Below are 72,089 nucleotides of genomic sequence, written 5' to 3' on the forward strand. Positions count from 1 at the left end.
ACGAACTGTGTTCAAAAATACACATTATGTACAATTGTTACAAAAATCAAAAGACTTCAGGAGCATTTTTATTAAAAACAAAAGAATAAAAAATTCTATGTTAAAATTTTTTAACGTTTTAAAGGTTAATTTTAAAATAATTAAATCTTAAAACCAATCGTTATTGAAAACTATGAATGGTATTGATATGACAAAGGGAATTTATATACTAATGGCAAAAATTACTTTGAATGGCGTGTTTACTACTTGTAGTTGCTTTGCTGATGGCCAACCTGTGATTACCTCGTGTTTGCATATATCTCCACTGTTCCAGATGCTAGCCAAGTGTAATCAATCAGCAATCAGACAGCTTGCAAACTATGACAATTCATGCCGGTCACATCGTATTAATAAAGAGAACAATAAAATAGTATAAAGGAACTAATAAACTATATAAATATTTTTGAAACTAAACTGTGAAAATATCGTCAATATTTTTATACAACAGAGAAAAACAACATAAATTGAGACTATAAAACCTCTACAGAACAAGTTTGAAATATTCCACTCCAACTTTTATCTAAATGTATGTAGTGTTTATATTTAATATGCTATCGATTTGTATTATTTGGAGTGGCAGATATTGAACTATTAACTATAATAAATTATGATTTTTGGGCCTCCCTTGTAAGAACTTGTAAAATGATATGGTGCTTAGCGGCTTTGATGGCCTATTTACAGCTATTTTACTATCCATTGTTCATATTGTAATTCAAAAGGTTTGATACACTTTTATCAATAAATAAGTGATTTCATCTGTCCGAACTGGAAATCCTCGTAACTCATAAAATGTATGTACCTTGCACGTATCAGATTCAATTCAGGATATGCTTACAAAATCCCAACGTTTTCATTTAGCACATTGATACTTAAAAAATAATAGGTTACGTAAATAGGAAACTGCTTCGTCAACAACTATAATGGTTTAAACTCTAAGGATTTTATCAATCTCGATCTATTTTTCGTCGTTTGTTTGAGTTGAATTAGCGTTACCTATATATTTAACTTGTTGTACATGAATATACATTAACCACTGTCACAATAGCGTTATCAATTAATAAAGACTAATATATACTGGACAGGATACATTAAATTTTTTGTGTGATACATATAATGAAACTCTTTTGAATACAAAAACAACTTCTTTTCCTAAGACCAAGGACTAACTAAGGGATTACAACTCTTGCGTATTAAGGACCTTCTAGAACCTCCTAGAAAACTACATAAACCGAAACCAAGGACAAAAATAACAGCTTTATTTGAATCTTAAAATATCAGTCATAAAAAACCAACACAAATTAAAACATACTAAAAATTAACAAAAAACCAGATAATCCCCTCAACAGTAAATCACCCTATATTTCATATAGTCCTGCATAACGTGAACATTTTTCTGAGTGACTGTACATAGTGTATACGCATGTAGTATGTTTAGGAGTTTTTTCAGTTGTTTTGCCAATCATTCGAAAATTACGCATCTTGTTAAAAGTGTTTTCTTATAAGAAGTTAAATAAAATTAGATTTTCTAAAGAATTCACAGATAAAACATATAATTCGGCCTCGGAAATAAGAAGATACAGCCTTATAGTCAGGAAAAATTTATCAAAATGTAATATTATATCACCTACAATGCTTGTTATTGCCCGCTAATTTTAACTGTTTTCTACAATACCCGTGTATGTTATCTATATCCAATACCTTATATTATTCACTTCTAGCCCCTCAATCTCCTATTCACCATTAGGCAGAGAGATACAATAATTATGTGGATTCCAAACGACCGATAATTGCCTGTTCAAGTTTCTTCATCCAGCTATTTATTTATGGTATTTACCTGAATATGAATATAGGTAGTGGTATTGTAATGGAATTTAAATATTCCAAAAATATATTAAAATAAATATATAATTTGGAAAGTCGGCATGTTTTCCTTAGAGCCTCAGTGGCGTTTAATTTGTGAGGTATGTTCGACAGATGGAAGTCAAATTTCAGAGTTAAAATAGAGGAATCGCAACCCTTATTGTGTCTAGTACCAAATGCAATAGAATAAAAAACTATCGCTTCTTGAGATCGTGATGAAAAAACTGTTTCTGGTGCCCCTGAAGTAACTAATTCAGGTGAGGTAAGTTTTCATACAAATATTTATTTATTTAAAAATATTGCCTGTTTTCTATATGTTCAAAAGGTTACTAAAGCTTATAGAAAAACTGTTTAAGTTAAATCATGGAAGGATTATTGCATGGCAAAAGTGATACTACTAAGACTAGCAGAAACAACTTTGTTCAAAGCAAGAAAGCGAAGGGACGATGGGGCAGAATATAGGATAAAGTGTTTCATTATTGAAGAGTTGTTACGCAGATTAACTGCAGTAAACACTAAATGCCTGAGAAAAGTATTATAATGTATATAATTTGCCTCCTACACGTGTGTAAAAGAGCCCTGAGTGCGATTACTCCACACATTATCAAATCATGGAGAATATTTTCAAATTTCTTAAAGAATGATGACTATCAATTTATGCAGACCAACTGCTTACTTAGATACCTGAAGATTCAACCACACGTGATAATTGTAAAGAAACGTGGACAGGAAAAATATCAAACTAACATTATTATTAGCGATTCAGACAGTGATTATATTGAGTGTGTTTTGCTCCAAAAACACAATTCAAAAAAGTATATTTGACCATTGTTATTTAAGAAGTAACGATCCATCAGAGTAAAGCAAAATAATTGTAAAAACAAATGAAAAATTCATTTTGGAAGCCCGAACGTACGCACATCAACAAAGAACTCGTGTATTGATCAGTTCTTGCTGGTTCATATCACCTCATTGCAGAAACGCTCCCTCTCCTCTTGCTTACAAATATTTTGGGACAGAAACGTGGTCTGCTGGATTCCAGACAGAGTAATTATTTCTCTATTATTTTTTCTGTGCGTCTGAAATCATTTCTGTCACCCATTGCATGGTGCAACGTATGTACTTCAGACACAGAAAGGCCATTTTTAAGAGTCAGCTAGTATATTCAGCCAGTATATTCAAATATATGAATATTTAGAAAACAATTTCGTTCTATAACTACCTAGAGCTATCTATGTTATATAGATCTATATTATATAAAGGTGAAATTAATTATGTGCTGTGGTTGACGTTTACAAAAAAGATACATAACAAATATTAAAGTTTAATAGTATTTTTATTGAAAGTATGCATTTCATTTTGTATATCTCCCTAAGTATTGGTGAGTGGTGAGGAAGAGTCAATGGCGAGAGAGAAGAGGAGGGTATAAGGTAAGGATTATATAGAATATACATAATGTATGTTACAAAATTTAAAGTTAAAGGGTATATGCATTTATAGCGCCTATATAGTGCTACTTTATTCCGATACATAGTACGCTGAAATATTTTGAAGGCCTCTTACGCTTTGAATACAATAATTTTTTTCCATAGAATTCTTAGTTGTAGTGTTATAAGCAACACGCTGATTAAGGTAAATATCACAGTTTTCTACTCGCCATGAATTTTTAACATGGAAATTTAGGGAGAAAACGTGTTAACTACATCGTTATACATCTCTAAATAACACTAACAAATGTCGTTATATTCGGAATTTCGTCCAGTCAAAATTATCCAGACTACTAGACTAAAAATTATGTAACCTCCAAAAGCTAAACCTCAGGTTATTGAAAAGCCACAGGAAAGTGAGAGGTTATATTAAAAAACTAAACATAAAAAATCGATTGCAGCTTGAAGTTTTACACAACAAAACGAAACAATTACACAGTTTAAAAACTTTTAAATTTATTTAGAGTACTGACCTATTGATTTTAGATTGAGTCAAATTGACGGGTCACTGGAGGTTAACTTCGGTAAGACGAGCACGTCTTGACAGTACCAACTACCTTAACCATTGGAGTACGACACGATTACACAACTCCTAAACTGTAATCAGATATATATGCCATGGCTCTCGTAATTTATGATAATGTGAAAGAAAAGTGTCACTCATAGTTTGACTCTGTAATCTGGGCACGCTTCAACTCTGGCAACTACCTGGCACATGGGACTAGGACATGATTACACAATACATAAACTGTTAAATCAGATACAATATTAAACTGGTTCCTCTTGAATTACAATAGTGTCAAAGTGAAGGGTCACTAGAGGTCTGCTTTGGTAATCTGAGCACGCTTCAACTTTGCTAACTACTTGGCACATGGGATTATGACACAATTACACAATACCTAAACTGTTAAATCAGATACAATATTAAACAGGTTACTCTTAAATTTAAAATAATGTCAAAGTGAAGGGTCACTGGAGGTCTGCTTTGGTAATCTGAGCACGCTTTGCTAACTACTTGGCACATGGGACTAGGACACGATTACACAATACCTAAACTGTTAAATCAGATACAATATTAAACTGGTTCCTCTTGATTTACAATAATGTCAAAGTGTAGGCTCACTGGAGGTCTGCTTTGGTAATCTGAGCACGCTTCAACTTTGCTAACTACTTGGCACATGGGATTATGACACAATTACACAATACCTAAACTGTTAAATCAGATACAATATTAAACAGGTTACTCTTAAATTTACAATAATGTCAAAGTGTAGGCTCACTGGAGGTCTGCTTTGGTAATCTGAGCACGCTTTGCTAACTACTTGGCACATGGGACTAGGACACGATTACACAATACCTAAACTGTTAAATCAGATACAATATTAAACTGGTTCCTCTTGATTTACAATAATGTCAAAGTGTAGGCTCACTGGAGGTCTGCTTTGGTAATCTGAGCACGCCTCAACTTTGCTAACTACTTGGCACATGGGACTAGGACATGATTACACAATACATAAACTGTTAAATCAGATACAATATTAAACTGGTTCCTCTTGAATTACAATAGTGTCAAAGTGTAGGCTCACTGGAGGTCTGCTTTGGTAATCTGAGCACGCTTCAACTTTGCTAACTACTTGGCACATGGGACTAGGACATGATTACACAATACCTAAACTGTTAAATCAGATACAATATTAAACAGGTTACTCTTAAATTAAAATAATGTCAAAGTGAAGGGTCACTGGAGGTCTGCTTTGGTAATCTGAGCACGCTTTGCTAACTACTTGGCACATGGGACTAGGACACGATTACACAATACCTAAACTGTTAAATCAGATACAATATTAAACTGGTTCCTCTTGATTTACAATAATGTCAAAGTGTAGGCTCACTGGAGGTCTGCTTTGGTAATCTGAGCACGCTTCAACTTTGCTAACTACTTGGCACATGGGATTATGACACAATTACACAATACCTAAACTGTTAAATCAGATACAATATTAAACAGGTTACTCTTAAATTTAAAATAATGTCAAAGTGAAGGGTCACTGGAGGTCTGCTTTGGTAATCTGAGCACGCTTTGCTAACTACTTGGCACATGGGACTAGGACACGATTACACAATACCTAAACTGTTAAATCAGATACAATATTAAACTGGTTCCTCTTGATTTACAATAATGTCAAAGTGTAGGCTCACTGGAGGTCTGCTTTGGTAATCTGAGCACGCCTCAACTTTGCTAACTACTTGGCACATGGGACTAGGACATGATTACACAATACATAAACTGTTAAATCAGATACAATATTAAACTGGTTCCTCTTGAATTACAATAGTGTCAAAGTGTAGGCTCACTGGAGGTCTGCTTTGGTAATCTGAGCACGCTTCAACTTTGCTAACTACTTGGCACATGGGACTAGGACATGATTACACAATATAAACTGTTAAATCAGATACAATATTAAACAGGTTACTCTTAAATTTAAAATAATGTCAAAGTGAAGGGTCACTGGAGGTCTGCTTTGGTAATCTGAGCACGCTTTGCTAACTACTTGGCACATGGGACTAGGACACGATTACACAATACCTAAACTGTTAAATCAGATACAATATTAAACTAGTTCCTCTTGATTTACAATAATGTCAAAGTGTAGGCTCACTGGAGGTCTGCTTTGGTAATCTGAGCACGCTTTGCTAACTACTTGGCACATGGGACTAGGACACGATTACACAATACCTAAACTGTTAAATCAGATACAATATTAAACTAGTTCCTCTTGATTTACAATAATGTCAAAGTGTAGGCTCACTGGAGGTCTGCTTTGGTAATCTGAGCACGCCTCAACTTTGCTAACTACTTGGCACATGGGACTAGGACACGATTACACAATACCTAAACTGTTAAATCAGATACAATATTAAACTGGTTCCTCTTGATTTACAATAATGTCAAAGTGTAGGCTCACTGGAGGTCTGCTTTGGTAATCTGAGCACGCTTCAACTTTGCTAACTACTTGGCACATGGGACTAGGACATGATTACACAATACCTAAACTGTTAAATCAGATACAATATTAAACTGGTTCCTCTTGATTTACAATAATGTCAAAGTGAAGGGTCACTGGAGGTCTGCTTTGGTAATCTGAGCACGCTTCAACTTTGCTAACTACCTTGGCACATGGGACTAAGGACACGATTACACAATACCTAAACTGTTAAATCAGATACAATATTAAACTGGTTCCCTCTTAAATTTACAATAATGTCAAAGTGAAGGGTCACTGGAGGTTTGCTTTGGTAATCTTAGCACGCCACAACTTTGCCTAACTACTTGGCACATGGGACTAGGACAATTACACAATACCTTGAATTGTTAAATCAGATACAATATCGACCTGGTCCCTCTTAATTTACAATAATGTCAAAGTGAAGGGTCATTGGAGGTTTGCTTTTGGTAATCTGAGCACGCTTCAACTTTGCTAACTACTTGGCACATGGGATTATGACACAATTACACAATACCTAAACTGTTAAATCAGATACAATATTAAACAGGTTACTCTTAAATTTACAATAATGTCAAAGTGTAGGCTCACTGGAGGTCTGCTTTGGTAATCTGAGCACGCCTCAACTTTGCTAACTACTTGGCACATGGGACTAGGACACGATTACACAATACCTAAACTGTTAAATCAGATACAATATTAAACTGGTTCCTCTTGAATTACAATAGTGTCAAAGTGTAGGCTCACTGGAGGTCTGCTTTGGTAATCTGAGCACGCTTCAACTTTGCTAACTACTTGGCACATGGGACTAGGACATGATTACACAATATATAAACTGTTAAATCAGATACAATATTAAACAGGTTACTCTTAAATTTAAAATAATGTCAAAGTGAAGGGTCACTGGAGGTCTGCTTTGGTAATCTGAGCACGCTTTGCTAACTACTTGGCACATGGGACTAGGACACGATTACACAATACCTAAACTGTTAAATCAGATACAATATTAAACTAGTTCCTCTTGATTTACAATAATGTCAAAGTGTAGGCTCACTGGAGGTCTGCTTTGGTAATCTGAGCACGCTTTGCTAACTACTTGGCACATGGGACTAGGACACGATTACACAATACCTAAACTGTTAAATCAGATACAATATTAAACAAGTTCCTCTTGATTTACAATAATGTCAAAAGTGTGTAGGCTCGACTGGAGGTCTGCTTTGGTAATTCTGAGCACGCCTCAACCTTTGCTAACTACTTGGCACATGGGGACTAGTACACAACGATTACACCATACCTAAAACTGATTAAATCAGATACAATATTAAACTGGTTCCTACTTGATTATACAATAATGTCAAAGTGTAGGCTCACTGGAGGTCCTGCTTTGGTAAATCTGAGCACGCTCAACTTTGCAAACTACTTGGCACATGGGACTAGGACATATTCCACAATTCCTAAACTGTTAAATAAGATACAATCTTAAACTGGTTCCTTCTTGATTTACAGATAATGTCAAAGTTGAAGGGTCTAATGGAGGATTGGTTTTATGGTAATCTGAGCACGCCTCAAACTTTGTTAACTACCTGTCACAAGGTAACTAGTGACACGATTACACAAAACCTAAACTGTTACATCAGATATCAAATAATCAGACATGGTTCCTCTATTAATTTACTATACAGTCAAAGTGGAAGGGCTCATTGGAGGTTTGTTTTGGTAGATCTAGCACGACCACACAACTTTGGCTAACTAACACTGGGCACACTGGGACTATGACAAGGTTACACAGCACTTGAAACTGTTACAATCAGATACAATATCGACCTGGTTCCCCTCTTGAATATACAATACAGTTGTCAAAGGAAGGCTCATTGGAGGTTTGTTTTGGTAATCTGCAGCACCATGCTTCAACCTTTGCTAACTACTTGGCAAAAACCCCATGGATTATTACACAATTACACACTATACCTAAACTGTTAAAAATCAGTTACAATATTAAAACAGGTTAATCCCTTTGAATTACAATAATGTCAAAGTGTAGGCCCTCACCATGACACTAGGAGGTCATGCTTGGGTAATCTGAGCACTGCCTCAACTTTGCTAACTACTTTGGCACATGGGGACATAGGTCACGATTACACAATAACCTTAAACTGTTTTAAATCAGATTACAATATTAAACTGGTTCCTCTTGAATTTACAATAAATGTCAAAGTGTCGGCTCTACTGGGAGGTCTGCTTTGGTAATCTGAGCACAGCTTCAACCTTTGCTAACCTACTTGGCACATGGGATTATGACACAATACACAAATACATAAAACTGTTTTAAATCAGGATACAATATTAAACTGGTTACTCTTAAATTTTAAAATAATGTCAAAGTGAAGGCTCACTGGAGGTCTGCTTTGGTCTTCTGAGCACGCCTTTTGCTAAACTACTTGGCACATGGGACTAGGACACGATTACACAATACCTAAACTGATTAAAATCAGATAACAATATTATAACTACTGGTTCCTCTTGATTTTAAACATAATGTCTAAGTTGTGAAGCCTCACTGGAGGTTCTGCTTTTTGTAATCTGAGCATCGCCTCAACGTTTGCTAACTACTTGCCACATGGACTAGGACATGATTACACAATACATTAAACTTTAAATCAGATACAATAGTATACAACTGTTCCTCTTGAATTACAATAGTGACAAAGTGTAGGCTCACTGGAGGTCTGCTTGGGTATTCTGAGCACTGCTTTCAACTTTTGCTAACAACTTGGCCACATGGGGACTGAAGTACATGATTACACAATATATAAACTGTTTAAATCAGATACAATATTAAACAGTTTTACTCCCTTAAATTTAAAATAATTCAAAGTGAAGGTCGACTGGAGGTCTTGCTTTGGTAATCTGAGCACTGCGTCAACTTGCTAACACTTTGGCACAACATGGGTATTATGACACAGATTACACAATACCTACAACTGTTTAAATCAGATACAATATTAAACAGGTTTACTCTTAAATTAAATAATGTCAAAGTGAAGGGTCCTGAGGTCTGCTTTGGTAATCTGAGACACGCTTTGCTAACTACTTGGCACACTGGGACCTATGACACGATTACACAATACCTAAACTGTTAAATCAGATACAATATTAAACTGTTTCCTCTTGATTTACAAAATGTCAAAGTGTAGGCTCACTGAGTCTGCTTTGGTAATCTGAGCAACGCTTCAACTTTGCTAACTACTTTGGCCACATTGATTATGACACAATACACAAACCTAAAACTGTTTAAATCAGATACTAAAATTAAACTATTTCCTCTTGAATTACAATAATTTCAAAGTGTAGGCTCCACTGGAGGTCTGCTTTGTAATCTGAGCACGCCTCAACTTTGCGTAACTACTTGGCACATGGGACTGAGGACACGATACACAATACTAAACAGTTAAATCAAGATACAAAATTAAACTGGTTCCTCTTGATTTACAATAATGTCCAAAGTGTAGGCTACTGGAGTCTGCTTTGGTAATCTGAGCACGCTTCAAACTTTGCTAACTACTTGGCACATGGGATTAAGATCCAATAACACAATTACTAAACTGTTAAATCAGATACAATATTAAAACAGGTTACTCTTAAATTTAAAATAAGTCAAAGTGAAGGTCACTGGAGGTCTGCTATGGTAATCTGAGCACGCTTTGCTACTACTTGGCACATGGGACTAGGACACGATTACACAATACCTAAACTGTTTAAATCAGATACAATATTAAACTGGTTCCTCTTGATTTACAATAATGTCAAAGTGTAGGCTCACTGGAGGTCTGCTTTGGTAATCTGAGCACGCCTCAACTTTGCTAACTACTTGGCACATGGGACTAGGACATGATTACACAATACATAAACTGTTAAATCAGATACAATATTAAACTGGTTCCTCTTGAATTACAATAGTGTCAAAGTGTAGGCTCACTGGAGGTCTGCTTTGGTAATCTGAGCACGCTTCAACTTTGCTAACTACTTGGCACATGGGACTAGGACATGATTACACAATATATAAACTGTTAAATCAGATACAATATTAAACAGGTTACTCTTAAATTTAAAATAATGTCAAAGTGAAGGGTCACTGGAGGTCTGCTTTGGTAATCTGTGCACGCTTTGCTAACTACTTGGCACATGGGACTAGGACACGATTACACAATACCTAAACTGTTAAATCAGATACAATATTAAACTAGTTCCTCTTGATTTACAATAATGTCAAAGTGTAGGCTCACTGGAGGTCTGCTTTGGTAATCTGAGCACGCTTTGCTAACTACTTGGCACATGGGACTAGGACACGATTACACAATACCTAAACTGTTAAATCAGATACAATATTAAACTAGTTCCTCTTGATTTACAATAATGTCAAAGTGTAGGCTCACTGGAGGTCTGCTTTGGTAATCTGAGCACGCCTCAACTTTGCTAACTACTTGGCACATGGGACTAGGACACGATTACACAATACCTAAACTGTTAAATCAGATACAATATTAAACTGGTTCCTCTTGATTTACAATAATGTCAAAGTGTAGGCTCACTGGAGGTCTGCTTTGGTAATCTGAGCACGCTTTAACTTTGCTAACTACTTGGCACATGGGACTAGGACATGATTACACAATACCTAAACTGTTAAATAAGATACAATATTAAACTGGTTCCTCTTGATTTACAATAATGTCAAAGTGAAGGGTCATTGGAGGATTGTTTTGGTAATCTGAGCACGCCTCAACTTTGTTAACTACCTGGCACATGGGACTAGGACACGATTACACAAAACCTAAACTGTTACAATCAGATACAATATCGACATGGTCCCTCTTAATTTACAATACTGTCAAAGTGAAGGGTCATTGGAGGTTTGTTTTGGTAATCTTAGCACGCCACAACTTTGCCAACTACCTGGCACATGGGACTAGGACAAGGTTACACAGCACTTGAATTGTTACAATCAGATACAATATCGACCTGGTCCCTCTTAATTTACAATACTGTCAAAGTGAAGGGTCATTGGAGGTTTGTTTTGGTAATCTGAGCACGCCGAAACTTTGTTAACTACCTGGCACATTGGACTAGGACAAGGTTACACAGCACTTAAATTGTTACAATCAGATACAATATCGGCCTGGTCCCTCTTAATTTACAATACTGTCAAAGTGAAGGGTCATTGGAGGATTGTTTTGGTAATCTGAGCACGCCTCAACTTTGTTAACTACCTGGCACATGGGACTATGAAAAGGTTACACAGCACTTAAATTGTTACAATCAGATACAATATCGACCTGGTTCCTCTTAATTTACAATACTGTCAAAGTAAAGGGTCATTGGAGGTCTGATTTTGTAATCTGAGCACGTCTTAACTCTGCCAACTATCTAGCCCATGAGACTAGGACACGGTTACGCATCTACTGTTACAATCAGATACAATATTGACCTGGTTCCTCTTAATTTGCAATACTGTCAAATTGAACGGTCATTGAAGGTCTGATTTGGTAATCTGAGCACGTCCTAACTCTGCCAACTACCTAGCCCATTAGACTAGGACACGATTACACAATCCTAAACTGTGAGAATACCCCCATTTATTGATTACAAAATATTAACTATTGAAACTTGTACTTAATAACAACTATAAATTTTGCGTGTAGTAGGGTAAAATTACTTATTGCTCATTTTTTAAGCAGCAGAAATAGCTAATATCTCGTTGCTATATACAAACAAATGAAACATCAATAAAATTATGAAAATTAACTTTTTTACCCCTAAAAAACACTACCTAGGTTATAGATAAAACTTATTATTTATAAATAAAAAATTATATTAAAATTATTTTTTTTGCATTCGTTTATTTTAATAATATATCTGAGCTAGCGGAAGGGACCTGCATAATGAAATATTTTTATTGCTTTAATAATTGTTAGATGTTGATTATTACTAAACAAACGTTATGTAAAGGACATAATATTTGACACGTTACGGATCACATGTTTATTAATTTTCAATTTATATAACCAACTTGTAACAAATACAGTAATACTTATCAGTTTCGACGAGTTTAAAGTTGCCAGAAATGAGAACAAAGGCAAAGACCTGATATCGAAGCATTACACAACAAAGTTGACGATTATTATATACGAGTATGTTATAATCGTATCAACAGAGATAGTTTTATTAATATTAATTTTATAAGGGTGCTACAAACTTTTGATAAAAATTTCACTTACACCCATCCAAATCCTCAATGTTGACTACATAGAAATAAGGCCTCATGTAAAACTTCGAGTCAAAATGTCAATTAGTTTATTGTACTGATAGACGGACCATACAGATAATGACTTATTCAAGTAACTTAAGTGAGAGGCTTCACTTACTCTGAGCTAATAATATTAATGATAGCATGGTGTTATGTAATCTCATACTGATCACTTCAATTGACCCAATTATCAGCCTTTTCCTCACCCACTGACAGCAGTTCACGAGTCTGTCCTGGTTAATTGTATTCCTAATTTTCCCTTACCAACCGAATATAATCTGCACACAGAGATTTTCACATTCTTGGATAGCCAAAGTTTGCAACGAATAATCATCTATGACGTAATAGTGTGTGACAGTGGTATAACAATTGTACTTTAGAGAAAGAACTAACCTCAGTGGTCTCCTATCTAAATAATTGACAATTCTAAAACTGCAGATTACTTACAACAGTAAATACTTTAGGGCACTAAAATAAATGTCTTGTTATTGTAATAAATTAACAACGGAAACCTTTTTAAAAGTTACCTGAGAGCTTACAAGCATAATAGTTCACATACCTGAACAAATAAAACCAGTAAAAAACTTGAATACATGAAACCATAAATTAGTCTAAAAACAATAATCCGTTTAGTTTTTATCTTTAAAAATTATATTTTGTGGATTTAAATGCATTATAATTCTAATTTATGTAACTGAAAGAGTCAGAAATAGTACATAGAAATATGTAAGTTTCCTTCGTTGGTTCACAGTTTAGGAAATCCACGAGATATATTAATTGTGTAGAACCCATTATTGTTTCATCTTATTAAACGCCAATAATACCCTTTCTTCATCCCTGAACAATGGTCTTAAGCTGCTCAGATAGCCCTCCTTAGCAGATCTAATTTCCTTGTTTATCTCTCTGTAACGTGTTTAACTACAGTGATGCGTGTCTGCTAAGGGAAGATGGGCAACTCAACTAAATTTAACCATTATTTTAATTTTTTGAGATTAAAAACCGCATTATATAACAAGGAAAGAAGATCCAAAATGCTCACTGAGAGTCAATGTAAAATTTTAAGTTTATAATCCATTTTATTATTGACCGATTGAACATCAGACAATCATACAACAAACAAATCATTCTCAGCAACAAAAAGAGAAATTTTGTTAGCCTACTGAAAGATACACTTCAACGACACTTAGCCATTTCAATGGTTGGACATATAACATCAGAGAACTCATTATTGTCTATGTAGAAAGTTGGATTCATGCCAAATTTTCAAGTCTACAGATGAAATCTTTCTCGAGATATTTTGCAACATGGTATATTCTAATTTTTGTTCATAATTTTTTTCATATCAGTGCTTAAATAATATAAGATTGTCTACACACATAACTCATTATGAATTAATATCACGTGTTAAAATATATAATAAGCGCATTAAATATGTTAACTCATTTTTATTTTCCTTTTTTATCGATTCTATCATGGTTACTAGTAAAAGTAAAGTAAAAATATTCACTTACGCTCAGCCATATTCTACGGAGTGCAATACACCGTCAAAGTCAGTTTCCTTTTATATAAATGATGCTTCATGTATAATTTAAAGTCTATGCGTCATTTTGTGTTTGAGATATAGTGCGGATAGACCAACAGATACATAGATAGAAAAACATAGCCTACAGTCGTACGACATACAGAACACAGAAATTACATTTTTCAGCCTCATAAATGAGAGTATTGTTGACTTCCAGCTAACAAATACATTTGATTTATTGTTAGGTTAATAATTTGAAACAGTATCACATAAAACAAATATTTGCAAACAAACTAATTGAAAATCTAGCAACATTGTACTTTATATACTAACATGCTGATAATTTGTAGATTGTTTTCATTAGAACCTCTATAATTGTTTTAGGAATACATAAGCTATTTTAAAATTTACTATTTGTTGTTAAATTGTTAAGTTATTTAAATATACCTACTTATAAATTACCTTTAATATTTTTATTTTACTACAGTAAAAAAGATTTATTAATTTGAAAATGTACTATTAAAGAATGTAATCACTTTTTAAACACTTCTATGTTTAGGGCCATTATTTACAGTGTATAATAATGTGACTATTAGTATAGTTAAAAAAGGTTAATAGTAATCTCTAGTTCAGTAATTAAGTATTAAAGTGCTGTAGATGGAGCTTATATTGGTCACTGTTAAATTACATGAAAAACATAAAACCAATATTTAATACATTTGTATTGTTTTGTGAGGCCTTTCGATATCACGGATATCTTCTTCAGACACATCGGACAAAAATGTGATGTGTCTGAAGAAGATATACTTGCTATCGAAAGGCCTCACAAAACAATAAAAAAGTATTAAATATTGGTTTTATGTTTTTCATGTAATTTAAGAATTAAAGTGTTCCATAATGAAGGTAATATTTACGTTAAATATCCAATTGTCCACTTATGAGCTGAAATAATGTGCGTCTGATTGCATGAACCTTTCAATCCTGTTGAAAGAAAGTATTACGATTACAGAATTTATCCTGTTAATTATGATCCGTTCCTAACAAATAAGGTGTTAAATTATTAATTTTGCTAAGCTATATTTTATGTTTTTGCAAAAAGTTTTCTTGTCATCGAATTTAATTGTAATCTTTTTACATTTCCACCATTTGAAACTATTACCCATATATCTTTTTCTTTCAGCAGCAAGTAAAATAATTACCAGCTGTGAAAAACATTATAAAAAATATTTGTTTGACCACGTGCAAGCAATTTTTAATTAGTAAAACTCATGTAATGTATTAAAATTTAAGAAGAAAGAAGACATTAGAAGTGAAGATTTGGCAGGGATTCAAAGTGTAGGTAAATAATCGCAAACATTTATGAATAGTTAATTTATCGTAATTATTCCATTTCGAATAAAAATAAAGTCATTACTAAATCTTGAATTTTTGGTACTGTCATAATTATTGCGTTTATGTATTTCTTAAAAAGCGTTGAGAATAAAATATCTTTTCTAAATACTTGTGAGATACAATACCTCAATGAAAAATACTCATTAATATTAGTACAGGTCTATGAACTTGCACTATAAGATAATAACAGTTAATCACTTACTGTAACAACATATTATAGTATTCTTAGTTAACGAAACACAGTAAATTACTTAATAATTCATACATATAATATTTCATATATATATATATATATATATATATATATATATATATATATGAAGGAGTATGAATTATTAAGTAATTTATTGTTGCAGATTTATGGTTAGAATAGCCTAAATAGCATGTAAAATATACAAGGTAAAAATATCCTATACTATCGATAGTTTTGATTTTCATAAATTGTATATGTAGAATTGTTAATCGTAATTTTCCAAACTTTTAGCAATGCATCACATCCATTATAATGGTTATAACTTAAATAACGTAATATGACAGATCACAACATGCAGTATACCATTGTAAAAGTGACAAAAAGCTAATAATATTTCACTTTATAGTTTGGCTATATAAAACAAAAACTGAACTGATTGATATAACCCAAGTACAATGCAATGGTCAAGGCAAAAACAAGTTAAAGTCTTGTAAAACCAAGAAAATGAGTAATGCATAAAACTTACTGTTAATGTTTACGGACACATATTTGCATGGTAGAGAGTAGAAGAGACACGCCAATTTGATTTTCTTTTGATTAAATTTTATAATTTTGTGCCAATGTAAATCCAAAACTGATAAGATTTAAATAAGAAAAGTACCATTTTATGTCCAAGGTAAAACCAAGTCAAACTCTTGTAAAACCAAGTAAATGAGTAAAACCAAGTCAAACTCTTGAAAACCAAGTAAATGAGTAAGACATAAAACATACTTTCAACGTTTATAAATACATATTTGCAGCATAGCGAGTATCCGAGACAATTTGTAATGTCATTCAAGCTTAAAAATACAGTTATATCTTATCTCAAATCATAATTTTTTACTCAAGGATTATGAAATATTTTTTAAATAACATTTTTCAGGAGGAGATGGAGGAAAATAATACATTGAAATAATTTATAATATTCCTTTAATTCCCCGTAATCCATGGATAGATGTCCAACAGATATAAATTCCTTTGTTGAAAGTTTACTTATACCAGATTTAAATGGAACTCTGTATAGAATGCAAATAATGAGGACTTTAGATTGAAGGTGTTGAAGTATTTTTAATTAATTAGTGCTATACAATTGTTTCCATCGCGCTCTATTTGTACTTATAATATGCTTTTTTATATACACAACGTACTACGTCAAATTAAAGCTATGACATATTACTCATTCTGAGGGATGAGTAATATGTGTATAGGAGAGTCAGAGGCCACACGATATAAAAAGGATCTGAGTTACTGATTAGCTTTTATTAACTAGTACAATATTATTTTACTATTAACTAAATATTCTCAGCAGTTAGATTTTCCTGTGTTATATTTAAATATATTTTATTTACGAATTGTGATTATAATATATACAAGATAGGGGTTATATTTGGGCGTGAATTGAAAATGTATATCCTTGTTTAAATATGTTAGAAGTTAAAATTTATAACGATAAATTTTTATAAAAATTATTATACAATTATTAAAAAATCTGTACATTGATATTAATTATAGAAAAATAAACTAATTTTGTATTTTATACAACTAAATTTTGCTCACCAATTTTGCTCCACAATAAATTCTCAACTAATATTATGCAATGTACCAGTAGAACAAGTAGCAAAAATCCAGTGAAAATATAGATGTTCATTTATCCCCCATTTGTCTTATCTTAGTAGTAGTCATGTATGCAACTAGATAATACATGTTTTAAATATATATTTCATTTTATTTAAAAATCTATTAAAAACACAAAGTTACATAAAACTATTTTATGAAACTCTTGGTAATAGTATATTTTCAGTAAAGAAATGCATACAGTACAGGTATACATTTGTTTTATGTAAGTGATGGTAATAACAGTCTATCCCTAAATTTTCAAATCTATGAACGAATGAATTAGTAATTGTATGAACCATGAATGACTTGTAAATTTGAGGTACGTCATACATGAGCTGTATTTGGTTCTGTCTCACAGCTCAGCCTCGTATTCTCAATATTATTATGTGAACTCCTTAGTTTGTCCCATTTTTGTATTTTTACACTTAAGATGCCTTTAAGAAATTTTGATTTTTCATAACACGGTTTAAAAATAGAAAAACAAACCATTTATGGGCGCTATAGAGGGGAAAACAGGTTTAACGTTTGGAACTGTAAGTTTTTGTTAACTACAGTGTTAAAATTACACGTTTCAATGATTTAATGCTGAGGGAGGATTGCAAGATATCCTATTAAAAAGTAAATAATATATTACTAAAAATAAACTGTAAAACCTAATACATATATACCTCTGAACTTCTGAATTGCAAAGCATTTTCTTGATTCTTTGCCTATACATTTTCCAAACTACTATAAAACACTTTAAGTGTTTAATCAGTAAAAGGAATATCTAAAATCATTTAATAGTACAAGTATTTTACGTTCCAAAAATAATTTTAGTAGAATTCTTCAAGAATTGAATTCATTTTATTGAAGACATTTATGCAATAAAATTAGCACCTAATCCTTATAGAGAAGGCGAAGTAAAGCACATCATTCAGAAATCTATCCATGAAGTTGACGCCCAGGTAGGATATTGGCGGTCAATTTTGGGCTAACGTATTTATAAAGACCAGCAGTTGTTCCATTTTCAAATCTCATAACCCTAAATCGCTTTCCTCTCTAAAACATAAACTCCACTGGTGTTGGATTCAATTAAGGCGGGCTATTCATGTGATAGAAATGATTCTAAATTACGTACGCACTCTATATGTTAATTTAATCCTTCAAATGAAGTAACTGAACTGATAATAATTATGATGTTTTCTCGCATCTTGACAATCAACAATGTCGATTATAAATATGAAATCTTAGATATAACAAGTAATAATGTATATATTTTACAAATTGTAATATATAGCAGATTTTTTTATAGAACTTAATTTTTTGTTTATTCCGAAATTCTATTTATAAATTTTATTGAATTTAGAGGACTATTGATTTGATATAATAAAGTAATTTCTTTTCTTTAAGTTTTCCAAATTAAGTGGTATTACACTTCTCTGGTATTGTTTTAACCTATATTGTGTAAGACATATACAAAGTTAGATGCTTATCAAAACATTTTATACTTGACTTACCTATAAAAATAAAATAATGAACTTTAAAATTTTTAGTGTGAACCTCTGATATATCTGAGGTTATGAAATAACCAATTTAATTTTATTACAACATATTTTAATGAAATTTTTACAAAACCTGTAAGTCCACCATTAAAATAAATTAATATCGTTGCCATTTAAATAGTATCTGACTTCCCTTGTATTATATATAATTTACTTTTATAATATTTTAATCTTTTATTTTAAACATTAAAACATGTTTTGTTTTTATCAGTTTCAGGAATAAAATATAAATAAGTAATAATAAACAAAATATAATTTGTGATAGTTTTCTATGTTGCCCTCAAAGGGTTGATGACAGCAACAATCAAGCCCCTGTCATATTTGTAAACGTTCATAATTATTACGATAATTACTAACCAATCGCTATACCGTGTTTCTGTAAAACGTGGTGATGAAAATTCAACATTATATAACCAAAGTATAAAAATATCGTGCTTTGTAAATAATATTTAACTTGAGGTAAATATTTTTATTTGTTTATATTTGTTCATTGCCGAGCATCTGATGCTTCTATGTGCAATTCAAATAGTTGACATCAAACGCTCAGCCGCGGTTAAAAAACAAAATTACTTATTTCATGTCTCAAAATTTGTGTAGTTGTATAAGCAATAAATATATCCTCTACAAAAATGTATATAAATTTGTGCCACAATATTTTATTATGAATAGCTTGGTTGATATAAAACAAACATTTGAATATATATATATATATATATATATATATATATATATATATATATATATTGTTTTTGTTTTTGTTTTTTGGACCTTGTTTTTGTTTTGTTTCACTATAATATTGTTTTATTTCATATTTTTAAGAACTGTTAATGCCAAAGATGTATTCCTGTAGTTGTATTGATGTTTTTCTATGTTCATTAGTTTAGATCACTGTTGTTATTTATTATTGTCATGTTTACTAAGTATTATTTATATATAATTTTACTCATTACAAATAATATCTATAAAAGACAAGACCTATCTACAAGTGTTTGATTATATATCTGTCAGAGAAATGTTTTGCTTTCTTTTATTGTTATGTGCACAGTTTAATAAGATATCTTTATTTGTTTACTAATTAATTCAAGTATATCTCTCTAGACTTCTGTTATCCTCAGGGATGGATTTCCATTATTTTTTTTTTTTTCTGTTTAAAACTTAAATAATATATTTTTGCTTATTTCACACTTTAATGAACATATTGAATAATCGACTAGGTATAAGGTAATCTGAACTTTACGTAAAACTGATGATTGCAATTTGCTACTGGTGTTCCATTGATACTGCACAGTATAGCACTTTGATAATACATCAAGTAAATCAACCGGTAAAGTACTCAACCGGTGCTTACCAATTTAATAAGGAATGCATACTTTAATGGTTCTAGAGGTAATCTCCATTGTGCTGTATGTAGTGTTTCTGGTACACTATGTCTACTAAAGGATATAACAATTACTAGTTGTGTTTAATTATTTGAGCTTATATTAGAAATGAATTTATGTACTCGGTTACTATCTGTTGTTATAAACGACTAAAATAGAAAGTTTGCTAAGACCTGTCAGATTGAGAGTTGCTTGAATTTTTATTTATTCTATGCACTGAATGTAAATATAACTAAGAGTGTAGCTTTAATATATAACAAAATAATTTATATTATATCTAGTATTAAATGTAAGTTATTAGGGGCAATATCATAGTTATCAAGATAATGTTATTTACCTGGAAAATAGAATATCCAAATTTCCACTTACACAGTTGAATAATTTCAATCACACTTTACACAACATTTAACAAAGACATAACCGACACACAGTACGCCAGCATATGTTCAAATACTTGTATGCGAAGAAAAGTTATTAAGTAAGAATGAATAAATTTGATATACATAATTTCTATAAAATAAATAAATTAGAATAGCTGTAACAGTTGTAAGAACCACATTTATATCATATTAATTCACCTCGATCCGTCTGTATGTAGGCTACACGACATGACTGTTGGTTCTTGCCCAATGCACGGAAATTAATAGTTTTTGAAAACATGTTTGAATTGTACGTAATATTTGTCTACCTCTTCCGATAACCCAATATCTTTAATGGTTATTACACAAATGGATAGGAATGGGTAATAACTGATAAGACTAATGAGTTACTTTGTTGACCGAGTCTTTTGACTATTCGCCACGGTCAATACCATCGACCTATTCACCCAATTTATTTACTTTTCTTCAACTTTTCAGTTTATCTAAAAGCTTATTCAACAGAATGTTCTAAATATTTAATAGTGTTATGGGTATGATGTATCGTATTAACTTATAGTAATAATCAGACAATATTTTTTTAATCACTCCAAATTAATAATTTCACTGTTGTATGTATATTATATACCAATGTTCTCCACAATTAAATTAAAAATACTACGTTAAGGACCTGAAAGATAATTAAATGTAATTATGTATCTCAACTGTAGTTAAATATAGTTATATAGGTTCCCGCTGACAAGTATTGTACTTAGCGGGGCCTCAGAAATGTATAATTTCTTGAATAAACGCAATTCAATTCAATTCAATTCAATATATATATATATATATAATATATATATATATATCCTGGAAGCCTATATTGAAATGTGTAAACTCTAGTTAAAAGGTGGAGATTGTGTCTTTTATTTCTTAAGATACCTTTAGTAATGTTTCTGGGCCTCTGTTATTTTCATGAACACATCGTAATATTGTTGAAATTCTTTTGCGTTATCGAACGATTTCCAAAATGGTAAATTTTCGCTAATGTTATAGCCGTTTTTGTAGAGCATTAAATTATAATAATAATGCTTTCAGATGGCTGTCAAACATAAAATGTTTAATATTATTGGCATTTAACATATTACGACCGAGTAAGAGGGATGCTCCTGTACCCCCACTTGACTGAGAAATACGGAAACTGTTTAGTGGTAACCCCCCCCTCCATTAGGTCATCCTAGATACGCATATGGATTTGGTAGTAGCTTGAATATTATCAATTAAATAATCTCATTCTATTTTAGTTTGGTTTTATTGAGAGTTATATTAAACCAAACATTTACAGTAGAAACATACCGTTTCCCCTATTTTACTGTAGCTAATACTGATTATTCTTCACCCTTGTTTACTGAAAGTCTTTTCTCTCCTTCTTTACCCTTTCTGTTCATCGATTCCCAATTCTCTTTTGAGACTCAGTCTTCTAAACATTCCATTGTATAAGAAGTAACTATTTATCAGTTCTTTTTCATTCCAAAACAATTACTAATTGTTGAAGTTTATAAATATTAATTAGGAATATATACAATCATAAATACAGTGTATACCTTAACGCATTCCAAAAACAAACAAGGCATATTATTCTATTAAATTCTTCATTATAGGTTTAGGCTAATGTCTCAACAGGTAATGAAATAAACAGGAACACATGGAAAAAAAGAAAAAACACAGATGTATAAAAAATCATTATTTTTTATTACATTACTATACGATTACTTTTCTTAATAGTACAGTCTCAAAAGACACATGTAAAGTTAATCCAAAGAAATAGTAAAACATCAAACGAGTAGGGTGGTAAACAAGATTTACAACTTCTCAGCTTTGTTTCGCTAATTTGCAAGTTCCTTTGTACGAAAACGGCTGTGTATATTTCACAACATCTAAAGCGTTAACTTATTTCATTAAAACTTGCTACGGTACTAAACTCTTGAATGCTGAATTAAAACTTATAAGCGTTTTAATGGTCATATTATCTTGAACAAAGTTAAATATTTTAACTTTTCAAAATATTATTTTGTTCTGAATTGTTCAGTTCTTAATATAAAATGTATATATATATATATTTATATGTATAAAATATTATATACACATATAATAAAACATATAGGTACAAGATTTTGATTATATTGTTATCTTTCTTAATTTGTTATGATCTTTTGCTAGTAATTTCTTAAGAAGCAATCAATGCAGAGAAATCTTGCATTTACGTCATATATTAAACAAATCAGAAGGTACTTTGCTTATAATACTAAGTTGCTTACAGAGCTTATAATAAATGAGCAGTATATAAAATTCCTAACTTTGTTTTACCGAAACACACATAAACACACATAAATGGAAATACGTATTATTTATCAGAAGCGACAACTCCGTTTACGTACAAGCAGGCTATATATTATTATAATACATATAATTTATATAAAATATATCTGTATATAATATGTACATATATTACTTTTACTATAATTACATTATGAGTTAAAAACATTGAGAAAACAATCTTGGATACTTCAATTCATGTTAATATCGAGCTCATATTCCTTGGGTTCTGGGTTATCTAAAGTTCCCCTGATAATCTTATTATTACGGCTCATCTGGTTTAGCAAATTTCAACACATTTAATAATTTATTGGAACTACCTTTGGTTTTACCCGTTTAAGTACAAATTTAATGAATAAAGCACTTTTTGTAGATATTGCCCCCAATGCATGTATCGTAAGAAAACTGTTGTAAATCGAAATAAAATCCCAAAATATTATTTGTTTGGAAATAATCAGATATAAAATAATGCAAAATATTTCACCAAGTATAAAAGAAGTACAAAAAGTCAACTTGTTAAGGGAATTGTATAGAAACAACATAAAAGTTTTGAAATAGTTCTACTTTTGCCTTGATATTTGGATCTATTTAAGTTATTATTACTTAAATTGACCAAGTGGTTATTTTTGAATAAATGGCCATATTTTCAGCAGTAATAATGTTGTAAATTGGTCCTCAGATGAAATTTTCATTAATCAGTCATATTTAATAAGATTACGTCAATAAATACGTTTGTGATAAAGTTGAATCTTATATTTTTTTTAAAACAGGAGATGCAATCATACATCTAATGTATTGTAGTAACTGAGATACTGTGGCATAAACTCAAAACTGTCTCACTCCCTACTCTGTATATATGAAGTGATAGCTTATAACGTCACATTCCACAACAGAGTAGGAAGTGAGACATATATCACCGTGCATCGTTACTCCATTGTTAGCGAATAATGTTACTAGGTACATTGTAACAAATAGGCTAACCTCCAACACAACAAACCAGTGAAAATGTATATATATATATATATATATATATATATATATATATATATATATATGTATATATGAAGTGATAGCTTATAACGTCACATTCCACAACAGAGTAGGAAGTGAGACATATATCACCGTGCATCGTTACTTCATTATTAGCGAATAATGTTACTAGGTACATTGTAACAAATAGGTTAACCTCCAACACAACAAACCAGTGAAAATGTATATATATATATATATATATATATATATATATATGAAGTGATAGCTTATAACGTCACATTCCACAACAGAGTAGGAAGTGAGACATATATCACCGTGCATCGTTACTCCATTATTAGCGAATAATGTTACTAGGAGATTGTAACAAATAGGCTAACCTCCAACACAACAAACCAGTGAAAATGTATATATATATATATATATATATATATATATATGAAGTGATAGCTTATAACGTCACATTCCACAACAGAGTAGGAAGTGAGACATATATCACCGTGCATCGTTACTCCATTATTAGCGAATAATGTTACTAGGTACATTGTAACAAATAGGCTAACCTCCAACACAACAAACCAGTGAAAATGTATATATATATATATATATATATATATATATATATATATATATATATATATATGAAGTGATAGCTTATAACGTCACATTCCACAACAGAGTAGGAAGTGAGACATATATCACCGTGCATCGTTACTCCATTATTAGCGAATAATGTTACTAGGTACATTGTAACAAATAGGCTAACCTCCAACACAACAAACCAGTGAAAATGTATCGGGGAACGATAATTTACTGGATGTCCAAGCATTGTTGTGATCCTTAGCAGGACATAATTCGTCTGTTAACTGTAAATTACTGCCTGTTGCCACAGCATTGTTTCAATTTTAATAAAATATATTTGAAGAGTTAAACGAAAGAAATGAATGAAAGATTTGCTGGAAAATATAAAATATTTAACGATCACTCATGGTCTTCTAAGATTCTAATAAGGGTTTTGCAATAATGGCTATTTTATCTTAATTGTTTTTAAATATATAACTGAGATTCTATATACATAACATTTGAACACCTTTATTCCAAAAATTTTATTTGTTAGTTATTGGGTAACGCCGTATTCTAAAATAATATTCTGGAACACTTTTCAACGTACAATTATGATACTTATCCAGGCTCGTACTCAGACGCGTTTTTTCGGACAATCTTAGCGTTAACAATTTTAACGTTAAAATATTTATAAAATAGTCGTTATAAATGTAAGTCAATACTGGTGTAATAGATAACCATTTCGTTAGTTATTGAGTAGAGCTTATTCATAATAATCCACCCTGTCAATCGGGCCCTGATCAAATGGAAGTGGATTCTAACTGTCGGGCGCCCATTGCAATAGTTAACAATAATCGCAATGCTAGTTGTATCTTGCACCTCCCGTAAAAACGTGACACTTCCGTTGACTATTGCTCGAGTGCTCATTCAGCTCTATTAGTGTGTTAGATGTAATACACATAGTTTTCGCTATAAGCATACTTAATTTCCATTACTTTATAGAACCTGGTTAAAATGGTTGGCTTAGTAAGCTATTACTTGACGATTAGGCACTTACACTGAAAATTCTCCCTATTATTATAGATACATTAGGGTATGGTTGTTTTTAGTTCTCTTATTAAACAAAAAATATCGAGGAAGGAAAGCCTTTTACACTGGACCTCGCTCTACTATGGCCCAAGATAATACTACGGCCCTGCTCGTGCCTGCCAGAAATCAGTTATTCGCCAAACCGAGGTATTAGGCCGACGGGTTTTAAATACTTTAATCGTCTTAGGAGTTAAAAGGGAGAGGACCACAACCACATTAATTTTTGTGCTGTAAAGAATAACATCATAATGAAAACATAGTTGTTTTACAGGAAACAAAAAAGTTTGGTCAGTAATCAGAACCAAAATAGTTTTCATATATGATTATTTTTGTTTTCTAATATAATTCTTCGTTCATACTTGAACATTACGTAGATAAATCCATATCTAATTTAATCTCTATGTCTAAGAAGTTAGATAGTAATTAAGTAATAATCATATGGTACACAAGGCTAGACAAAGCCAGTACATTATTAAACTGCCATCAGGTGAGCACAGTTGCCCCGAGCGCTACGTCATTGTCTAAGAATATTAATTCCCTCAGCGACGATACCGAGGTTTAATAACCATCTAGTTAGGCTGGCCGTTTCTTTGTCACCGCAGGGATATGAAGAGTCGTACTAATTTTATCTATGCAAATAATATCTAAATATATAAAGTATTCTGTAAGTATAAAACGATTCACTGGGGTATATCTTCGTATCTAATCGGTAAGAAAGGTTTAGGATCGGTAATTTATATAATTACATTTGGGGAAAAACTATATTAGACAGTAGTTTTTATACTTCCTCCATACTTATTAAAAGGAAATTTTTCTTTAATAATATTTTATCAGACTCATTTTTAAGTCCAATAGGATTATTTCTGTGATCAAGAGTAACCAACCAAGTTTTAGGTAGAGTTTTAGATCACTGTAACAAATAGTTACAGACCGGCAGGCCGCATTTTGACATTTTGGAGCGTTCTATTGGCCATTTGCCATTGATTTGGTGAAATGTATGGATGAGAAGTATCCAGTCAAAATAGCTCTGTAACTATCCTAAGTAAAGCTACCCATAGGACAAAGTCAAGGTTACAGCAAACTAGCTTGTACAATGACTATTTTATAAGCGGAAAACTTATGAAAATTCAGTGCATTTAAACTAGTTTTTATGGAATTATAATCTAAACTCAATAATTTCATATTATAGATGACTTCTTCACAAAGATAGATTATTATTGAGTTTGTGTGTCAATGCTGTATGACATTATTAACTGGATTATGCAATAACCATTGTGTTCAATTACTGACAAGATATGTATCGCGACATCTGCACACAGTCTCAACACTCACTGTCAGTTCGTTATCTGATGTTTTAGTTGTAATGGATCCATTCTGAATCATATCGATTAGTGAATTCAGTGTTTTACTTCGTGTTCAGCCATTGAAATGTAATGTTTCGCCATTATCAGCTTTTTTAAAAGAATACATATTATAAAAACTTTGAAACGATGCTTAAACTATCTATAACTGAAATAAAAATTAACCTTGAACTGGATGTCCGATAGTAGCATATCTATGCCGTGCCTTAAATGATCACCAGTTATTTATCAAAATGAATTGTATTTTAGATTGTCCTTTTGGTATAGATTCTTATTGTACTGTTAGACTGATACCAAATACGCCTGGTGTAGTGTGCTTATTACACATTTTGTGCCTTAAAGCATTCAAACATAGAATACTAAACATTTTGTTATTCGTTATGTAAGCACCTATGCACTTAGATGTTATGTTTTTTTTATTACAACTTAAATAGGTTAAGCACCGTAAAATCTATACTTAAAATCAATTTTCTGGTCTCGTATACCGACAATACCAACTTTGCTACGTGAAAAGCATGATCCCAATAATCACACGTTAGATTTCTCCGGTACGTAATATATATGCGGTGCTAAATTTTTAATGCACTGAAATCTTAAAATTTTGACTGTACATTTTGAGAGGCCAGAATATCTGAGACATCAGGATCTCTTAGACCTTTGGTATTACCAATTCCTGGAATCTCCGGAGGCCAAAACCCTATAGAGGCGAGACTTAAATGAGGTAACCTACCTACAAATAATGAAACGCTACAGATTTTGATCTTCCCTACACCGGTATTTTATTGAGTCGGGAGGCTATAAGATTACAGAGACAAACACTATTATATTACTTGATTGTTCGGCAGACGTCGGGCTCTTAAAAAACACTGAGCTTACTTAACGGAATTTATTCTAAGACTAATAGTTACCACTTTCTTCCAAGAGGCTGTGGGGTATTAAAGAGACGGATTACATCACCCTTACGCTACTGAGGGCAGGAGCTTCAAGAACGTGAAATACTAAAGGATGAAGTGTTTTATGAATGGTAATTTCCTTAAGCCTGCGATTTTCGAGATGGTGGAACCGTATAGCCTAAAATATCTTTCCGAAATCTTCCTCAGTCCACATTAGGGAAGCTCTTAAGCATGATTCCTGGCGTCTCCTGGTCATTCAAAATTCGCATTGAATTAAAACTTCCCACCATATAGCTAAGTTACGTGTAGAAAACTCGCTTGTTCTGCCGTGCTTTGTGATCGAGTCTAAATCCTCGTAATTTTCACAAATGTGCACCTGATAAGACAATGAGAATACCTATTCGTCTAGAAAGCTCATAATTTTCTACTCTAAGTGTCTTTGATGTCGAAAATATATAAAGGTTATTTTGAGCTTCTTCGTTGTCGACTGTTTTGAATATTTTCAGACATAGATGAATTCATATTCCAGAAATCTGAGAGAGCGTCAGATCTGATATATGTGTATATAACCTTAAGTATTACATAGCAAAGACATATCAGAAATGTTAATAAATTTTCAAATACCCGAGAAGGGTAGTGCTGCCTATGTCCTACAATAACTAAAAGAATGATTTTCCAATAAATAGCAGCTATTAGATTTACATTTACATAGGGTCCTTACATCAGTATCCTAGATTCTATTTAACAACTATCTTAATGATAATTCTTCGGAAAAGGATTAGTAAATTTATAATTAATTAACATACATTTAATTAAAGCTTACATATATATATATATATATATATATAATATATATATATATATATATATATATATATATATATATATATATATATATATGGGTAGTTTAATATTTGCAGCCATGTGAGTTATATGATACCTAATTTCAATAAACGGTTACAAGGTCAATTTCTATAGTTGGATATAACCAAGTAATACACAACCCTGTCACCTCCTTAACCTACCAACCTTGGTGAGGAGTCGTATTTTAGTTACATGTGGTTTAAAAACTAAACTTTTTCTTAAAGTTAACTAATGCTATGTTGAAACTTAAACATTTTCCTTTTGATTATCTGATTAACTAAGAAGTTGAAGTAGTACTTTTAGTTCCCGTATACCATTGAAGTTGGGTACAGAAAAATGAATGGTTTATGAATAGACAAATCTGAAACACTTCCTACTATGTTTTTTCATTTTTTTGAAACCCCCAACTAATAAGAAACACGGGAAATATAGTGATACCAAACACTGAATGAGTTTCATAAATGAAACCTGTGCCAAAATTTATTCCATTTCCTAAAACTTCAGAAGTACATAACAATTTATGTCTTTGCGGAAAAGAAATAACTTTCCGTTTAAAAAGAGCATTTGAAATATTTATAAATTTAGTATTTCTTATAAAATGAAGTAAAGTAAATCCCTTAAAGACAAATATTTGAAATATCCCTAAGGAAAATATATGTTTGATAGGAACAGGAAAACACGTACTTCTAAAATATGTTACGCATGAAGACCATCATAAATCTCTATAAGCTCTCCCGACACAGCGGTGGAAGTAACGTAAACATGTCACAACTGAGCAGTGAAAACCTTCACCTTACAGAGTAGGCGTTTGGACCAATTGTGTTGGGTATTGTAATATTAATATACAATTATTTTGGAGAGAACTGTATCTTCCTAAGAATAAGTACATGCAATTTTTGTTTTTTATTTATAATCTACAGAAAATATACACCTTTATTAGAAGCCTAACACAACATTGTATTCATTCGCTACAGATCAAACTTTAAATTTTCATTTTACATATTATAAATAATGAATAGAATTTTTTGTAACACAATCTTTAAAAATAATAATGTGGATAAAATAAATTTTGTACAAAAAGTAGAGCTTTGTAATAATTTGCAAGGTAAAGAGGATATTCTTCAATGTTACAAAACAGAAGTACATAAAAATTACGTGAACGACTAGTGTATTTCCTCCTAGAATATTTAAATGTTTAAATGTATTCATTTCGTAACACAACATTCCTAACCCCAAAGCTGCGTTGTAACATATTTAAACAATATTAAAAAAAACTTTTATACGAGTAGGACAAAAGACTATTCTTTAAAAAATTAAACTGAGAACTTCAAAGTTACCCACACTCATTCGTTCTCTTTGAACCCTCCATCGTACCGGAATTTAATGCCGTTGATTTTAAACCTCTAACGCCCTCACTAATGAGCACATGTCACAGGGATCCTCATCATGACTTTTACCAGTTTACATTTGTCGTGAGTTGAAGTGTGTTTTAAAAAGAATGTTGTACGGGTTATGTTAGATTATATGAGATAATCGTAGTAAATTACTTGCACTCTTTCCATATATGAAATCCAGTTAGGGAAGATATTACAAAACTGGTATTCACAGAGAGTGAATTAGTCTCTTCCAGAAGAACTTTCCAACAGTACAGAATTGAGTAAAGTAATTGTAATTAATCCATTTATGAGGTAGTTGAAAACCTAAAACCTCAATATCCGACATCATAGAGGCAATATATTAGCTTAGTAATCAGTGCTTAGTACAAATATTCCTTTTGCAACTTGACGTTTTGAAACACATCTAGTTATGGTTTCATAGCAAATAAGTTTATGTTCTTGTTTAATTATAAAATCAAGAGTTATCTAAATGAATAGGTATTCTCATTGTCTTATCAGGTTCACAGTTGAGGACTCTATGATGATTTAGACTCGATCGCAAAGCCGGGTTTTCTAAGCCTGACGTAGAAAGTTACGGAAAGTTTTAATTTAAGGCGAATGTTGAATGACTACACGCCAGGAGTCACGTCTGTGGCAATATCAGATTTCAGACGCTACACAAAGCGAAAGGCGAATGAAGGATAACTCAACATTCGCACAGCTCTATTAAAAATAGTTATGCATCGCATATATTGGGCATATTAGAGTAAAACAAGAAAGTCTTTTAGTATCATAAGTAAGTTCCAAAACATGTTTGTTCCTACATAAATTTTTAAGGTTTCACAATAACGTATATAGAATTTTTAGAACATATACAATAATGAGAAAAAAATACAACTCTGCTACTATAGTAATAAGGTAATCCAAAATCTTTACAAATGAACATGATCATGAACCAGATGTAGAGCGGAAATGACTCAATGGTTATTCCGACATAATTTTAGAACGTAAAAGTGTTGGGTTTTAAATATTATGCGGAACAGGCATTGATAACTGGGTTATCAATAACGATTACTGAGTTAAGGACCACAAGATCGTCTATGCGACTGCTGTGAAGAATTTACAAGTATAAAGTTTGGAATTTTACACCTCTCCCTCTGTTAGGGCCGTCTTGACATAGTGACTCAAACCCTACAGTGTATATTCTTAAAAAAAATGCAATAAAAATACACGTGTATCATAAAAAAAGGTGAGGGTACGCTACACCACGTGCTGCTGTGGTTCAATTACAATTTGAAGCATATTGATCATTTAATTAGGTTGCACGTATTGTGCCACATATTAAAATGTCAACTCATTGTATTCAGTTTGCAAATCTGTTTATTCTGATACTTCCTAAACGCCATTATGGTAACCTATAGACCAATTTAAAAATTATAGTTAACGATCAACCGAACCCCACGGAGTTTCATAGTTAGATACTGTATTATATGAATAACGACATGATCATAATAAAATTTCATGTTCCTTATGAAGAAATGAAACATCATGCAAAATTTCAAGTTATAAAAATATAACAACCCAAATTAGTATAACATGTTTCAAACGACTGTTGATGTACAAATCGTTATAATCTGTTCATGAGTTTACGACGAGCCGCTGGGATATTTGATATGAGGAAAGGCTGGATCTGAGGACAGTGCAAGTGTGTATAATATTGTAAGTTTGACTGTAGGTTTATGTTAGGGTTAACATATTGATGATTTTTATTCAATGCAATTAAATAAAAATCAATAAAGAGGTTCATATTATTAGTCTATATTTAGTTCATTTTCGATATATCGTGCGCACAGACTAATTAAAGTAAGATAAAGTAATGAATATTTTCCAGCCCCAGTATTAAAACGCTCAGCTAATTTAAAAGTACATACATTTATGTAAAAGTAGTTTTTCGGTCTTTCAAACCAAATTCTACACGCACTTATCCATTTAGATGATAATTCCGAAAGTTAGTGAAGATGTTTTGATGATTTATACTCTAATTCACAAACACAGTGGACACATATTTAGACAATATTGGGCATCATATAAATATTATAAAACATAGGCATATTTAATTCCGAAATAATACCTACTATTATTCTTAAAACTCATACTATATTTTGGACTCCTGCCTGAGTAAACTGCCACACAATATCCTTGTATTTTGTACTAGTGTAAATGATAAACAACTGTTATCGTAGATTGATACCAATAGCAATGGCACGTCGTAATTAATTATTTGATAAAGAAGATGGCAGCAATGGCGAATGAAACTAATTACAGTAAATATTATATTATGGCATTTAAACTTATACTTAACGGATAGGTTTTGTGAATGTGTACATATATAGTAATTATTGAATATTGTACACTGTATTGTATTATAAAATAAAATCGCGTGAAATATTTGAATACAAGTATTGCTCTGCTTGGTTAACAAAATCGAAAACTGCAAATGCCGTATATGTAAATAAAAGAGTTCAACGAATGCAGTCAATCTTATAATGACTCACAAAGCGGTCACAATAATAAGCTGTCTAAATCAACGGCCACGGACAGCCATAACCGCAATCGACAACTGTTCAATCTGCCTATGTTATGCTGTTGGCTGTTGTATGAAAACAGATTATGACTCCCAAAACGGTCATAATTGTAAGCTGTCTAAACAAACGGCTACGGGCTGTCATAACCGCAATCGACAACTGTTCAATCTGCCCATGTTATGGTTTTGGTTTCTAGTATGAAAACAAACGATAACTCCCAGAACGGTCACAATAATAAGCTGTCTAAATCAAAGACCACGATCAGTCATAACATCCATCGATAACACTGTTCGATCTGCCATGTAATGTTGTTGTCTGTTGTATGAAGACAGATAATTACTCCCGGAACGGTCACAATAATAAGTTGTCCAAATCAAAGACCACGATCAGTCATAACATCCATCGATAATACTGTTCTCGATCTGCCATGTATGTTGTTGTCTGTTGTATGAAGACAGATAATTACTCCCGGAACGGTCACAATAATAAGTTGTCCAAATCAAAGACCACGAACAGTCATAACATCCATCGATAACTGTTCGATCTGCCATGTTATGTCGTTGTCTGTTGTATGAAAAACAGATAATGACTCCCAGAACGGTCACAATTATAAGCTGTCTAAACCAACGGCCACGGGCTGTCATAACCGCAATCGATAACTGTTCGATCTGCCATGTAATGTTGTTGTCTGTTGTATGAAAACATATAACGACTCCCAGAACGGTCACAAGTATAAGCTGTCTAAACCAATGGCCACGGGCTGTCATAACCGCAATCGATAAAACTGTTCAATCTGCCCATGTTATGCTGTTGGCTGTTGTATGAAAACAGATTATGACTCCCAAAACGGTCATAATTGTAAGCTGTCCTAAACCAACGGCCACGGGCTGTCATAACCGCCATCGACAACTGTTCAATCTGCCTATGTTATGCTGTTGGCTGTTGTATGAAAACAGATTATGACTCCCAAAACGGTCATAATTGTAAGCTGTCTAAACCAACGGCCACGGGCTGTCATAACCGCAATCGATAACTGTTCGATCTGCCATGTAATGTTGTTGTCTGTTGTATGAAAACATATAACGACTCCCAGAACGGTCACAAGTATAAGCTGTCTAAACCAACGGCCACGGGCTGTTATAACCGCAATCGATAACTGTTCAATCTGACCATGTTACGCTGTTGGCTGTTGTATGAAAACAGATTATGAATCCCAAAAACGGTCATTATTGTAAGCTGTCTAAACCAACGGCCACGGGCTGTCATAACCGCAATCGATAACTGTTCGATCTGCATGTAATGTTGTTGTCTGTTGTATGAAAACATATCACGACTCCCAGAACGGTCACAATAATAAGCTGTCTAAATCAAAGACCACGATCAGTCATAACATCCATCGATAACACTGTTCGATCTGCCATGTAATGTTGTTGTCTGTTGTATGAAGACAGATAATTACTCCCGGAACGGTCACAATAATAGTTGTCCAAATCAAAGACCACGAACAGTCATAACATCCATCGATAACTGTTCGATCTGCCATGTTATGTCGTTGTCTGTTGTATGAAAACAGATAATGACTCCCAGAACGGTCACAATTTTAAGCTGTCTAAACAAACGGCCACGGGCTGTCATAACCGCAATCGATAACTGTTCGATCTGCCATGTTAATTTTGTTGTCTGTTGTATAAAAACATATAACGACTCCCAGAACGGTCACAAGTATAAGCTGTCTAAACCAACGGCCACGGCTGTCATAACCGCAATCGATAACTGTTCAATCTGCCCATGTTATGCTGTTAGCTGTTGTATGGAAAACAGATTATGACTCCCAAAACGGTCATAATTGTAAGCTGTCTAAACCAACGGCCACGGGCTGTCATAACCGCAATCGATAACTGTTCAATCTGCCATGTAATGTTGTTGTCTGTTTATTGAAAACATATAACGACTGCCAGAACGGTGTCACAAGTATAAGCTGTCTAAACCAACGGCCACGGGCTGTCATAACCGCAATCGACAACTGTTCAATCTGCCTACGTTATGCTGTTGGCTGTTTGTATGAAAACAGATTATGACTCCCAAAACGGTCATAATTTGTAAGCTGTCTAAACCAACGGCCACGGGCTGTCATAACCGCAATCGATAACTGTTCGATCTGCCATGTAATGTTGTTGTCTGTTGTATGAAAACATTATAACGACTCCCAGAACGGTCACAAGTATAAGCTGTCTAAAACCAACGGCCACGGGCTGTCATAACCGCAATCGATAACTGTTCAATCTGCCCATGTTATGCTGTTGGCTGTTGTATGAAAACAGATTATGACTCCCAAAAACGGTCATAATTGTAAGCTGTCTAAACCAACGGCCACGGGCTGTCATAACCGCAATCGATAACTGTTCGATCTGCCATGTAATGTTGTTGTCTGTTGTATGAAAACATATCACGACTCCCAGAACGGTCACAATAATAAGCTGTCTAAATCAAAGACCACGATCAGTCATAACATCCATCGATAACACTGTTCGATCTGCCATGTAATGTTGTTGTCTGTTGTATGAAGACAGATAATTACTCCCGGAACGGTCACAATAATAAGTTGTCCAAATCAAAGACCACGAACAGTCATAACATCCATCGATAAACTGTTCGATCTGCCATGTTATGTCGTTGTCTGTTGTATGAAAACAGATAATGACTCCCAGAACGGTCACAATTATAAGCTGTCTAAACCAACGGCCACGGGCTGTCATAACCGCAATCGATAACTGTTCGATCTGCCATGTAATGTTGTTGTCTGTTGTATGAAAACATATAACGACTCCCAGAACGGTCACAAGTATAAGCTGTCTAAACCAACGGCCACGGGCTGTCATAAACCGCAATCGATAACTGTTCAATCTGCCCATGTTATGCTGTTAGCTGTTGTATTGAAAACAGATTATGACTCCCAAAACGGTCATAATTGTAAGCTGTCTAAACCAACGGCCACGGGCTGTCATAACCGCAATCGATAACTGTTCAATCTGCCATGTAATGTTGTTGTCTGTTTATTGAAAACATATAACGACTGCCAGAACGGTCACAAGTATAAGCTGTCTAAACCAACGGCCACGGGCTGTCATAACCGCAATCGATAACTGTTCAATCTGCCATGTAATGTTGTTTGTCTGTTTATTGAAAACATATAACGACTGCCAGAACGGGTCACAAGTATAAGCTGTCTAAACCAACGGCCACGGGCTGTCATAACCGCAATCGACAACTGTTCAATCTGCCTATGTTATGCTGTTGGCTGTTGTATGAAAACAGGATTATGACTCCCAAAACGGTCATAATTGTAAGCTGTCTAAACCAACGGCCACGGGCTGTCATAACCGCAATCGATAACTGTTCAATCTGCCATGTAATGTTGTTGTCTGTTGTATGAAAACATATAACGACTGCCAGAAAACGGTCACAAGTATAAGCTGTCTAAACCAACGTCCACGGGCTGTCATAACCGCAATCGATAACTGTTCAATCTGCCCATGTTATGCTGTTGACTGATATGTGAAATCGGATGTTGATTCCCAGAACGGTGAAAACTTTAAGCTTTCAAAGTGATCACAAAAATAGAACTTAGTATTTAAGATGCTCAATATAAAAACAGTTGTGAAATATTCACTGATAACGATTCGTATAGTACGGACAGATTTATATTCTACTTCACTTTTGACGGAAGAATAAAGCAGTTTACTGAACAAAATGCCGTGAAATTTGAGATTTTATTTCATGAATTAGAGGTGATAACACATTTAAAATATCCAATTTCACATTTAGTGTTACATTGAGATTTTTCAAACATTACTTCAGAAGTGAATAACATTTTAGTACTATGCATAACATGACTAAATATTTGTAATGAAAGTAAAAAGTATTATTATTTTCTAGATTGGAAATGTTTTTCTGTTGTTTCTGAGCGGAAGCTTGTAAAAGTCAATGTTCAGTGCCGGAGGATGTTTGGTTTCTCGTTTCCGCCACCGGAAATAGACGCTTCAACAAGTGAATGAACATACAGAAAGTGTTCTTACTCTGCAAAGAACTTATGTATATCTTATACGAGCTGGTAAATTGTTTCTCAGGAAAATTGCTTTTGAAATAAGACAAACTATTTAGTTATAGGAAATCATATTACGGGAAACTAATATGCATTGGTTATAGCATTTCCTGTTAGGGATTTAAAGCAGTATTATTTCATTAATCCTCAAATTACTATAGTATCAGGTCTCAGATTTGAGACATCGAATTTTCCACTTCCTCTATAGTTAGCCAATTATACCCAATTAACTTCATAAGTAGTACTCTAGTGCCTCACATGTATATTTGCTAAGGAACAATATACTTCGTCTACACCATTCAGTATTAGCGTAAAGTCAGTATTTAATGTGCCTGGAAGAATTAGCCGTTGATGAAGAAGTGCCATTACTGAAAATAATTTTCAAAACATAAATTATATAATTACACTTCATCTAATAGGCTGAGTGTATCTTATTTAATTGTCCGAACGCCAAAAATTTTTACAAAGTGTGTGGAATTCTAAATAATATTGCAAAATTAAAAGTTTTTCGGTAAAACAAAAATAACTTCATTCCAATTTCCATTTTTTGTAAAAGCATTGATTTAAAAAAATTACGATTAGCTGAGCCTTTGCTAACTTTTCCATTCAACTTGGCTTCTTGTGAGGCCAAAATGCTCCTTGGTAAAAAAGGACCTGTCCTTTTCCTTGGCCTTAACCTTGGTAAAAATTAATTATTTATACTAATTTAGATGCGTTAGCTCTCAGACTGTTCTCAGGACATCTTGTAAACATTGCTTGTAAAATATATATATATATATATATATATATACGTATATATATATATACGTATATACGTATATATATATATATATTTATATCTTATATGTCAATTTATATATAATATATATATATATATATATATTTATATCTTATATGTCAATTTATATATAATATATATATATATATATATATATTAAAATATACATTTTATGTTATATATATATATGTGTATTAAAAATATATATATGAAACAAAAAACTAAGAGCATGTTATTCATTAATAAATATAAAAGATATCGTCTTAGACGTCAGTATTATGTGTGGTACTTATTACAAAGCTTGCACTGACGAATTTTGTTGAAACAAGTAACGTTGGAATTGTAATGAAATTGTTGGTATCTAGTATCACTTTTTATAACTATACAGGTATTTTGTTCTTTTACTTCAGATATTTTGAACAGACGGCATTTTGTCAATATTTAATAAATTACTAACCATTATTTTTTATTTTCTCTCATCTATTTAAATCTATGTGCAAAAGTTTTGTTTCCTTAGATTAAATAGTTCTAGAGATATAATTGATTTTTGATTTAAATTATGAATAATATCACCCACATACGTTTGTGACACACTTTTGTAAACAGCTTGTATATAGAACAGGGAATTCATTTAGCTTTCATTTATAATGAATACAATAAAGGAGAATTAATTGATTGTGAACAACAGTTCATTGTTTGGTTTCAACTTAAAGTGGTTTAACAATGTTGTACTATTTGATACTAGACGTGTTATTGCAATAATTTTAACATTGTTTTGCAACAATTATAAACTGAAAATGCCAACATGTCATCTTTGGAACTGTGAAATTATTAATCGTGACCCTGGGATTAGATTCGGAGAGGATGCACAGACTAGTGGAGGGAGATGGTGTCCTAAACTTCAAACTTTGGGTCTTCGCACCTCTGGTAGGATCACCACCATACTCTCGCAGGATGAAACGCAGATCACTCGTGTCTGCTTGGAGGGGAAGGCCACCGTGCTCCCCTGTGGTCACGTGTTCTGTCACGTCTGCGTCCTGATATTGCTCAGACGTTAGTGCCTAGTAAGTCGGTTGAAAATATACGGACGGAATAGGGTGTTTTACATTCAGTTAAAATACATTATTAAATTTAGTAAATTCGTTAAATACGTACACAAAATTTCTTAACGGTATTATAAATGCAACAGTGGCTTTTTTACTTGACTGTTTGTTTGTTTTGCTTTTACGCGTAAAGTATATGACCGATTGTACTAAAATTGTACATAAACATTCTAAAAGTATCTTGAACGAATATAATCTTATTCTTATTTCAAAAATCTTTCCAAGATACGCCTCACTAGTCTCTAAATTTTTGAAAATCTTATCTTGGTCTCTTATGTTATTAAATATTAATTGAAAGACCCTGTAACACAATCTATTGTAATCAACTGTTTTGTACAAACATTGTTTTATGACAGCACTATTATTTGTTTAATTAATTTAAATACAATCTTAATGATAATGTTACTGTTTCATATTTAAAATTTTACTGATACTAAACATCTGTTGACTCTTTTTAACTCTCTTTGATACTTCAGCTAAAGTACGTCAAAGAGACTGAAACATTTCTTTAATTTTAATAATATAATATCAGTACTTGATTAGAACTAAACTATCATAAATTATTAGTGAAATGTTGCATACACTTCTGAAGAATTTCCCCCTTATACCGGGAGTTTATTTACCGTAGTAGACTTCTCAGTCCTAAGTATGTATGTACATTTTATTTATCGTTACAACAAGGAAAACATAGCTATGGCAATTGAAAGGCCTGAAACTGAAAGAAGATTGCAAAATATGTAAGTAGTCTCTGCTTGGGAAATACTGTATGTGTTTCTGGGACCTACATATGGATATATTTTCTTGCTCGAGACCGTAAAGTAAACCAAAGTTTGTCATTGTAAATCCATTACAATAGAAGGGAATTTAACCGGCCGAAAGGAAACACTTCACCAAAGTAGACGTCTCATTCCTAAGTAGATACACATAATCCCTTCATCGGGAAAACGAGGCAAATTCAACAATGACATTGGAAATATATTGTTGTTTTACATAATACTCCTATGGGAGCGATATTTGGAACCCTGAAATCAGAGGGGGGGGGTTATAAATATAGGTAACATTCCACAGCAACTTTGAGGTATTTTATAATAATTTAAAGAATTTGAACTTTCGCACTCAATCCCTTTCTTTTGCTGTAGGGCGGATTTTTCATGTATCCTCCAATGGGGACATTATTTCAATGCAAAAACACTAAAAGTAATTTGCTTTGTCTAGCTTTCCCATTTTGTTTTATGTGTAAAATTTCTAAATTAATTGCCCAGTCGGATACTTGCCCAATACCTATAAAATGTATGTGCTAAAACTGTATGTGCTTACTGTCTCATAGACATTACTCTAAAATCTTTAAAAGTAAGATTAATATAAATCGATTCCATAGTTACGGAAAACTAGGTCGATAAAAACAGGTCGAATTATATAGCCTCCTTTTTTTTATCGGTTAGTTGAGTGACCGGCACGAGTTGTATACTAACGTGAACCTCAGATAAAATTTAACATTTCTCTTAGTAAAGGTCCAATTGGTAACGGGTCGAGGAGTAAAAACGTCTCAACAGAAGCAGTAAATTTGGAACATTAAGCGTCTCGTAATTGAAAAAATCAGAATGAATTGGAGTTTTCGTTCATATTGACGGTCTACAAGAAAATTATATAAATTGAAATATAAAAAGAGATTAGTGAGATTATTATTTAAATAAATATGTAAATATCTTAAACGGTTTAATAGTTGATGTTTGCTTATAATCCGTTTCAATGATTGAACATTAATTATTGTCAGCAGAATGAAACCGGAGTGTCAAGGCTATGGAAACACTGAAGCATGTATTATTGAAGTAGTTATCTGAAGCATCACACTATCGCTATTTCTCCAGATATAGCCCTAAACGACTTTTTTTGTTCCTTCATAGGAGGACAAAGATTTTGGTCAAATGAAAATGCATTAACCTTCGGGAACAATAATTTTGCAGAGACAAATACCGAGTACTATTTTAATGGGTAACAGATATGGGAGCATCGCTCGGAGAATTTTGTAGAATTACAAGAAAAATATGTTGAAAAATAAAAAAATCTGATAAAAATGTCTTATATATTTCTTAGGTAGTAAACTTTTCAAGCCACCCTCGTAGAACTGCACCGGCAGCATGCGAGCTAGCGTCGACAGTTTCATAACAATATGTATTTTAGAATCATGAAGCGTAGAATAGGTAATGTTGTTAGAATTTATTTGTTCATCAAAGTACTTTTGTTGATCCAAATTCCAAATTCTAGGAACGTATTTTGTTCATATCCTTCTTAGCAGTTGTGAAACATTTTCAAAGATACGTGTCCATTCCTAGAAATCTTTGCACCTCCGAAACATTAGAGATTAGAGTCAGCAAATCTCTAGTGGAAGCATGGATTATTTATGATTATTGATTATGATTTCAACGCCATAAAGACCTTATATTGCCGAGATCATCCTCTCTTGGAATACATCGGGGGGCGGATCCAATTTGAAATCGAATACTTAAGTAAGAGCATCTACCCCATGGTGTTGAAAAATTCAATTATTTGGAAGTATGATCAGATACCTTAATCTGCCAAAGTCCTTTACGGCAAACTAATAATGTGAAGTTATTAGATCCATTCAATGTGGTTAATATTTCTTACAAGGTCTGGTGAGGGTGATGACTACATTTTTTTTAGGTTGCAAAGAACAAGTCATATAGTGGACTTTTCCTTTCTGACAAACTACAGATAAAACAAATGGCGTAGCCTGTTATAGATAATAACTCTGAGTATTACAATTAGGTCTAACTTTCTTCCGCAGACATCGTAACGTATTCGTCTGGGACGAAATATTTTAAGGATAGGTTTTTCACTATGTCCATTCATTTTTTTAAACAACCAGTACCAGATTTTAGATAAACTGATTGACAAGTTTTTACCGCAGGATGACCACTTTTTCTGGAATTCCCGGCAGGACAGCTTTGTATGAAGCGACTCATATTACCGAAATTGGTAAAGACTTTTTCGAGATTCAAACAAAACTGTTTGAATTTTTTTAGTTTAATTTCATTTATTTGAGAGTTTTCTTTTATGCAAGTGTTAGCTAGCTGCTAACTAATCTTCTGCTACACTGGAGATATTTCGGGTTTTCTCTAGCGTCAATCCTCTCGTCAGTTAAATAAGTTGACGACAAACTTCCTGATTGTTTATCCCACAATCTAATCTATTTTGAGTAAAATTATCCTTCATTGGTCCGTACGAGCATTTGCTGGCCTTTAGTATCACCTCGATAAAAATAATTACAAGGCTTTCTTTACGGTTGGTCCATTTCATTAAAGAGAAATGGTATATCATGTAGGATTTCTTTATATAGCATTTATCTAATTTCGATATTACAACAAGATTATCTACACTGAATCTACAATAATTCATATTTATCTGAAAATTGAAAGAGCCTTACATATTCATGGAATTTCCGTTATTATAGCCATGAACACCGCGACTTGTTTTTATCCTTTTTGGAATATAAATTAGTAACTACAGCAAACCACTGAAACTGCTTGACTCAATGGTCTTTATGAATTTGTCATCTTTCTGTCATTGATAATAATGAGAGGTTTAGGTGACTTCACCTCCATAGTCTACGTCGTCTCCACCAATTCTGTCGTGTATTATCGCAAACCAAGCTTTTACCACGATTGCGTTTCGGCACCGTGTCAAATACCCGCACAACCCGATAAACCTTATAAATATTATAATTCAATATTAGTATAGAAAATATAATAATGTACTTATACTACATGTACTCATATTTCATTCAAGGTGTAGGTTAGAACGTTATTAATTATTATATTATAGTAATAATAATAATAATGATAATATGTTAAGTTATGAATATAAATGATTTTGTCCCTATAAGATTATGTTTACAGTGTTTTCTTTATTTTCCAGTCGTAGACAAAATATTTTAAAATTTGTGAATGAACATCTTATACCAAACTAACACAAACTGATACGTTCAGCACTTTCAACGTGGAATTTTATTGTACATTTTGTGTCAAACATTATGTGAACAGCATTACAATTCATCTACGAGATTTAGTGTACAATGTATGTCTTCAATAGACAGGATTCTGCTCAATCCTGAAAGAATTTCCAGCATACTAAGGTTGTTGTAGATGATGAAACATTAAACAATTTTACCTTGGAAATACGATATATCCAAACAGGTAATAAAAGGATGATAATTCGCTTAGACGCCTAGCATATAACAAAACATATTGTGTGAGGATCTCCATAGGTGGGACTATTCCAAAGTGTTTTTATTTAAACATACCAATAAAATAGTGACAGTATTGTTTCCCAAGCTAAACATGCTTTACTCACAGTAGAATTGTTACAGAAAACACCGAACCCTTTCAACCGGAAGTGTTCCCTCTTCACAGCCACTCAAAAGTAAAAGCTTTTTCACGTGCAAATAACAAGTGAGTTCTCAAGGGGGTTTGTTTTACCGGAAACGTACCCTTGTCCACTATTTGCTATTATGCAATGGCCTTGCAAAAGTTAGAACAACATTGTGTATAACTAGATGTATCTTATTTATATTACAGAATGATGTTATATAGACATAATCGTACATAGCAAAGTTATGAATTACATGATCTTACTATAAAATTCAAAATTAATTGATTATGTATTATATTATATAATAAAGATTTTAAACTCTAAAACAAGTGAAGAGTACGCCAATTAACGCGTCGCGTAACAGGCTTTGCTACACGAAAAATTGTGTGCGGACAGACCATACGTACAGGCAACATTCATTATTCAGAAAAGAGACAACATGAAAAAACCCAAAACAAAAGAGATACTGTTTCAGCTGACTGCATCGACCTAAAAAACGATATAATATCGTTTGGTTTTGTCTTCAACGCGCTCAGCCAAATCCCATGGACACCTTGATGGAACTCATCCTTTCCGAGGTTAATTTGATGAACAAACATTTTTTAGATACTGTCAACTTCAGTTGTCAATTTTCTTAAAAAAAAACTTATTTGTTCGATTGGCTCTAGTAAAATTTTGGTTTTATGCTGAATCCTGAATGATCTTTTAGTTATATTTATATCTTCAAAGACCCTTATACTCATTAAGTTATACTTTATAAATTTGTAACATACGTATATAGTGGCAAGGGTGACCATCATCACCTCTACAAACATGGTAGGCAGTACTTCCTAGCTCAACACAGAGCTCTTCATATATAATAAGGGCATCTCTTATAGATTCTCATATTTATTAGACAAAATTTGCGGATCAATCTCTTTGTTGGAACATTTAGTGTAGATAAAAAAAACAAATGTGAAAATGAATTGTAGCTCTTCTCATACACTTTGAGCTAAGCATCCAAACGTCTGGCTGCTAGTTCTATAATTTCACATTTTACAGTTGAAAGCTTTGGAACGAAATTCAATTACTGAGTTCTTTTCATTTGACAAGGAGAATTCTTCAACATTTATTACACTTATACGGTCTAAAGCAAAATGTAATATTCATTTGGGTTTGGTACGGAGGATATAAACAAATAGAATGTTGTAAATCCATGTAGTATGGGTTTAGATCTATCCGAATTTTTATTTAACACCATATTCATTGAGACATCCAGTTTTTAATTTCTGTTTCAAGTGAATTATATGTTTAGAAAGCCAATCTTTCCTTGAAATATACAAACAACTTAATTCAGTGTAACAAATTTACAACAGTTGGTTGAAATCTCGTCTTAAACGATAAAATATTTAATTATTATAAAATATATGATCAGAACTATTATAAATAAATTCGATCATCAAAAGAGGCATTATTCTTTAAACACCAGATCAATGTTGCGGTAGTTGGTTAAAAATAATATGTTCATAACTGTCGAGACTGAAAGGAATAGCTTAACAATTAATTAGATTTAAATAAGTTAAGTTATACATTGTGCAACAGCCAAAATAAAATGTGAATAAAGTATGGAAATACTTGTTAATATAGACAAATAAAATAAAATAGATAATTTAATATTGTGTAACGGGAATTAAAATTATTAAATATAACTTACCCAGATTACTATTCAAGTGTTTTATAAATCTGATTATACAGCATCGCGTACACAAACCTACATTATATAATATACGTTCAAATGCAATATGTATCCTAAAGGGTGTATGAAGTAGTTATAATGTTATTATATGTGATAATGATTGAAATTTCTGCGATAAGGGTTGCAGAAAGAGGTAAAATTCCTACATCTGTTTGTTTGAAATATGTTTTTGACGATGGAAGGATTGAAAGGACTTTTCGAAACAATTGCCATAGTTCAGTAATGGAAAAAACAGTGACACTACATTTTGAGATCTGCAATCTTATCTATTCCTCAGGGAAATAACTAAACTAAAACATAACTACAATCTAGGTTAAAATAGACTAATCATTCCAAAAACAAGTATGGCTTTGTGAAGTTCATTAAGAATGAAACAATAATATAAAAGGCCCACTCCACTTTCTTCCTTTTCTGGCAGACATCATGTCAGCTGTGATGATCGCGTTTTAGGCTACTATTCGCTTCTGGTCAGTTCTATGTGGTTGGTCGATGAGTGGAGAACTATGGTGACCTAGATTCTGTAGTTATATTTAACGTTTGTTTTATAACTAGGCGTTTGTTATAGAATTAGCCTACCTACATGTAGTTGACACAACATGATTATTATGATTCCTAGATTGTAGTTATGTTAAGGTTGGTTATTCACCTGAGGAAGAGATCAGATATAAAATCTCAAAACGTTGTGTTACAGATCTTTTCCATCACTGAACGATGACAAAAGTTTGGTAAATCCTCTTTATTTTCTAGAGTTATCTATTGCAAACACTTCTATTTTAATCCATATTTCTACCCTGTGTTTAACTGGAAGGTATAAAATCATTCCAACGCATAACAAAATTCTGGGGGATAAGTTTTTTGTGTCTTGAGGACGAAAAGCAATCAGTAAAAAAATTATGGTATCGCTGAAAAACTTTGCGAGTATAATTATTTCGCTAACCAATATTAATTTAAATATACATCAGATCGCATTCAAGGACCCCAAACGCTGTTTACACCCAGCGGCTGTTTGTTGGTTGTTGTTGTACATCATAAGAAGCTGTTTTCCACTAAATTTCTGCCTTTGTTGTTTTTAGAAAATAACTGAGAAGAGAAATTAAAAAACCTCAACGCTGGAAATGGTTTTTTTTTTTAATGATACAGATATTACGTTTTTAATAAAAAGCGATTAAAATTCTTCCACAAATGTTAAAAATATATCTTATTTATTGAAATTTATATAGTATAAATAATCAAAAACCTATGTTTCCCTTATTACTAAATATTTAATAATAACCATTATAATTAAATTAAAATATCCTAAAGTTTCTTAACAGATTCTTCTGCAAAAATTACCATTTAAAAGCTTGTTGATTTTCTTTCAATGTTATAATCGTGTCATCACATTATCAAAACATTTTTAAACCAGTAAGTTAAGGTTATTATAAAAATTTGCAATGGTATGTATAACGAATTTGTCCTTTTGTTTTCAGTTTATTCTTTTCACAGTTTTTTTGGGAAAGGGTTATGCACGTTTACAATACAGGGTACATTCACGTTTTGCTTCATTGTGTTATATACAGGGTGGTTCCAGCAACCATTATGAACAAACTTTGCCACATGTTCAGGGAGGCACAAAACTAACAAAATAATGCAATTATAAACAGGTGCCCTATTTCACTTCGTTTGATGCGTCTGTCTGTTTGTACTATGTTTTTTTGGGAAAAAAATTACTACTCAAAATACCACTTAAGATACAGGAATTCAAACTTAAAAGTTTATGTTTAACTTAGTGGTTGGTACTTTTCAGTGAATGAAAAAAATTAAAACAAATATCTCATTGCATTTCAAAATTGGCGGTGCGCGTTCAAAAATTTTCAAATTGGATTAGCTTTGAAACGGCTACTTTAACAACAAATTCACCAGAAAAACTTTTTTTAGCATATTTTTAACCAATTTCAACAATTGTTGTATAAAAAAGATAGAATAACAAATAAATGAGTTAACAGCAGCCAAACGTAATATAAAAAAACAGGTTAAATCCATGTGCATTGCAAGTACAATTACAAAAATGTAGTGGATTTTTACCAATAAACTTTTTAAGGTTCTTTATTAAAATACTGAACAATTATTTATAACCTAAAAAAATAATTACTATCATTTTTGTTCCATTTAACAGTATATCAATGTGTTTACACACACACAATTAAAAAAGAAACAAACTATTCACAAATGCTCATAAAAATACAATAGCATAAAATATTACATTGAAAACAGCTGACCAGACAATCAGCAACACCCAAATCACGGTGTTTTTAAATGAATGAAAAAACTACATAAATAAAAACTATCTCAAGATACATCGTTGGAGCAAGTCTATGTTTTGAACGTATTATCCTGATTGTCACTGTTTGAGATGGTTCTGTTCTTCTTTGTATTTCATGTTTAGTTTTTCCTGTTAATTTAAATTTCTTTTAATTACTTATTTGTTTCTTGAACGATCATGAACCGTTTTACTTTTGTAAGAGTTATGCTGATATTCACTTTGTGTACGGAACTTGATGTGAGGCAATAATGCCACATTACGCCAAGCAGACTTGTACAGGTTAGTCGCTTTCCAGATAGGCTTCACCCAGTTCATTAGCGGTCTTCAGTGCCGTTCATAATTCGTCTTAGGGAAACTGCGGTACATTTGAAAAATTAATGTTTGTAGAACGGGTTTAAAATCCGTACGGACTGTTGATTTTTGAAGAAGAGGTTTTATTATTCGTAGAAGGTGGAAAACCCTCTTCCTCTCACCAGCGTTCGCGCTAATTGCTCATAATTTGGGATGTATGCAAAAAAGTTTCTGTGTTGGAAAGTGTTTAAATGAGAACGTTTTGGTGCCCTTACATTACATCAGAAAGTACAAGCCTTAGAACCTGACAAGAATTTTCCTCTCATGAGGTAGACTGCTCTCCGTTGGTTCCTTCAAAAATTCGGTTGATGAAACCCGCATTTTTTCAGGTATGATTTCTCTTTACTGACTGAAGCGTCATTTACTTGAGATGGCATTAGTTGAATAGGCCGAAACAGCATTTATGGGCTCTGAAAAGAGGAACCACTCATTGAAATTGTGCAACCGTAAGTTTCAGCACAAATTTTTTTGTCAATATATGGGCTGGAATAGTAGACGGATATTTGACTTGGGGCCACACATGTATACTAAACAGACTGATAACGAACCTACTTATGAAGTTTTTTATTGAGGGAAAATCTTAACCTGAGCTGTTGGAAAATGTTTCCTACTGAAAACTAGACAAAGAATGTGATTCAAACCACGATGGGAAGCACCGGCCCACTTTTCCCTGATTGCTTCTTAGGGGGGGGGGAACCCATTAAATTTGTAATCGAAAGTGTATGGAGATTCGTTGGATTCGACGTGGCAGGCCCGTCCCTTTGCCTACACGGTCCACCTGGACCTCACGACCCATTGATTTTTACTTGTGTGGGGACAACCATGAACGCAATTAGTTTATACCACTCCCGATACAGAATGAAATGGGATCTAGTAGCTAGAGTTGTTGAGGCTGCCTGCAGTTATTCAAGACAGTAATCCTTTTGAAGGTGTGAGAGTATCGTGCTTACGGCGCATTCAGGAAATCTGCCAACGAGTTACAAGGACGCCACTTTGGAGCATACGATTATGAAAGTTTAATATAGTAATTGTTAATTCCATTGATTTTCTTAATAAAAAATATCAGGTTCAATAAAATTTTTCAAACACATTGATTACGCCTGTTTCACCACAATTGCCATGTAAGAATAACCCTTATACCCAAACCATAACGTAGCCCTATTAAACATTTTTTTTAAGATTTTAAAAACCAGGAGATTCACAAATTGGTTGAAGAGCTGTTTTTTTAAACTTACTTTAAAACAAATTTAAAAAAATAAATATTAAATTTCAGGTCGTAAATATAATATTGTTCACTATTTTAATATAAAGAACCTTAATAAAAAGTTTATTCTGTAATAAAAATCTCCACTACATTGTTGTGTTTGTACTTGCAATGTATGTATGTACTTGCAATGTGTACTTGCAATTTGTCTTGGAGGCTAAAAGCAATCGTAAAAAATATGGTATCGTGAAAACTGCGAGTCGTGATCTAATTATTCGTACAATATGTATAATTAAAAATACATCAGCATGCATTCAGACCAAACGCAGTTTACACCAGCGGCTGTTTGTTTGTTGTTTTGCAACATCAAAGAGCTGTTTCCACTAAATTTCTGCTTTGTTGTTTTTAGAAATAACTGTGAAATTAAAACCTCAACGCTGCAAAGGTTTTAATGATACAGCCTATTACGTGTTTAACAAAAGCGATTAAATTCTTCCCAAAATGTTAAAAAATATACTATTTATTGAATTTAAATAGTATAAATAATCAAAACCTATGTTTTCCTTCTTAAATAATTAATAATAACCATTAAACTAAAATCTAGTAAAGTTTCTATAACAGATTCTACTGCAAAAATACCATTTAAAAGCTTTATTTTTATTCAATGTTTAAAACGTGTCACACTTATCAAACAATTTTGTACACAACAACAAGTTAAGTTATTATAAAAATTTGCATGGTGTATAACGAAGTTGTCCTTTTGTTCTCAGTTATTCTTTTCAGTTTTTTGGACAAGTTATGCACGTTTACAAACAGGTACAAAACGTTTAGCTTCATTGTGTTATCTATAACAGCTGTCTATATCGTCTTAATCGCAGACTTTATATAGCGTTATTATAATAATTGTAAATACTCAAGCAATTTTTTGCGACAAAACTTTTATATTTGTGCTAATCTGTTCGAAACGTTTTCCACATCACACTTTTCAACCCAGGGTGCGCCTTTGAAGAATTTTTCCACTATCTCATATATCTTTCAAGTGTATAAATAGTCAATTAAAATTAAAGTTATATTTTAATCATCTTTAAAGTCGATTGTATTGTATTATTTACTCATTTCTCTCACGGGATCACAGTATACACTCCATATTAATGCATGTTCGATGAGCATAGTTTTCTTAGTGTATTGTAAAAATTATGTATTTATAAAACCGATGGTACTTGTTGAAGATCCATATTTTTACACATTTGCATGTCAATTTATTTGCTAAAAACGAATACACTTTAATCATATTGGAAACGAAGAATGCAGTCTTTAACCAATATTCTTCAAGCAGAACATTCATTATCTTCATTCCTGCAGGTCTGGAGAGATGCTCTTAGACTGTTTTAAATCCAAAGGCAATTAAAGCAGAGCCTCATAGCTATATTTGAGATTTCATCTCATACCTTGCAGCCTTACAGTGGTAAAACTTATAACAATGGCCATTTTTTTCAATCCCCGAGTTTACGCCATAACGACCAGACACGTGACTAGTCCGCTGTGTGGGCATTAGTCCATCGTATTTATTCCCTGCTACAACATTTAGCACGAAATTGAAGTAGACATTTTGCTTTCAGAAGTCGCAAATAGCCACTTATCATATTAAAGTTTCAAAGAGATGAATAATACCTCTGGTAACAGTATTGATGTAAAAATGTTAAAATCTTAGATTTTGTCCCTGAGTGGCATCTAGAGGAGACGGCACCAAGTATGAAGATTCTAAATCAAACTAAAACTTGAATTTGATATTTTTCTCTGTGTTTAGAGAAATCAGTTGTTAATTTTTAATGGTACGTTGTTTAAGTTACCATTATAGATCAAATAAGAATAACCTTAACTAACTGAAGATTACTACAGTAAATGGACTTTTGTTTATTCATTGTTCCCAGGACTAAGTCTGAGATCGATTGTTTATTAATTACAGGAAACCTACAATAAATTATGTACAAATCTAAAATAACTACATGTAAAATACCTTTTATTTTCCTAATAAATTACATCGAAAATTTTTGTTGTTTATAACAAATTAAACAATTTTGGTGCTAAAACAATACACGCGATCAAAATTGAATCACATTGGAAGATTTTATAGTGTTTGAATTTCTATTAGTGTTATTACTTTCATTGTCTCGTATACTTTAAAAGGCAGTTATACTCAGGGTTTGTAGTTAATTTTACAAAAGAGATAGGTGAAAATATTATTTTTCCACATATACTTATCAGAAACTATTAAAAATAAAAATATGATAGAAAACTGTTTTATTATTAGGAGACCTTCACAGAGACTGACGATGACGGTCCAAGCAAAATATGGTTTTCATATTCCGTAAAAGTTATGTAGTGTCATATAGACTATACAAATTGTAAATTTATTGTACTGTTCATAAATGACGTATTATTAATTCCATTGACTAAGTTGGTAAGCTGTACAATATAACACCTATATTTATTAATTAGTTTATGTTGAAATATTAACAACTCACGTGTTTATCTTTAACGATGCTGAAAATTATAAACCTATGTTAATAATCAAAAAAATATTTAAGGAAACGTTCACATTGATGCCATAAGTTGACTCGCAATATTCATGATTGCCACAATTCCTTGTGTTATCACGTCCCATCGATCACTGTCATATTCACTGCCACACCCCACTCAATTCCATACATAGTAGCAACGTAATCAAGTCTACCATACCCTGAATGAACTGTCTGTTAGCATCTCCAGATTGAAATGACAACGGTTATAAACGATATAATTATTTAAGTCCTTCTGTTTTAGGTGTGAACTACTTACTGTAAAATAAAATGAAAGATTTTCAATAACTTAAGCATAATTTCAATTTACCATGTAACATTCCAGTTTTATGGTTATACCACTGTATATGATGTTATTTATGTGTTATAGAGTAAATTTTATATTGTGATAAAAAATCTGATACAGTATGACGGTTTTGTTTACTATTCAACATACTATGCAACAAGAAACCTTTACGTGAGCACCAAGCTTTCAAAGCCCTATAACCGCCCTAGAACTATAGAGAAAACATTATTTCTAGAAGTCTTACGCCAAATAAAAAACTGATATTTAGCCTTATCTACCCATAGAAGAATGTAACTTCCTAAAGCTTGAAGCAACATTAATCCCAAGTCTGAGGGCTAATAGGTCTTTGAGTATATCATTTTATATTTGCTGCTAAACCTTGATTTCAGTGGTCATCATGATTTCAGCCGTATATGAACAATGTTGACATAAAATAATTTTTATTGCTTTAGTTTAAGTCGTATTATAACAATGTAGAAAATCTGATTTAAAAAGTATAATGGATATGCGTCCAGATACTGTTACGTTTCTCATACCGTTTACTGGTTATTGATAAAAAACTTATTAGTGTATATATACACTTGTAGAAGTAAAAGTAAATATGAACTAAAATCCTAAAATAAGACTCAATCCATAATTTTACGATAAAAACAATGTGTTAAGTTACTGAAGTTCAATATTGTTCCTTTTGGGTCGAACTCAATATCTTTTCAGGACAGTCTGCTCTGAATGTCTGTATCTCTTTTTATTTCTACAAACCTCTGAGATTAATTTGACCATCAGATCTTTTTGATGTTCCTCAGCCTCTACCACCTTTGGCTTGCAGTATGTTCCGACCGACAAGCTCACTTAGGTCAGTACATGTCAATAAACACATCTGAACCCAATTACTCCCGAAGAGACATTCTATTCTACATTTACATTACTTCTTCGATCATTTTCATGTCTACTACTCAGCAGCAAGGATTAACTAGCGTGTAATGCTTATATATATATATATATTTTTTTTTATTATCCTTGTATAATATCTTCTGCTATCCTGGATCATCCGTCCAATATTAGCTCTAAGCTTTTGGTAATTTCAACCTCTAAAAGATCTTGCAGTCAGTTATAAACGTTTTTAATATCCGTTTCCGTTTGAAAAATACAAAGAGTCGTAAAAATATACATGCCATACTCACTAATACATATTAACTACTCACATGCATGAGCAATAAAAATAAACAGTCTTAGAGATTGTATAATGGATCAACTTTCAGGACTATGTTGTTAATATTGAAAAAAAAAAAAAATTAAAATGTTTCCCCTTAGATACAAATACAATACAATACAAATACAATACAATACAAATAATCTAAGAATAAAGGGACCATTTTGAAATTTAAATATACTTATTAATTAGTGTTTTCTAAATTATGTGTCATAAGTTGCTAGAAAATGTAAATGTAGCTCAATATATGGCCACTTAAATACCAACAGCAGGGCTTCTGCAGAGTGACGCGGCAATCAGCGTGCAAGCCTGCATTGCTCAAAGGACCGCTTAATGAAAGCGCACATGAAATGCGGCAAAATTAAACATGTAAAACTTCTACACACTAATTTTCAAATTAAGCTTTTCTCTTAGCCTGCTCCTTAATTTGCAATCATTGTAACTGTTTTACCTCTCCTTATAAGATTCCAGGATTCTAAACATTAAGTGTAATTACTATTAAATATATTACACATACCTATACCAAGAAAGTATCAAATCGCGTTCTCTGCTCTCCAAATATTCGTATAGTTTATTTTCACAAAACGTTATAGCCTCAAGATGAATTACACCAGAAATTTGATTAATAATACTGACAAAGAATGTTCGTGGTAAATTACTATGCATTTTCACTGTTGGAATTATTATGTATTTTAGAAAACAAATAATGGTTTTCTGCATAAATATTTGAATGTAAAAATATATAAACATATTGTGACATATTTTATATTGTAGATGTTTTTGAATCGCTTGAAATGTTACATGTTTGACAGATAGGTAATCCTTATTAATGTAAAGGGCAATATTTAACACGCCGGACATGTATGGTCAGGTGGTATTGAGTTTACTTATAACTTTTAATGCCTATAAAAACAAACCCTTGTTTTATTCATATCAGTATCATTAATGATCAAATCCCGTCTTTCTCACAAACTACAGAAAAACACGGAATATTTCATCTTATCATTCCTTGAACTCTCCGGAACAACCAAATCTTATAATCATGCACTTACACAGTCATCACATAAAAGATAAAAAAGTCATCACACATCTTTAACCCTCAACTATCAAGTTTTGCAGAATCTTTTTTACTAGAGAAACTAACCTCAAATTCCATGATCCTTTCAAATATTTTTATTTGGAATTGTTGGAGTTGTCATTTCTTTTATATCTACTTTAGGCTTAACTTCTTACCCACCAATCACACTGAGATTTATATTAACTATAAATAAGATTACATTCTTTCTGTTGGCGAAGGCTTGGCCAAGGAGTGTACGAAAAGATGCAAGATTATAAAAATCAATCAATCTTCTTGAAACTCTTCTAAGAATGTGGATTGTGGGCAAAAGGGCTCAAGCAGTGTATTATGATGTATTGTAAGAATAAATACCGTATTTTCGTATTATAAATGACTTAGTAAGAAAAAATAGCTTACACAGGCCATTTAAATAAAAGTCTTAAGATGGTAGCCGTTTGCACTATGTGTACAAAATAGGCTTCCTTGTGCAAATATCACAATCATTCAATCAAAACAATAGATATCTCTTTACAAACTTAAACTGATTACAGTTTGCTATTACAAATGAATTTACAATGAAGGCAATTGAATCCAAATTAGATTACAAATAATTTTGATTCAGTAAATAAAAAACACTACAATATTCTGATTTCACCAGTAAATAATAATAATGTACATTATGGGACGTTATTTATTAGTAAGTTTACATTTAGAATTAAAAAGACCTTTGACCTGAAAAAAGCAATGCCTGCCCAACGGGTATTATACGTAGATCTCGAAACGTAATGTTTCCTATGTCTGTACCACTGTACAATTGCATAAGAACATTTAATACTGAAAAAGAGACAATCTTCAAAAAAAGACATATCCATAGTTAAAAAGAGAACATTGTAAGCTAACTTTGTGTTGAAACAATAGAAGTACGGATGTACTATAGTGCATCGACCGGAGTCTCGCTATTTGAATCTTTGAAACATTGAGGCATTGAAATGCGGACCGTTTTGTTCCTCTTCTCCTGCATGGTCAGTTTCATTCTACAGCATCACCGCTTTTGTTAACCCTCACAAATACATTCCGTTATTTCCTACAATTATTATTAGATAAAAACAGTTATTGAACTGATCTTTGAACAAAATGAAGAGTCCTTTCATTGTTTGTAGGGCAGATAGACGGGTTTCACGATTTTCAAAATATTGCAGCGTAAAATAAATTCCAGTTTTCCAATACAGAGAAATTGATTAGCATCAGCAAGATTTAGGAAAATAAATTTCTTTTTAAAACTGAAGCAGTAAGATGAAATAATCGAATAATGTATGAATATTGCTTCCATATTAACTGTGATTTTTGTGCTACAATAAAACAAATGTAAAATGTTTAAAATAATAAGAATTAAAATTGTTTACACATTAAAATTGTATTTCTCAGAATTAAAGAAATAATATGTTGAAAACGTACTATCTTATTAATACTATAAAAAAATATTTTCATTGTGACATGTAGTACCTATATTGCTGAAAACTAAGCATTAAAATAGAATGTTTATAAATTTATACGTGTACATAAACAGAACAAACACAACAACAGCACCTTTTTCCATTGTATTCGTATCAACTGTTTATTTGGTGGATACATTTGTTCCCATAGGCAATGCGCTTTAAAAGTCTTCAAGTATTAAATTTGTATACTAGGATTATTTAAAAATTTACAAAATAATAGCAATATAAACGAAGCTAAAGAATTATATTTTAACACCAAGGACCTCAATGTCAAATCTGTTATTTTAAATAAACATACCGTGATCCTCACAAATTTGCAAGAATAAAAGTCAAAATTAATTAATGACTTAACACAAAGAGTTTATTATGATTAGTAAATAAACAAATAAAACTTTGCAAACATGTATTATTAAACTAGGATTACTTTTACATTAGTAAAAGGAATGAACATCTCCTAAGAAAATTAGTTTATACATTGTATTGTTGAAAATGGTTAAAACTTTTCAAAATTGTTTCCTCCTGCATCATTAACCCTGGTATAGATGGTTCTGCCACACCTGGAAAGCTCCCTGGAATTGTAATGAGTAGAACTCCTCTCAGGAACCTTGTAACGTAAGCTTGGATATTCTCCACCGACTCCCAGTGCTTTCCCTTTCAGCTATTTTTTAGTGATGGGAAGAAAGAATACTCACATGTAGCAAATTGAGGGCTGTAAGGAGGCTAAGGTACCAAATGAGTCTTTCCTTATGAGGCTTGACTTAAAAAGTCAAAATAGACGATTTCTTGGACGTCAAAGAAGACAATCTGCAATGTTTTGATGCGAGATTTGCTCATGCACGCTTTTTGGGTTTGGGAGAATATGGGAGAATATATTGTGTTTGCTTCCGCATTTAGATATATAAATGCATTCCTCCTCAAAGGCCTCTTGAAGGATTTGCACTCTGTACTTCTAGAATGAGAAATAATAGTCTTAAAGAAGCAAGCATCGTAGAACGCAGGTGCTACTTAGATGGCTGACCACTGAGTGATCCTGTCTTTGCAAGCAGTCCGCCTGCCCTTCAATTGATGGTGGTTTGGAAGTCACCTCTAAGCCGTTGATCTCCAGGTTGTGTTAGAGAGGGATTAGGAAAAGCCATAAATTCACAGTTATAGTTCTGCTTGTCCTGAAAGGTGGTTTCATAAAGTATACTTATTACTTAGGTCGAAAGTATATAGTAAGTCCACAAAACCACCTGTCAATAACTACGTGTACAACACTAATGATTATGATTGTAGTTTTTATGTATTTAAATTAAGGTAAACAGGTAACTTATTTTAATTAAAATCTTATTATAGTAGTCCAACTATAATTAATATTTGGGTTTGAAGTTTGTTTTTAACGATGGAAGGATTATGAAGGAAACAGGATTTTTCCGAACATCTGCCATCGTTCAGTGATAAAAAAAATCAGTAATACTACGTTGCGAGATCTGCAATCTGATCTCTTCTTCTGGTAAATAACTAACCTACACACAATTACAAACTATGTCAAAACAAGCAAATCATATCAGAGCGTTGTGAAACGCATAAGTCAGGAATCACAACCATCATGTTGTATGTCAACTTCACTAACTCTAAAACATTAAAAAAAAAACACACGACACTAATTATTGAAACTGGACTACAGAATACAAGTCACAATAGGTCCCATTCGGCGACCAACCACCTACGATTGACCAGAGGCTAATAGTAAATGGAAATCGTCAGGCTCTCAGTACAGGAAAGCCTCATTATTTACCTAATTAAACAGCCTTTATCCCGGAGTCAACTACGTATAGTAACTAATCTAATCTCAAAGAGGTTCGACTACAAACACTCATACATTTCTGAATGTTCAAGTTTCGACAGTGAATTAGACCTCCAGCAATACAGTTTCATAATTTGTTATCAACAAACCGTCAGCATATTTGAAACCCAACACAATGCCATGATGAGGCTGTTAGCAAGTCGCTGGCGGCACACTTAGAGATTTGTCTGGCATTCAATAAAATTATTCCTTCTGCACAGTCGTGAGATCTGTGTTTCTGTGTGTTGTCTTAAAGTATCAAACTGTGCGTCTGAGTTCCTGATATAACATTGTATAAATACTCTTGTATGGAGGGGTATATTAAAACAATTTATTGTTTTCAAAACGAGGAAGCTGCATAATAAATCTATTATTATTTAATCCTTTTATATTTAAAATGTATTTAAACAATATTTAGTTAGTACAAAAGTATCTCTTAGAAGTGTGGAGCCTCCAAAGTTCTGATTCCTCCATATAACGTTGTTATATAAACACTGCATGTTTTAATTTTTTTTATGACAATGAATTTTATCTGTATTGTTACATAAATGAGAGAGCAGTGATTGTAATATTAATCTTAAGATCTTAATTATATAAGCGTATTCATTCAGAGATATAAGTTTTGATTGCAATAAAAGAATTAACACCTTATTTAGAAAAGAAATGAGAGATTTTGTTTTATTATATGAAAATTCTAAAGCTCATTTCAGTTTGGTTTTGCGATGTCTAACTACATAACTATTTCTTTTTAAATATTCTTGTCATGGTGAGATTTAAGATATAAAGCCTGGGAATAATAAACATTTACTTGTAAAAATGTTACAAACATTTTGTACACCTCACATTACTTTATATGCAATTGATACAAAATAGTTATAACAAAATATATTTATATAATAGAGGAATCAGATCAAATAAATATAAGGTTTAGGTTGAACAATGATACTTTTATCCTACAGCTGAATGGCATAAATTTCCTGAGTAAGTATACAAGTTATATTCTGTTTTTCTCATCTTAAAGCTTTTTGCAGGATATCTTTATTGTTGTTTTTTATGGTTTCAAGTACAGAAAGTAAAAATTAAAATGCAATCTTGTTTCCATAGAAAGTTTTCTCATTGATTTAGTAGCGTAATAAATAAGCTTTCATTTTAACCGGAAATCTTTCAACCGGCCCCTCGTCTAACTCGTCTCTGTTTTTAAAACATCGGCATCCCTTTAACTGGCTACTTACAAATTAATGCATATTTTTGATTGGTCGAGATTGGCCTGAATTTAACGATGGCTATTTTTAAACTCAGTGACTCATAGGGATCCGATCCAAGGTGAATGCTTTCGACTTTGTTTTTTGTTTAATTTCTGTAAAGGCTAACAATAATAGAAAGCAGTATAGAGTTCAATGAGTTTTACTCATTAAACTCTAGTATAATGAGTAAAAATATCAGACCACAGTTTTATCCATTAAAATAGTTATCCAGTCGGACCTTCAGTCCCAATGTAGTCAAAAAGAGGAAGGCTTTTGTATTTTTATACAATTTATTACTGTGGAATACAGAGATAAAGTTACTTACACCGTAAGCTGTGTAAGGAGCGATATGAGATCCGTTACATCCATGGGAGTTTCAGTAAAATTACTTCTTTAAATTCATTTGTAACGGCCCTTTTGGATTAACAGCCATTCTTAACTTCGTCAAATCCAAAAATAACCATGAGATGTTTTCACTTGCTGCATGTTTGGTATATCACTCCATAATCAGTCAATAACATACAATTTCCGGTCTTTGCTTTTATAGTTCAAATAGCACGACATTTATAAAATAGTAGAAAAACATTTTTGCAATGGCGCGTAATAACTTCGAAAGCCAGTTAAATCCGAAGTATGTTTCTTGTGATAACATCTCATGTTTATTAAGATTACCTAATTATTATAGAAAGACGTAAATACTTTCTTACCTTTTTAATTATTCATATTATCAAACAATTAATAATTAAAAAAAATATGGTTGCCTGTAAAGTCGGTTTTACGGGCGAAGATTTTACGTGACAACGTCTCGGTAGAATATTTATTGATATGAATATTATTAAATTGCACAATAGGAACAAGGAATTGAATGAAAATAAGAATTGCACAAATTTTAACTATAGAAATATATTTTGTTTACTAAAACATTGTACATAATTTGAAATTAATTAAAATTTGTTATTGTAAATGGTAAAGTTGAATAAAACATTTACTGAAATTGGAATTTGAAATTCTTGCTAAACACAGTTAAATTCTAACTCCGCGCGTGGTGATTGGTCGGTTTAGTTCGTTTGTTTGGTCGCACTGTTATGGCAGGTTAGAGGTTATAATTTGTTATTTTAAATGTTTGACTAGCAATACGCGCTGTTTCTTCTCAATCGACTGAATTACGATTGATTGCAGAGTGATTTAAACTAATAATTTACTTAACACTATCAACATTTGTCAATAGTATGACATAACCTATAAACTCAGTTTCTCAACTTTTGTGTCAATCTAACAATTAATCAATCAATCATAGTTTACGATAATGAAATATCAGTGTACAATTATTTACCTTTATTGTTGTAAATGACGAATCTAAGCACTCCACATTTTCACGAATAAACATAGTTATATGCTTTATCCCGTGCGGCAGACCCACAGTTATCTGCTTTATCCCGTGCGGATCCCGTGCGGCGGACCCACTGGACGGGCATCGTAACGTTACCGGGCGTTACACTTTTTCATGAGTGACTCCGAGCCGCAACCTAATTTAAGACGTTGTCACGTCAAAACACATCTTATTCCTAATACTTATGTTATGAAGCTTCAATACTTTAGTATGACAAACGAATCGATAACAATGAGAATATTAAAATGGTTTTACACTTAAAATTACACATATAAAGTTTTAAAATGCGTCTTTTAGATGTCTAACACGATATGGCTAATAAATTAATATCTTTTAATAATTATGTTACGCAATTATGTTATTACAATGCCGCCTAATAGCATATAGAACATTATAATATCTCTAAGTCAAACACAGTAACGTTAAATTCTGTACAATTTTACGCTTTGCCACGTCTCTCTATCTCGAAGCTAGTTATAGGGGTAGTTTGTGGCCTTGGCAGTTACGTACACAGCTGTTTCTAGCCTGGAAAGTTCGTTACATTGAAGTTTCTGGCCTGAGCGAATGTTATATGACAGCGTATGGTCTACGATGGAAGCTCACATACGATGGAACCGGACTTAAACTAAAATCTAATACTACAATACAGATATTGACAGATTGTCATTTCTTCCAATTTACCTGCATTCTCTAATGTCAACCCTAAAATTAACTTATTATATGCTCGACAGGATAATATTTTTGTATATTAGTGACCAATTTCTGTAAACTTCATTTAAGCCTTTCGCTTATTCATTTGTAAAAATTATACTTCAGTACAAAAAAATTTGATTTCTCGTTTGATTTCACATCCTACTTCATACAATATCACAGAATGAGATTATTGATTAGGTGGTTGTTATTTAAAGGTGTGGATTATATTTTAAACTTTCTAAGCCCTATCTTCGAAGAGTGTGTTTTTCATAATAATAGCAAAAGAAAATGTCATACTACTTTCGTACAATCATTCTACGATACCACAATAAATACTGGTTCTCTCATTTACTCAGTTGGAACATTTCCAAATATGATTCTAGCTCAGACTCGGTAGAACGCGAAACGATATCGGAAATATTGGGTATTGGTTGCCAATAAAACCCAACATATACGTGGGACAGGTAAAGATTGGCTGAACAAGCACATCACAGAGGGTGTTATTCAGGACTCCTTTTGGGACAGACGATTCACGTAGTAATAAGGAGTTATACAAATACGCGTAGTAACATACTCAGAATGTATTACCAAAGACCTATATCAGATAAATAAAATAATATTAAGCGCATCTCATATATATATATATATAAATATATATATATATATATATATATATATATATATATATATATATATTATCTCATGTATAACATTTTATCTCATGATATATATAATTCATTCAAACCAGAAGTAGAAACGCCTAAAGTTATAGCAATTTCACTGTACTACCGAAGTTCTTTACTACGAACACTAAAATATTATTAACTAAAATATGCCTTATTGAGTATAAAAGTTTCATCATAAATACGAGAACTTAGACTTTAGGCTTCCTCCCTTCTGGATTGAAATAGTTATCTTACAGAAATTGAAGGAGGTATTCTGTGATTACATGTATACTTATAAAATTACTTCACTCTAGTAGGTAAAATACTAAATTTAAATCAAAAATGTATCAGGTGTTGGATTATCTTAATTGATTATGACTTGTCTCAGTATTATTAAAAATTATTTAAATAGAATGTGCCTATGATGTCACTGTTTCTTTAGCAGGAAATTGCGTGCGATGCCACCTTTAACTTTATATATGACTTTGTATATATATATATATATATGTATATATATATATATATATATATATATATATATATATATATGTATTATGTTTCATGAAAGAGATGTAGTGTATAAATAAGATATACATAATTTTACCTATGTATATTATTTCTAACATGTATTTTAAATAGATAGTAAGTGTATTCAAAAGTTTTAATCGTTCTATTTAACTGTGTAAAATTGGAATCGGACTTTATAGACTTTGTCTTTACTCAGAGGAGACTAAGTTACTAACTCATTAAACTTGTGAAATCAGAACTTTACAACGTGTTGGAACAGTTCTGCCGGTCTTTTTGGCTAAATTTATTAAAATTTCAAAATATACCAATTTTATTTCTATGACTAAATATACAAGTATCTAATATTTATGGATAAACCAATATGTCGGATTGTTTGACCCTGCACAGCTTACCTCTTAAAGCCTTTTTTATAACTCTACAAGTTATATACCACTGCTTTCAAGAACCTTAATAGTTAACAAAGTAGAAGTACCCCACACCACGTAACGCTTCACGAAGTTAAATGGAAATTCTAAAGTCTAGAGCTTATTAAATAGTTGACATATTCTGCGGACAGACAGACAAACGTATAGAGAAGATATATTTTTTGACGAAAAATTCAAAATATGCTAACCCTACTAAGTCATAGGGTTCAGTGATCTGCAGCTAAATCCCGAGGATTTACAGATTTACTAAATCCTGTCTATTACAGGACAACTCTTGTCTATGTAGTAATGATGTTTTCTTCCAAAGTCAAAGCACACAGATGAAAGCTTTCTCAAGATGTATTTCGGATAGTGAGCTTAGATGTGTTAACTTGTCATGTGGTAAAATGTAGAATGATAGTATTCATTTTTTTACAGTTGTATTTATTCCGCAATATTCTTTTAACGCGCTCATGATTAACCATAATACGAATGTAAAAATGATCGATAACGCTCAGCTAAATCCCAATGACAAGCAACATCATCATGATTTAATGCGAATTGAGTTAAACGAAGTTATAAAATTTCATTCTTTTTTCCGGAATTTTAAACTCTTCTTGCGATTTTCAAATTTTTGAAGCATCTTCTTTCATTGGAATATCATCAAGTTTCAAGTATTACTCTCTTTTATTCCTAAAACTTTAAAAAAGAAACCCCCTGCAAAATTGTATAAAGATAAAATTTGTATATGATAAAAAATACAAACATTTTCTATTTACACAAATTTATGTTCAGACTGGTTCGAATTCTTAAAAGGAAAAAAGTAAATGTAAATCGCTTAAGACCTATGCACTTAACAAGAGGGTCACAATTCCCAGAGCTAAGCTCTAATAATCTATTTTTACGTGATCATCTGTGAAATTGATAAACACAAGCCATACTCAATCTGAGATCGAAATAGAATCCTTAAACAATCTTATAGTTTTATGTATGCAGGTGTAAGTAAACCAACTACCTTGAAGTCCAACCCCTTGCCCATAAGTTAATATCTATCGTACAATATAGGATTTAAACAATACTATACTCATATAAATAAGAAGATATGCACTGGAATTAATCTTAAATAAAGTCATCGTTTCAACAGCGATTAAAATAACGAACCCCAAGGTATAGGTTTCAAAGTCTAACCTTTCTTACTAACTAAGGTAATGGTTTAACTTTCTTTTGACTTTTGGTTAAATCCGAATCCTTTGATGCAGTTTTGGTTAAACAAAACCCGTTAGCTTTACTTCAGACTTTAGCTGATGTTACTGTCAAAGTTTTACTCAGAGTAGAATCATTAATTATCTGACATTGTATAAAAACCGGGGAAATACATCTACGAAAATCCCGTTAGGGCCGTGTCAGAATTTTTTACAAGGTACGCGGTACTGTACATCTTTCCTGAATTTTCTGTGGTATTTTATTGAAATAAAAAATTGGCGTATATTCTATTGGTATCTATTTCAATTGGTATCTATTGAGTAGTCTATATCTTGGACCTCATCAGAGTTGGTTACAAGGTCTACAGTTTTATACATGTGTTCTTAAATATTTTTGTAATTTTACTAGTAATCTGTATATGTTAGACCTCATCAGAGTTGTTTACAAGGTCTGCGGTACTGTACATCTGTCCTTAATTCTTGTCATTTCTCTAATAGTCTCTATATGTTAGACCTCATCAGAGTTGTTTACAAGGTCTGTGTTACTGTACATCTGCCCTTAATTCTTGTCACTTCACTAGTAGCCTCTATATTTGAGACCTCATCAGAGTTGTTTACAAGGTCTGCGGTATTATAAATCTGTTCTTAATTATTGTTGCCATTTCAATAGTAGTCTATATACATTGGACCTCATCAGAGTTGCTTACAACTATGTGGTACTGTACATCTGTTCCTAATTGATAAATAGTATAATCTATCTTTAATTAAAGATGGCAGAAATGACGGACTCAAACCAATTAGTTTATGCTGGATTTTACTTAATGAACAAAATAGTAAGTGTGTACATACAGGTTTCTCGATATAAGTTTCCTTTAACATTCCAGGTGAAAAATGTAAGGTAGATAAAGGAATATACATGGACGGACTGGGCACTAACTTGATACCACGAATAATTTCCTCCGTAACTACAATTACAACGAGGAAAAGCTAACGTAGTAAACCTGGGACTATATCAAGTGGACACACAAAGCAATATACCAGGCACTAAAAGCGTATTTTTAAGAAAAGAAATCGTTAAGAGGACGTTGAATCCGTTTATAGAGGCATACAATACTGATTAGCTGTATACAATTATATAATTACTACATTCTCCCGAGGAAATAAATTAAATAGCTAACATGGATTAGGAAGCGAGAGCGTATATTGTAATATATGTGGTTTGCAGATATTCATATATTTTAAAAACTATTTAAGGTCCAAACAAAATCCAAGTAGCCCATAAAGTAGACATATATTAACTTATACGAAATTGAGATAACTTTACGTATTATTAGTACATAAGAATACTTTAAAAAGCTCGTGTGTTTGTGCGTTGTATACTCACAGAGTTTTAGCTATATATTATCTCGAATATCATTTGACGTACATGGAAGAAATTTAGCACCAATATTGGTATATTTAAGAGTAATGCACATATGGAAATTAAGGATTTTTCAATCATTCGAATTGTAATACAAACACTGTAGTAGTAAAGAATGTTAACTGTAGTAGACTTCTCAGTTCAACATTTGAATGTATAATGTAAATATACAATCATGAAAATTTTGTCTCAACAATTTTATTGTCAAAAAATAAGAGTATGGATAATTAAACGAAGAAATCATTTGTCTGAAATATTTCTACAAATTTCTGAGGGACCATTATTTTGACTTGTGATACAACATATAACCAAAATCGTTACGAAAATTACTTCAATCTAAAAGGAATCGTTTAGAACAAAATTCTCAATCTAATTGAAGGCTAATAATTTTAAGGAAATTTTAGGGAATGTTAAAATCACTCAACAACAAAATTAAAACCTAGGTAGACAAACTATCTTAATATCAGATTAATCTCTATTAATTCTTTTTCAATGTCATTTGTTTCTCGAAACTTCCAATAATTCTATATAAAAGTTGATTGTTTGTTTATTTTGTTGCTTTCTTTAATTTTATATTTTTTTAGTTTCAACGTAGTACAAAAAATGTATTAGTTGTCACATTATTGAATTTTACGTTACTATATTAATTTAATTCACATTTACAGAAGTCTCTCTTGTACTTAATAAATAGGTATGTTCAAGAGGTGAAGGAAGGTTCGACAACCACGCGTGTATTTACACTTGGGTGAAATCGAAAGAATATATTCGATTATATATATACCGATTATTTGAATTGAATTGAATTGACTGAAATATGTGAGTCAGATGTATGACTACTTTCTTTTAAAAAATATCATAAGACTCCATCGTATTACATCACTAAGGAAAGTACATGCTTTGACTAGGATTACGTTACATAAGTTTAAAATACGAGTACCGTAAGTACCGTTATATTTGACTGAACCCTCGGGTCAGTCAAATATAAGCAAGACTTTTAACTTATACGTTTATTAAAGCTAAACAATACAATGATTACATGTTACTGCTTTTCTACATAGTCTCCCTTAACTCTCACACACTTTTCCCAGCGTGAGGATAGCTTATGGATCCCTTCTTCATAAAAGATTTGAGGTTGTGCCTTGAACCAATTGCACACAAATTCCTGTACTTCCTCATCACTTTCAAAACGGTTTCCACCAAGTGCTTCTTTGAGAGGACCAAAGAGGTGAAAGTCACATGGAGACAAATCTGGGCTGTAGGGAGGATGTTCCAATGTTTCCCAATGAATTTGGCGTAATTTCTCTTGGGTCAAGGCAGCTGTGTGAGGCCTAACATTGTCATGAAGCAAAATGACATCTCTGATTGGCTGATTACGCCTTTTGTTCCGAAAGGCTGCTTTTGCTTGCTCAAGAAGCTGACAGTAATAAGCAGCGTTCACAGTACGACGATCGTGTAAAAAGTCAATAAGCAAAACGCCTTTGCAGTCAAAAAAGATGGTGGCAAGAACTTTCCCAGCAGACAACCGTGTTTTGGCTTTCACAGTGCGAGTTTCGTCTTTCCTTCGCCACTCCATTGACGCCATTTTGGATTCAGAAGTGTAGTGATGGACCCACGTTTCATCACAGGTTATGATGCGATTTAAAAAACCATTCCCCTCTCTCTCAAGCCGATTCAAAAGCCTTTGGCAAATGTCTCTCCGGGTTTGTTTTTGATCGAGAGTCAGAAGCCGAGGGACCCATCTTGCACAAATTTTCCGAAAACCCAGAAGCTCTGTGACGATGGAATGCACACTACCATGACTAATTTCCACTTCACTGGCAATTTCATCTATCGTTAAGCGTCGATCATTTTCAAGAAGTTCACGAACAGCACAAATGTTCTCATTAGTCAAACTGGTCCTTGGACGCCTATTGTGACTTTCATTTTCAACTGTTTCACGTCCGCCTTTGAAATTTTTAACCCAATCGTACACTTGAGAACGTGATAAAGTCTTATCCCCAAACTGAGTTGTCAGTCTAAAAAAAATTTCACTTTGTTTAACACCTTCGTTTGTCAAGAACTTAATAATAATTCGTTGCGCAACTGCAGGTACAACCTCTTGTTCAGACATGGCTACAATGACAAACAAAACAGCACTGAGAACGCATTGTTGCAGCTTTCCCCCTCCCCCAGGCTGCCCCCTACCACTACTGCAACATGGCTACCTGCTACAACCTGGACGTTGGGTATAGTAATACAAGTCCTGTTTATATTTTACTGACCCTCGTAGTGTTAATGTTACTGAAGTCGTTTGTCAGATACATTTGTCGCAATTTGTCTAAATACATATATGGTTGAGATGTTCGATGAAGTATTTAGTTTGTATTTATAAAGTTTTCTTCACTCTCAGAGCTAAGGGTCCTAAAACAACGCTATACAAACATAAAGTTACACTACTCTGGAATGGTTCACAGTTATTAAATTTAATATTACTAATTTAATATTAATTTAGTAGTGAACTCATAATGGCGTGTATAATAATGTAAATTTACTGCTCAATTACTTATTAAAACCGTAGAAATGACTTTCAACTATTAAAAAAAACTGATATAATGTTATCATAACAACAAGCTTCTCGGAAACCTCATATTTTTATTCTACTAACTAGCCGATTTACTAACGCTTTTGTGTTGAGAGATATATATTATTTTAATATTTTATTATATGTATGCAATAAACTCAAATTCTCAATACGATTCAAATTTTAGAACGAGTGTGCAATAATTGTTGTTGTGTTTTTTAGGATCAGTACATTTTTGATAATATATACTCAAAAGACTAGCTCTATAATTTACAATTATTTTGAAACACACTAAATACATATGATTACCGTTGTCACGTAATCTGGGACTTGTTCTATCTGGGGACTAACTCACATCGAATTCACCTCCACCACATTTACAATTCAGATACATGACGTACAACTTTAGCCTGAATCCAATCTGGCATGTAGTGCTAGAAATCTACATGTAAATATCGCACTTTTTAACGCAGGTGACGAACTTCTGTAATCGAATTTTTAACGGTACTATCAGTAGTTTGAACCTACAAACAAATTCAAGTCTGCTCCCTAGTAGGAGGTTGACTTTACAACGAAAAACAACAAAACTTTTGTTATTATTATGGTATACGCATTTCGATTAAACCGTACAATAAAATATTACAATACATACAATTTTCGACAAAATATACTAGTTGTACAAAAGTTTCCCACAGTATATGATCATGACATGCATGAAAAGTATATGAGTACATATCTGTTACAAAGGAAATATGTTAACAAGGATACGGATATGAAATATGCATGGAATTTACTTACTAGAACGCTAACGGTTTTAAATACAGAACGGAATATACATTTCAATATAATTCTTAATGCCATTATTTGTCAGAATAAACCTAGATCGCCGTTACAGATACCTAGATAACGCCGAGTGTAGTGCAGTGGTTGGTATTATGTAATCTTTCATCTGTTCTACGGGTCATATCGTAATATGCTGTTGTGCCATGTAGGTGTAAACAAATTACTTTACAGTATCAATGTTTGAGGTGATATAAGTGTTCTAATGTTTAATATTTTGCAGTAATATTTTTCTATATCAATCAGATTTTCTCATTCTAATTTGATGATTTCTTTTGTGTTTTGAATACGTAGGACTAAATATTATGGAAAATAATTTCTTACGTATTGCATCAATCCCGACAAATAATTCAGCAGCAATGTTACAAATTTTTCAACATGACCATTTATTATAGTAGAATCAATACCTAATACGGCATTAAAGGCAAATTTATTTGTGTTCATTAAATTTTAATTACAATTATCTTATAAGCTAAGGTTAAGGTTAAAAAATGCTATGTATAAAAGTTATCATTATTCCTCGTATAAGTGAAGTAGAAAATAGTATTCTAAACATGAAAAGACTCGTAGTTTATTTTATATTTACAAACAAATTAAACAGTTTATCTTAATAAGATTCAGAAAGTTTTCATATAGTATAAAATAAAGCCATGTGCTAGGAATTTTCGTGAATTGTGATGTAAACTGCAGTCTATAAAATTGTCACTTAAAAACTTACACATAGACACATACACATAGAAACTAAAGACACTCAGTAGAAGTTGCCAGCTAAGCTCAACCTTACAACCTTGGATGCTACTACAATCATTACTGAAATAGTTAATTTTTTTCCCAATGAGAGTTCACCAACAATAATATAAACTATTATAAAGTATTGAAACCTTCTCTCGGATCATAAGCAGTCGCATTGGACCGAAGGGAGTCGTTAACACGAATGGATATGCCCCCCGGAGTAGATGTTAAACTGATACTGCACTTAAGGGATTGGATCTTGCAATGAAATCTATTATAGCATTACGGAGTTTGTGTGAAAAGAATCTGTAGGAAATTAGCATCTTGAATTAAATTATATATCAACTTACTCTTTATGTTAACATAAACATCAGAGTAAGAACGATATGACGGTTAAGTTTATATACTTGCTTATAAATACATTTAATTTAAAATACAAAAAAATTATGTTATAACAAGTTTTATAAACCTTTATTAGATATACATTGATAGCATACGTATATCGAGTAACACGATATTTGCACCCAGTTATGAGTCGGATGTGTCTTACTGTCCAAATATTACTTTAGTTTTTTATATCCTTTAGTCTCTTTCTGCCCTTGTTGTTGGAACCAAACAATTCAAATGAACTATTAATTACTTTACCCGCTCTACACATCTCAAAAGATGTACATAGGATAAAAATGCTCTGAAGTCTTTCTTTTACCATCCTTACGCTCTTTGCTAATCTGTTTAGTTTCATCCAATTTTGTTAGTTCAGAATAAAACAATGTTAACGACTAATATAGTTAAACTGTTCATATATGTTAACATTTACGACTCTTATGTACTATTTATAAGAGTATTTTCTTTGGTAAAACCTATGGCATTACGTATAAGTTACAGTCGGATGTAATAACTGAACAGTTACCGTTGATGCAGTTATCGTCTTATAGTTTCCTCTTCACTTCAGTTATTTTTACTTTGGTCAAGTCATCTACTCTTTTCACGTGAACAGTGATGCGATAAGTATCCAATTATATTCTTGTTGTTTGCTCTTGTTTTCTCTTCACTTTAGTTATGACTTCACTAAACTGACATTACGTGCACTGATTCTATTCATTTTACGCTTCATGAACCTTGTCTACGGATAACTTTTTTGTTTCAAATATTTTGGAAAATGCTTCCTATGCCTAATCATCCACAAGCATATAGTATTAGCAAATAGAGAATGCGGCTCAAGGGTCAGATAGTCACCTCGCACGAACTGAAACTCACACTCACGAGTACAGAGGGTTGGGGCAGCCCGCACCTGCCTTGCTCCATCCTGGGTTATTCAGTAATATCTTAGATTCATGAGTAAGCAATATCAAGGTGTAATATGTTGTCCGGTATATTTTTCTCGTTATGATGTTTATTATCTATACAGGGTGTTCAGAAAAAAGTGACACAAAGTTATGTAGCTGATAATACTTGTCATTTGAAACAAGAAGTATTTAACTAACTGAGGTCAAAGTATTGTTTTGTTTTACAGAATTTAATTTTGTATTTTTTGTAAAACATTGTTATCTCTAGAACTACTAAAGCTACAGATACCAAACATTGCACATAGTTATTAATAAATAAGAGTTATTATAAGAGGAAATTTAACCAAACAATCAACCTATCAAAACTTGTTTCCAATTATTTTGTTGAATGTATGTTGCAACATCTCAAGAATACGTCTTTATGAATCCCAACGGGATAAATAGCGATATTATGTATATGATTACCTCGAGTGAGATTTAGAATCATAGCAGGGTTCCAATCGTTTTATAATTTTTTAAAGTGTTTTCACTAGTACGTAAAGGTTTGGTCCAGGAGTAAAATTATGAAGAGGATATCAAAGTCAAAGTCAAAGTGTTTATTTGTCAATTAACAATTAAACATTGCATGACAATTGGTCAATAATTTACAATAATAATAAAAACAAAAAGATAAAATAACTAAACATCTTATTTGTACATTAGATAATCTCTTACAGAGTAAAACTCTCCATCGATAAAAAAACACCTAAGTCTTTTTCTAAATTTGCTAACAACAGTTTCTGCTTTTAATTTAATTCCAGTGGGAGACTATTAAATAATTTGATTGCTGAAAAATATAACTGGTTTTCAAAAAATGAGGTACGGTGTTTTGGTACAGGTATACAGATGGAGTTTCTTAAGTTGTAATGAGTAGGAGAATCAGAGGTTAAAAATGTGCATATATTTTTCTTAAAGAAGGTTAAGGTTTCGAGTATGTATAGGCTTGGGAATGTAAGAATTTTGTTTGATCGGAAAAAACCCCTGCATGATTGACTTCTTGCCAGCCCTAATACAATCCTTAGAGATTTCTTCTGCAAACGAAAGATGTATAGGGTCTTTGTGTTTTCAGAGCCCCAATATTGGAAGTCCATAAGCAAGATGTGGGTAAATGCACCCATAATAGCCAGCCAGAAGAATTTCAGTACTAGAAAAAACTGGAGAGTCTACGTAATAAAAATATGCCGCTGCATAATTTCCCACACACCTTGTACATGTGAAGGTGAAAGTTCAGGCTTGAGTCCAAAATCACACCCAAGAAGTTTGTAAATTGTGACGAGTTAATAACGGAATCGCCTAAAATAATGGATGAACTTCCACTATCACCATTCATGGGTGCTCTAATATTAAAATCCAGGAATGTCGTCTTTGCAGTGTTCACAGTAAGGTGGATTTTTTTCCATCCATTGAAGAAGACAGCTGCCTTGTACAAAAATATCATTTTCCAGGTTTTCCCTATTTTTATGTGACATATTGGAAAGATGTGTCGTCAGCAAATAAGCACAGATTTCCTCCGCCCACACTAGATGAGATGTCATTAACAAATAATAGGAATAAGACTGGGCCAAGGACAGAGCCTTGGGGGTACCCCTGACTTCACTGTTTTCACAGAGGATACTCGATGACCTCAAGCAACCAGAGTGGTCAACAAAGGGAATTTCAACTACCTGGCTACGCCCCATCAAATATGAAGACACCCATTCAAATGCGGCACCCCTAATTCCAAGGTTTTGTAGTTTGCATAAACAAGAGCCCATGATTTAACAACATCAAACGCTTTTCGGAGATCCAAGAAAACACCAAACGAATGCTGACGTTCATCCAAGGCAATAGAAAC

The sequence above is a fragment of the Homalodisca vitripennis genome, chromosome 2 (assembly GCF_021130785.1).
Source record: "Homalodisca vitripennis isolate AUS2020 chromosome 2, UT_GWSS_2.1, whole genome shotgun sequence".
Classification (NCBI taxonomy): domain Eukaryota; kingdom Metazoa; phylum Arthropoda; class Insecta; order Hemiptera; family Cicadellidae; genus Homalodisca; species Homalodisca vitripennis.